The sequence below is a fragment of the Panulirus ornatus genome, chromosome 27 (genome assembly GCF_036320965.1).
Source record: "Panulirus ornatus isolate Po-2019 chromosome 27, ASM3632096v1, whole genome shotgun sequence".
Taxonomy (NCBI): Eukaryota; Metazoa; Arthropoda; class Malacostraca; order Decapoda; family Palinuridae; genus Panulirus; species Panulirus ornatus.
This window is the reverse complement of record NC_092250.1, coordinates 20193019-20265107: the sequence shown is the minus strand read 5'-3', so window position 1 is coordinate 20265107 and position 72089 is coordinate 20193019. Positions and strand designations below refer to the sequence as shown.

The 72089-nt window shown below is 45.9% G+C and overlaps 3 protein-coding genes across 8 annotated transcripts; 2 read left to right on the top strand and 1 right to left on the bottom strand.

Moving 5' to 3' along the window:
• Window positions 1-15470: 15470 nt before the first annotated feature.
• Window positions 15471-50282, top strand: LOC139757662 (uncharacterized). 2 transcript variants are annotated; one of them, XM_071678397.1, is made up of 6 exons: window positions 15471-15697; window positions 17341-17427; window positions 29177-29284; window positions 48822-49058; window positions 49488-49676; window positions 49885-50282. In XM_071678397.1, the coding sequence occupies exons 3-6, from the start codon at window positions 29177-29179 to the stop codon at window positions 49939-49941; spliced, it is 591 nt and encodes a 196-aa protein (XP_071534498.1). In that variant the 5' UTR covers window positions 15471-15697; window positions 17341-17427; the 3' UTR covers window positions 49942-50282. The 2 variants fall into 2 exon arrangements, with proteins under 2 accessions (XP_071534498.1, XP_071534499.1); XM_071678398.1 differs by lacking the exons at window positions 15471-15697; window positions 17341-17427; window positions 29177-29284 and adding an exon at window positions 45694-45748.
• Window positions 50283-50416: 134 nt separating this feature from the next.
• On the bottom strand, window positions 50417-58933 carry LOC139757661 (uncharacterized). The gene is made up of 4 exons (XM_071678396.1): window positions 57522-58933; window positions 54508-55032; window positions 53429-53566; window positions 50417-52730 (listed from the first exon to the last, which is right to left on the bottom strand). The coding sequence occupies exons 1-4, from the start codon at window positions 57543-57545 to the stop codon at window positions 52671-52673; spliced, it is 747 nt and encodes a 248-aa protein (XP_071534497.1). The 5' UTR covers window positions 57546-58933; the 3' UTR covers window positions 50417-52670.
• Window positions 58934-66355: 7422 nt separating this feature from the next.
• On the top strand, window positions 66356-71720 carry LOC139757663 (uncharacterized). 5 transcript variants are annotated; one of them, XM_071678403.1, is made up of 4 exons: window positions 66356-66402; window positions 70313-70498; window positions 70629-70772; window positions 71401-71720. In XM_071678403.1, the coding sequence occupies exons 1-4, from the start codon at window positions 66391-66393 to the stop codon at window positions 71455-71457; spliced, it is 399 nt and encodes a 132-aa protein (XP_071534504.1). In that variant the 5' UTR covers window positions 66356-66390; the 3' UTR covers window positions 71458-71720. The 5 variants fall into 5 exon arrangements, with proteins under 5 accessions (XP_071534504.1, XP_071534502.1, XP_071534505.1 ...); XM_071678401.1 differs by lacking the exon at window positions 66356-66402 and adding an exon at window positions 69531-69581; XM_071678404.1 differs by lacking the exon at window positions 66356-66402 and adding an exon at window positions 69590-69632.
• Window positions 71721-72089: the final 369 nt, after the last annotated feature.

Below are 72089 nucleotides of genomic sequence, written 5' to 3'. Positions count from 1 at the left end.
TAGATTCTCTCTGGTCGTGACATAACAGGATATACACTGGGGAACAAAATCCAGGGAGAAGGTGGTCTCTGCAACATTCCAAAGGGACGGGTTTCTACCTTGGTTACGTGAGCAAATCAATATCTGGAAGCCTTGCAACGTTGCTGGTGTTCGCAGGGAAGTGTGTGTGTGCAATTTCGACTTACAACCTTCCCCAGGTAACCGAGAACAGTGACGTTGATTTGTCCTGATGGAAACGTAACATAGAATACACAGAGGATAATCCTTGGTTTCTGGTAACATTGTTCTGCATTGTGACTCACTCGCTGAGTCAACCTACAGAATACGTCACTCATGTGTTCATCTGGCGGCACATATTGACAGACCGAGGGATCGTCCGTGAACTAATATTTGACATGAAGCTAAAAGTTATTTGCAGCTTAAATGTTTAAAGTGTCAGCACATTTCAGGGTTGAATACTCGATTCAGATTCAGTCCTCGGGTTTATTCTGGCGGAGAGAAAGAATATGAGAGAGAGAGAGAGAGAGAGAGAGAGAGAGAGAGAGAGAGAGAGAGAGAGAGAGAGAGAGAGAGAGAGAGAGAGAGAGAGAGAGAGAGAGAGAGAGAGAGAGAGAGAGAGAGAGAGGCGTATGTCATTTCTACTTTTAAAATAAGCATCGTTTTAATCCGTGGCCTCCAACACCCTCACTGGGTCCTGTACAACGCAAGTCCTTCAGTGGATGGTAGCAGGAATCAGATAAGGAATATTTACATGTCACTTGTCCCTGTAGCTTGGATACCAGCGACACTAGGAAGGCTACATACCACCAGCTGTCTGTAGCTTGGATACCAGCGACACTAGGAAGGCTACATACCACCAGCCGTCTGTAGTTTGGATACCAGCGACACTAGGAAGGCTACATACCACCAGCTGTCTGTAGCTTGGATACCAGCGACACTAGGAAGGCTACATACCACCAGCTGTCTGTAGCTTGGATACCAGCGACACTAGGAAGGCTACATACCACCAGCTGTCTGTAGCTTGGATACCAGCGACACTAGGAAGGCTACATACCACCAGCTGTCTGTAGCTTGGATACCAGCGACACTAGGAAGGCTACATACCACCAGCTGTCTGTAGCTTGGATACCAGCGACACTAGGAAGGCTACATACCACCAGCTGTCTGTAGCTTGGATACCAGCGACACTAGGAAGGCTACATACCACCAGCTGTCTGTAGCTTGGATACCAGCGACACTAGGAAGGCTACATACCACCAGCTGTCTGTAGCTTGGATACCAGCGACACTAGGAAGGGATTCTCGTACGTCACTTTTTTCTGTTTGTTCCACATTTCCCTAACTCTTTGTGTAGCCTGGAGCACTGTACACTCGTGTGGTTATTCCAGAGTATTAAGAATTATCAGTATAGTTCCTAACTATGAAACCTTGTGTTCCTTCCATCTTTACTTCCTGCCATACACTGTTTACTATTCATCAGATTGTTACTGATAACAACTACAAGATCCTTCGCTTCATTAGCTTTAGTTATTGGATTGTTTATCATTCAACAGGCATGATTAGTATTCTTCACCCTAGTGGTTATAACCTTACATATGTCTACGTTACGTGTCTGACCAATCTCCTAGTGTGCTATGATCTCTGAATTATTTCACCGTCTCATTCATTTGTAGATTCACTTCCTATTTTTGTATCGTCAGGAAATTTGGAGATCTTAGAGACGAGATCCAATACGAGATGATACATACACTAGGAAAAGAACAGAGCCAAGAACCGACCCTCTGGCACACCACTTGTCACTGCTTCTGTTTAACCTAACTGGGTCATTAATCTTGGCGGCATTACCATAGTACGGTAGTGAGTCTGGTGGGGGGGGGGGGGGGAGGTTATGGGTCATACTGGGGGAGGGGGAGGGAGAAGGGGAAGGGATATGACTAATGACAAGATATTCCAAGTATTTCTCCGAGGCGGTGCCAGGCCTGGCCAGCGTCCTAGGAGACCACGGTATATGTGCTCAGGCTGGTACGTTCTCTCTCTCTCTCTCTCTCTCTCTCTCTCTCTCTCTCTCTCTCTCTCTCTCTCTCTCTCTCTCTCTCTCTCTCTCTCTCTCTCTCTCTCTCTCTCTCTCTCTCTCTCTCTCTCTCTCTCTCTCTCTCTCTCTCTCTCTCTCTCTCTCTCTCTCTCTCTCTCTCTCTCTCTCTCTCTCTCTCTCTCTCTCTCTCTCTCTCTCTCTCTCTCTCTCTTACAAAATTAAATCAACGGCAAAAATATAAGTATAGATGAGGAGGTATGGAGACTGCTTAGTGGGGTTCGACAGACAGACAGACAAAAAGACAGAGAAACAGACAGACAGACATACAGACTTACAGACAGAGAGACGGACAGAAAGATGGACCTGGATCAAGGTCAGTAGTAAGAGTGAAGCAGAGGGGCAGATCCAGGAGGCCTGGGGGTTGTGGGTAGGAATTCCCAGCTTGGTCAGCTGTTGCCCGGGTCACCTCCCTCCTGGGTCCTGCAGGCCTGACCCCAGGACACAGCAGGGAGGCACGAGAGGAAGGCAAAGTGGTAAAAACAGTATGGAGATAAGGTAGTAGTAGTAGTATTAGAAGTAGTAGTAGTAGTAGTAGTAGTAGCAGAAGTGGTAGTAGCAGTTGTTGTAGTAGTACTAGTTATGACGATGGTAGTAGTAGTAGTAGTATAAGTGATTCTAGAAGTAGTAGCAGCAGTAGCAGTGGTGTTAGTAGTAGTCGTCGCCGTCGTAATAGCGTTAGTAGTAGCAGTAGTGGTAGTGGCAGTGATGGTAGTGGTAAGAGTAGTAATATTACGACAATACAGAAAGCAGTACTCGTGAACGGTCACAAAGCAGCATTAACGAAGGCAGAGAATGAAGCTTAAGTGGAGGTTCAGAAAAGCTTTAGTGAGGACACAGACGGGCCGAGTTGAGGAAGATGTAGGCTGAGAGCAAGAAATGGTCACTTGCAATAGAATAGAAATGAGTATTTACAACAGTATAGAAATCTATGGTTATGATTATAAGAAAAGTTGTATTAACCAGAACTGTGTGATGTGTACCCAGCAAGACGCTGAGGATAGAGGACCAGTCAAGCAAAATACTACCATTATGTATTGTGGTCACATGATGATAACCCAAACTGGTTATCAATACCAAAACTAGACATTAAACAATAATGATAACCCCGACTGGTTATCAATACCAAAACAAGACATTAAACATAAGTTTTATCAGTCACACGAGGTGAAGCTTTCCCTGGGGTAGTGTAGCATCCAGCACGTCATCCACGCCAAAGCTCAGCCAACCCTGACACGTCATACACCCAGGGGCTCAGCCAACACTATGACGTCACAGTAACCCGTTGAGGACAAGGATGCAAGCATCAAGTATGACGGTATGATCCTTGAGTATGATGAAGTGACGTTTGACCTGACCTTCAAAGGTGAGTCCCGAGGCCAGGCCATCATAGCCAGAGATGATGGTATCATACTGAGTCTTGCTAAACCTGCAACACATAAATGTTGGTGCAAGACAAGATGGCTGACCTCAGAGAAGAGGCTGCAGTACGTGTGTGGACCCCTTCCTCCAGCCTGGTTGTTAAAGTAAGGCAGTACGGACACAGCCTGCGCTCCTCCTGGTCACTGCGAAGGTCCTTCTGGCGACATTGGTCAAGGTTACCAGGATGCACGGGGGTTGGGGGTATGGGATGGCTGAAAGGGGGTCCCTACAGGGATGGGGTCTCTGCAGGGAGGGGGTCTCTGCAGGGAGGGGGTCTCTGCAGGGAGAGGAGGACGTTAAACAGGACGGGTAAGTCGGATGGAGAGAGTCACAGTAGGGAGAGGGAGGAGGGAGAGGAGAGTGGGAAAGGCTGGGGTAGTGGGAGGGACAGGTACAGGGTGGTAAGAGGAGGATCAGCTGGCAGGTAAAGGTCAAGTAGGTCAGGTTGGGAAGAGTCAGCCTGGGGGGGGGGGGAGGCCCCTGCCCAACGACATAACTGGTCACTTTTTCCTCTCGAGTAATTCACTTTTTCTGTTGGCCACTTGACCCATTACCTCGGCCTCCCGACTGGTATCATGTGCTGCACACGGCGCTGACACCAGCCGACCTCTGAACCTCATCTATGACCACGTAACTCTACGACGACCGTTGTTGTTATCTTTCCTTGACCACATGCAACAGCGAGTGACGTGTGTGCACAATACCGGGAGCAGGGCGACACATCCCTCCATCATCTCACTCCACCGTCTGAGATCATACCCCTAAGCGCTTCACTACAAGGATAAGATATAAAGATATTCACATAAAGTTCATAAATTATTTGTCTGATGCCAGAGAACACATCAAGGAGCTCTACAGCAAGGGTGTTGAGGTGATAGAATTCCCGCTGAGTAGCAATCAGGCTGACTGTGGCTGGGTTTTCCCGCGTTCACCGCAGCGGGTCTGGAGGGCAGCAGCATCTGTTGGCGGCTTCGTATGGCGTCCGGACCTCCACACTCCCGTCAAGGATTTGGTATCAGACTATTTTTGGAGAAAAAAAAGTTCTGTCGAAATAGAGACTCGAAATAGTACGTCTTGTGTGAATATGTTCGAAGGTTTGATATTTTACGTGAATTTCAGAATGTCTTGATGTGGAGCAGCCAGAAAGCAGGAGATACTAGCAAGAAGAAGAAGAAGTCAAAGATAATACTGAGGAATCATGAAGGAATATAACCTGACATCAAGTCCGGAGAAGTAAACTCATCGTCACGATAAAAAAATCGGCGTTCAGAATCTTTGTTATTTGCGGTGACACATGAGGTGCAAGGTACTACAGACAGACACAAGGACGTACAGTAGCTCTACTGTTGACACGATCATTCTACTTTCACATTTTGTCCAGAGTTCTCCAGCAACACCTGTCAGTCGAGAACACGTTGCACCTCACCTCGCCAGTACAGGTATTTCCTCGTAACGTCAGATCATCCTGGGTTGCAAACATTGGATGACGTTATGACGAACAACAGGTTTAGATAATCCTTCACTCCCAAACTTGCATATCAGCTGTGTATCAGTCATTACTATGATTCTTAACAAAAAGACAATATCTCGTAAATTAGACCTTGTCTATATAACAGTTCACAAACATGCAGGTATGGCTCATGATAGCTACTGACGCTTCTCAAGTGGCAGTTTCCAACTCTGTTCATGGCGGACATCTGTTGGTCGTTCCTTCTTAGTTACATCATTTGCTACAGTCCTCTGAACGTTGCTATGTTCTCTAGTGGTGGCCAGTGTCAGGGGAGGCTGTAAGATGGTATAATGTCACAGTAATTGCTTAACCCTTTGTATGATGGATCTTGTTGCTACTATGAGGGTTCGAAGATTCAGTGTATAAGCATGAACCTCAGTAGGCTGGGATCTGGTCCTTAGTGCCTGGGTTCGAAACCCAGCTATGTAGGGTTCGATCTACCAACCCGATGCTAGTCCAGGACGGCCCGTCAATGTCTTCAGTAAATTCATCTCTGAAGGACAAGACGCCAGCTCAAAGAATTACATCGTTACATTAACAAAACGCAGGACACCGTGACAACATGAAAGACGACCTGAGGAAATGTCATCTAAGCAACTCACTTGACATTTCAACGATAAGTTACATCTGCCATAAAGGTTATCGTATTACAGGTTATAAAGGGATGTCGACCATACAACTCACGCATGCGACCTTTACACTCGAAATGTATCTACGGTTGGAGTAATAACATGCTATTATCTTGTATCACGGGAATAATAAGTCAATTTGGCCCGTAATGACTGGCAATTGTCCCAGACGTGGTTCTTTACCAATTACCCGTGCGTGTCTGCCGACTGAGCCCTCGGTAAAGTTAAACCACAAACGATCACACTTAATGATATCAGAAATTCCTTTCCTGCCAGACGTCACTTATGTTCACTATTGTAACCAAGTCACACAACTTGTCAAGATACCCGACACCTTCTTTATGGATTGATTGAGTTTCTATGAGAGGAAAGTTAGTGCAGTCATCCAGACGAGTAGTTTATATTGTGAAGTTGTTCCGAAAAAGAGACTTTTACTCGGCAAAAGAAACCTTGGTTTATTACAAAGTAACATGTTTACCTGTGGCACAGTGCACGGCTGACAGCAGGTACCTGTGACCAGCAGGAGAACACTAGCTTCAAGGAAGGAAGATCAGAAAAGATGTCATTAGAGATGTTCAAGAAACTGGACGAACGAAGGAGACACAAGAGAGTAACATGAACAAACAGTCTATAAGTAATTCAGAGGAAGTGAAGACAGGATGTGATGTAACCAAGGCACACAAGAAGCCAAGGAAGGTTGCAGGAGATGAGTGAGAAAGGACGAAATACTCAGCACCAGAGGTGACATGGAGCACATGGCAGGAATACATCGTACACTTAATAACAGTCACAGGTGACCATCCATTATAGACGTTAAACTGACGAAAGAAATAGAAAATTTACATAAACAAGAAGAATCCAAATCTAATAGAAAAAATACGCATAGATGTGACACGGGTGTACATGAAACAGACGAGCAACGCAAGACGTGGACGTAACACCACAACAGTTACTGAAGAGGCCGGAACAGCCAGGAAACATCAACACAAATCACTTTATCCAGACTCTGTGAAACTCCTAACTTGTCGTTAGGATGGACTGAGAAACTGGAAGAGCTTGGTACTTTAGCTGACATCCAAAAACTCAATTATTCCACACAATTCCTGCTTCTCTTGAAGTGCTCTGGGACACGTATGTATCGTGACCATCATTACCTCACCACCAATGTCTTCTGCAATATGTTGTGAGGGTAACAACTTCCTCCACATCTAGAGATATACAACGAAAGAATTGAAAAGAAAATACTTTATATCTGAGGTGCGTTATGTGTGGTATACTCTGTAGCTCAGATGTGTAATATATGATGTACATGTGTAACTTACATGCCTTGATATATCATATGTCCTTCAGATACGCTATAGGTGACAATATGTATCTCAGATGAGTTATGTTGGATGCGATGTGTAGTTCAGATGTGTGTTATATGTGAGATACATGTACGTCAGATGCGTTGTACATGATGTATTATGCAACTGGAATGTGTTACCTGAAAATATCAAATAAAAGTAAAACAAGGAAGAAATTACGAAAAAGAATAAGAAGGAAATACACATAGAAGAGAGATTCGATCAAGATGAAAGAGAAAATGGTAGCAGTATGACAAAGGTGACACAAGATAGAAAAAAATATCAGGAAAGATGAGAAATGAGATGACGCAGAACCTGAGACATCTTACCGACCCCGATCATGATCCAGACTCACGCACGACCAAGCAAAAGTCATCACTTCGACTCAGCTCTTATTCTTGACCTTTGACCTGAGCAAGGACTCCGTAAGAGATCACACACACACACACACACACACACACACACACACACACACACACACACACACACAGACACACACACACAACACACACACACACACACACCTCCACCCTACCGCTTCCCATGAAGCACATTTTTTCTACGGGGGAGAGGGAGGTGAGGTTTAGTGAAAGACATTCATAAAACTGGACATTGGTCTTGCCAGGTCAAGGGATACGGATGAAGGTCATAAGGTTCACAAGGGTCACAGGTTCGTGCAGAGAACGTGTTTGGAAAACACAGTGCACCAAGTGTGATCTGGCATCTCACCTGTGTACTCCCTTCTGGGGATCCTTCACCTTACTGTCTTTCCTCCTCATCTGCATCCTGTCTCTCACTCCTCCTCCCCCCACTACCTCACATGTCATCATGAGTACCTTCCTCTCACGTGCCACCAACCCTACCTTCCTCTCACGTGCCACCAGCCCTACCCTGCACGTGTCTCCTGCCTCTACCCTCTACATATGTCGCCAGCCCAGCCTCTCCCTCTCCACTCCGAGCCTCATGCAACACTCTATGGCCCCCTCAGGTATCTTCCTTCCTTACCCTGCTGCAACCTCCACTTACCATCCTCCTCCTCCTCCTCCTCCCCACACCCCATCCTCCCCACATCCCACGCGTCTCTCCCTCCTGTTAATAACTGGCTCGTCAGCCACCGTATCCGCCCTCCCACGTCCTTATCTGCATACTGACACATAACGTTCCTCATGAAGCAGGTCAAGGTACTAGGGCAGGGTGGGGGGGGGGGGGGGGGGGGAGGCTGTCCTGAGGCAGGGGGGAAGCCGGCTGTACTGGGGCAGGGAGGAAGCCGGCTGTACTGGGGCAGGGAGGAAGCCGGCTGTACTGGGGCAGGGAGGAAGCCGGCTGTACTGGGGCAGGGAGGAAGCCGGCTGTACTGGGGCAGGGAGGAAGCCGGCTGTACTGGGGCAGGGAGGAAGCCGGCTGTACTGGGGCAGGGAGGAAGCCGGCTGTACTGGGGCAGGGAGGAAGCCGGCTGTACTGGGGCAGGGAGGAAGCCAATAATCTTTCGGTTTTATCTATGATCAGTAATCTTAACACCACAAGGCAAGGTTCTCAGACTTTTGTGTATGTCCTCATACAACCGTGTTATAAAGACTTAACATTTTCATTTTTTTCTTTTATCCTTTTCGATCTACTTCATGAGTGTTGTCCTTCCATCTGTGTGTTATCTTGTCTCTTTCGTGTGTTATCTTCTCTCTTTCTCATACCCTGCCGACTGGAGGAACTACATGATCAGTCAGGTACAGACTTACTGTCTAATGACTGTCAGAGGTTTGGTTTCCCATCCAGTCATCTTCTCCGTTACTTTTACATCCAGTCTCTGATGTTTTACAGACTCACTGTCTTAGCCGGAGTTGCCATGACTCCTACAGATAATATAAACTGGATAGATAATCTGTTTTCAGGGGTGAGTGAAAGTGAGGAACGAGTGTTTTGGTTGCAACAAAATCCCACGAGGTAAGTGCCGTTATCTCGTGGAATGCTGTGTATCATATGTAGACAGCTAAACCAAGACTGCCATACCTTCATCTCATTCTCTCTGACTGTCTCTTCCAGCAAATGGTTTAGGTTTCTAACTTTCGACCTAGGTAATGGCTTCCTTTATAGGCGTGGTAACACGATACTTGGCCATGATGGCATCTCCAGCTGCACATTTCCCATGCACATTAATTCTAAAACGTAAGGATCACCATAGACAAAGCAATTTAAATCTAATCACCATCAATACGAAGTATTTCATACAGAACTTGATTCAGCCTGGCTGCAAACTTGTAAAAATAGAAAATGGATGGTCGGGGGTTCGACCGTCATTTATAATCTTATTTATATATATCAAAAGAATATATTTGAACGACATATAGCAGCTGTTATATTGATCAACTTCTGAAGCACAACTACTAATAAGTACAAATATGTTTGTCCGGGGACAGACCCGTTTGTTCACGTGTGCAGGGAATTTAACATATATATATGTAAAAAAAAATTTCGGAGGAGATTTCAACAGTACATAAAGTAGTAATCTTTGTGGCCGATTTGGGTCCAGTTACCAAGGTGTTGTTACATTCATTATCAGTATTATCAGTAACGATAATTATGATAATAATAGTAATGATAACAATGATAATAATGATAATGATAATAATGATAATAACAATAATAATAATGATAATAATAATAATAATAATAATGATAATGATAACAATAATTATGATAATAATGAATATAATAATAATGATGATAATGAAATGATAATGATTGTGATAATGATGATGAAAATGATGATAATAACAATGGTAATGATGATGATAATAATAATCATAATTACAAGAATAATAGTAATAATAAGAAGAATTATAGTAATTATCATTATAATTGTTATTATCATTATTATTATCATTATCATTATTTTTATTATCATCATTATTGTTATCATTATTGTTATCATTATTATTATTATTATCATTATCATCATCATTATCATCATTAGTGATGTGATAATGGTATTGACGGTAATAATGATAATAATGATGATAATGAAAGTAATGATAATAATGATAATAATAATAATGATAATAATAATAATAATAATAACAATAATAATAATAATAATAATGATAGTATGATCCTTTTGTGATACCTGTTTCTCTTTTTGTGCAATACGTTAACGTCGAGACAAAGGACTACTGAGCAAATTCACCCACAAAGTGTGTCTTTAGGGAACGTTATTCAAGGATGTCTTTGGGGTCATCCTAGGGTATTCAGCAAGGTAAGGTTGGTGACGGAGCCCTGCTGGAGAGCCAGGTCAGGGGGGGTCATCCAGGGTCATCCAGCGAGGCGAGGGAGCCCTGCTGGTGAGCCAGGCCAGGGGGTTCATCCAGGGTCATTCAGCGAGGCGAGGGAGCCCTGTTGGTAAGCCAGGCCAGAAGGGTCATCCAGGGTCAGCCAGCAAGGTAAGGGAGCCCTACTGGTGAGCCAGGCCAGCAGGGTCACTCCGGGTCATCCAGCGAGTTGAGGGAGCCCTGCTGGTAAGCCAGGCTAAGGAGGTCACCTCTCTCTTTGTTTGGTTTTCACTCCTGACAAAAAAAATATTAACCTCCCATTTTCTGTCAGTCATGATGGCCTGCCTGATGACCCCTTGGCCTCACGTACCCATACCGTGGCCTCCCCCACAGCCTTGCCTCTACCTACTGCATGGCCGCCTAACTTGTCTCACTTTCAGATCTGCATTTAACACGTCCATCGCATCATTGTGAGAACAACCATGCAAAGTTACTAGTGTGGTGTGACAACAGTCATGCAAAGTTACTAGTGTGGTGTGACAACAGTCATGCAGTGTTACCAGTGTTATATGAGAGGTCGTGAGATCACATATCTCAGGGAACATTGGTCGTACCCAAATGGATCCTTTCAGTGACCTTCTCTGGTACAATGCCTGGTCGCCGGCTGGAAGCCTCCGGTGTCGTAAACCGACGCAACACGAACGTTAGAGAACGTCAGTAGTGCGGCACCGCTGGCGTAGCAACATCTTACCTCACTATCTTAGTTTCTTAAGAAATTCAGACTCTCTCTCTCTCTCTCTCTCTCTCTCTCTCTCTCTCTCTCTCTCTCTCTCTCTCTCTCTCTCTCTCTCTCTCTCTCTCTCTCTCTCTCTCTCTCTCGAACAGGTATCATGCGTTTTAGAATTAACTGAATCATATACCCCGGAGAGGTCAGTAAATATCTACCTTGCATATAACCCTACGCTCATAACATGTACACGGAAATTCATGATATTCATTATATGTCAACCATTCCTTATGATGAGAATACAGTTCATGGTTTTTAGCAGTTCTGTCCTCCACAGTTACTTCAGAAATGGTTAATATGAAACAGCTAGTGATGATGGTAACTCTCTCTGTGGATGATTATTCACGATGTATTTGGCTCGACCTAATGTACCAAGGTTATCTAATTTACATCAGTTACAGTAAAACGGAAGCCAAATTCCTTTTAGCTTACTGGCATCTGCTTGTCAGAGTTTCAGACATTAGTGTGTGGCTTAGTCCAAGGCATACAGGGTGGAGTTCAGCCCAAAGAACAGTCCTCAGAGTGTGGTTGAGCCCAAGGAAGCAGCCCCCAGTGTGGGGCTGAATACTGTCCTTGATCAAGACTCGGGTATGAAACAGATACCATCCTGCTGGTCTCCCTCGATGTGCTGGATCTGGAGCAACGTGACGAGGACCCGTGTGGTGATGACCTCTTGCGACAACCTGCACCTGACGAAGGAGGACGGGGACAGGTCCAGCGAGATTAATTGTTGGCGACCAGACCCAGCAGGGTAGGTGTCGCCGTGACCTCCATTAGTCCCCAGTAACAGACAGTACACTGGAAACAGTGAAACCAGAGGAATCTACTGGCAAATGAGAAAGTCAGAGCCGCATACTAGCAAACACATAGCACCATTTTCTATGATGTTCATCGTGTAATGTGTGTCAACAACTTGCTATTATGATACAAGTGACAGCCACAACTACATGTGGAGCAGACTTACTTCATCTTCGGGATGCCATCATCTTCTGCAGGATACTATAGTCTCATACTGGATGCCATCATCTGCGTGATCCTATAATCCCATACGGGATGCATCACCTTCTGCGTGATCCCATAATCCCATACGGGATGATGCATCACTTGCGTGATCCCATACGGGATGCATCACCTTCTGCGTGATCCCATAATCCCATACGGGATGCCATCATCATCTGTGGCATCACATCATCTCATACAGGATGCCTTCATCTGTGTCAGGACGTAGTCATCTCTGGCAGGATGCCATCAAGTAACGACAAGGCGAGAAGATGCGAGGCAGATGCTCGCCATTGGCCGACCTGACCCTGGTGCCCCTGCCCCCTGATGCCCCTGCCCACCGGTGCCCCTGCCTGCCTGCACGAGCTGTGGTCGGGAGCCGCTCGTAAGGAATGTGGCTCCGGGGAACTCGGCCAGCCGGTCTCTCTTCCCCAGGTGTGGTATCATCTCCCTCTCATCTGCTCCTGAGCCTGGAGAAGTAACTGCTTGCGAGACCTGTTGATCACGGATGATGGGTCGAGAGAGGCGATGCTGGTTACTGTTTGTGATCACTGTTGATGTATTACGGAGATAAAGTTTTACATCATGTTACTCCGACTCTTAACCTTGTAATATGTCCATTGTCTTTACTTTTATGTGGATAAACACACACACACACACACACACACACACACACACACACACACACACACACACACATACACCAGCCTAAGCCACGTACCCTTTTTATCGACCTGCCTGGAGAGGAGGATAAACAGCTAGGGTTAGCTGTGGGTTAACTGCCAAGAGCAGGACTGGAAGCCGGGCGGGCCCATGTGATGGCTGGTGCCCGCAAGGTTCAGAGAAACATCAAATGTCAAGAACTTCCATGAAGATTTATTCGATAATAAAACCTAAAGAGTTTAACTGAAGTACTGATAAATTATTCAGTTTCACAATCTTATCTTTGCTCGTGATGCGTCTTTCTGATCACAGGCTCATCTGTCGTCCCATCAAATAATGGACTGTGGTTATGATGGATCCGCTGGGCGCAGGCCCATCCCTCACTCAATTCAGTATCCGTTGTGGCGAAGGAGGAATAAAGGATGTATCTGATCATCACCTGGTCCTGAAAACAGACAAAGAAAAGAAAATCCACCACGAGAACCACCACCCTACCACTTCCAGACCCTTCATCCTACCACTACCAGAACCACCAGCCTACCACCTCCAGACCCTTCATCCTACCACTACCAGAGCGACCATCTAACTACCATCACTACCTGCACTACCACCACCCAGGCTGACACAGGAAAGTTGTGGTGAGGCGTTCACATTATGCTACACCCTCCACAGGGAGGCTGCGCTAAGTTGTTTGCATTATGTTAATCTGCGTTTACTACCCGTACTGACTGGTCCGGGAAGTGACCTTCACCCGAGGTGGTTCGTCCAAAACGCAACCGTCCGTAACGACCTGGTTCACGAGAATGGGTCGGGGCGGATGACAGCACAGTCACGTCACAGCCTCTACCACTTGGCCAGGCTGGTCACCAGTGATGGTGTGGGCAGCTGGGCATCACGGCAGCCAACCAAGCGAAGCACCAAAATCACCAGACAAAAATATGAACGTCGTTCACACGAGGCAAGTCTGTGTACAAATCCTCCATATATCTGTCCCTCAAGATCGTGATCCTCCTGGCTCGTAAAACTGAGGGGTGCGCACAGCAGCCCGCCCGCCCGCCCGCCCGCCCGCCAGGGCAAGAAAGAAAAAAATGTTTCTGAGCAGGTGAATCAGGACGACCTGGGTCGCTCGTACAGCTGGGTCATCCATGGTCGACGTGTCAGGGTTTATGAGCCAACCTACACAAGTTGGGGATCATCTCTCTCTCTCTCTCTCTCTCTCTCTCTCTCTCTCTCTCTCTCTCTCTCTCTCTCTCTCTCTCTCTCTCTCTCTCTCTTCTTGTATATGATACTTTATAACACATAATTCACACGACTCATTCTTTACGACTCTACGCTTACTACGGTGAGCGGCGAGCGCTACTCGCTGGACTGCCTTCTGAAAATGTCTCAGAGTAGATACCGGCAAGTATATATTCTCATCTAATACCAGATGGATCATAGAGGTAGTCCAGTACCCCAATATTCATCAACTTGCTGCACATCTTGGTCAGCCAGCCAGACTTGTCTTATCTATTTAAACATGAAAGTTTTACCAAAACATTAACTTGAGGACTGAAGACAGTGAGAATTATATATCCGAGGCGAAATATTTGTTCCTGGTAGCCAGAATGCGTTCCATCATTGTAAGAGACAAGCTATAATCTGGCAGAGGCTCCGACACACAATATAATCTTTATTTCTAAGGATTTTATATTTTGTCACTCACTGTTCGCTGCTTCGAGAGTGAATTGAATTACAGTTTATTCATTTCTTCGTCAATTTATCTCTGTTATTCATTCTCTTGATTTACATAATTCCTCCATTTCCTCTGACTCCGGTGCAAGGAAAATACTTCACTTTAGCTGACACAACGATATAGAAAATATCAACTTTCCTTCCTGATGATTATTTGAGATTCGCCAGAGGTCTCGACCCCACGAGTGAGGCTTTCATCAGAGTACCGAACACCACCACACCAGAGTGAAGCCCGTCACGCCATACTGCAGTTTACACTATGTTATCTGTATCATGAATATCTACAAGCCAAACTGTCTTCTTATCATGATGATTTCATCAGCAGTTAAGACCTTGCAGCATATATATTTTCTTTCAGGAAATGTTTTTCCTTGTGCGCTTTAACCAGATAATATCAAATATCATTTTTTTTTTTTTACAGTTGTAAGTTATTTTTACTTAAGAAAACATAATCAAGAACAAAAATTCATAGAAGTGATATACTTTTTAGAGATGTAAGTTATATTTTGACATGTTTCGTGCGCAGGTGCTTGGCAGAACTAGCTCAAAATGAACCAGGGAAAAGTAATCAGCCCCTCGTTCGTGTGTTTTCATTGCACGGAGCAACGTTAGGGAAACATCTTCAAGCAAGAATTTCGCTCACGAAGGTGTTAGGTGTCTTGTTTGTTTAATTATATTTGATTAACTTCAGTGTATCAACACATTCTGAGGTAATTTCTTCACATCTGTGAAAATGATTCATAGAAATGAAACGAAGCGCCAGGAGGCAAACGTAGAACAGTTTTTCGTTTTAAAATGCTTTTCACTGGTAATTTTCCAGCTAAACCTATCCTAATCTAACCTAACCTCCTCTAATATCAGTTCATTTTGATAATTCCCTCATATACCAATGTAGAAGTAAGATTATCCTTAAACCGAAAATATTATCCTTGGGTTTGTCCGACCCGACGCTTCTCGAAGTTCGTTTGTGCTACAGTGTTTCCATGTGTATCCGACCACATTGGTCCCTCTACCTTCAGGTCTCATTCAGTCACCGTCGAGGGTGGGTGTGTCACTCGGTGCTCCTATTACTTCAAGGTTTTCGTGGTTTTTGGCTTCAACGGAGTCAAGGATAGTGATAGTATGTGGGATAGATGGCCCACAGAACATGGTTATGCAGGGAAGTTCTCCGTCTGCCAGCAGGATGTCGGAAGTCTGGAGAATGAAGGGCTCATCTATTAAGTCCTTATAATGAATAGTTCATACGTTCTGTTAATAAGGTAATAACCTCTGATATATTTCTCTTTTTTGTCTTTACGCATTAACCATTTACACTTATGTTTTCTTTTTCTGTATTTCAATAAGGTAAATAAAAGTTTTAGTCTAAGCTAATTTTGTTTTCAATAAATTGCAATAAGAACTAATTCTTTCCCAAGCAGATCTGTTGGACCCAAGGGTAGTGTAATGCTACTAACACATGACGATAGTGCTCAGGAGTTAATTAGGGCTTTTTTGATACAGATATTCAAACACGAAAGGCACTACAGTGCATTCCTACGAATACACAAAATTGAATGATGTCTTTCCACTGTTATGCGGTTCTGTTATGCCCAACGTAACTTTATTTCAGTGAAAGTCTCTGAACTGCATCAGAAGGTTATGTATTGCCAAAGACCTTGTGCTCCAACTGCCACTTGGCCGTACACTGGCGAAAGGCGTTCTGGTTCCTCTACAGAGCTATACGTTTTTCATGAGGACCAATAGTAATTCATTCGAAAGATAGACAGTAGTGATAGGTCTCGCTGTGCATTCTTTGTATAGATATATAGTAGTAAGAGGCCCATATCGTTCCTGCATTATGGTTAGAAGCAGATCATAGGTTCAGCACTGGACACCTGCCTACGTATAGAAGATGCCTCGGCGCATTAGCAACTTGGCGAGTACACACGGGTGAGAGGCCCTTTTGGGCGTCTCCCACACGGTTATTTATAGGTAGGATGCCTAATGGTGCCTTTCCCACACGAATATACACTGATGAGGCCTTGTAACGTTTACCACAAGGTTATACCCTGCTGACAGGCCTTGTACATTTACCTCATGGAGTTCACAAATGATGTACTCTGAAGCACTTTTCGCAAACAGTTATACACAACCTTAGACCCAGTGGTATGTTACATGCTTTTTACAATATAGTGTTGTGAGGTCCTGTAGCGCCATTTCTAAACGTTTGTATCCTGAGAAGAGGTTGTATAATGCATTTGTCATACATCTGTATATTGGTAAAAACGTTTGCAATATGTTTCCCAAACCTGCAACTGCTGAGAACCCGTGTGGTGTATTTACCACAACTGGTGAGAACCATGTATTGTGTTTCCCACACCTTTGCACTGGCGAGAAGTCTTGTAATGTGCTTTCCACATCTTTACATCGATGATAAACCCAGTAATGCGTTTCCACATATGCACACCTGCACCTGTACACTGGAGAGAAGCCCTACAATGTATTTCTCATTCTTCCACTCTAGTGAAAAGCCCTTTAGTGTGTATTCCAAACCAATATACTGGTGAAAAGTAATGTAGTGTACCTCCAAAACACCTTTACACTAGTGAAAAGCCCTCTTGCGTGTTTTCCATACATATATACTGGTGAAAAGCCCTATAGCAATTTTCTTCATCTGCGCATTGGTGAAAATCTCCGTAGTGCACTTTTCACACAGCTGAACACTGGTGAGAAGCCCTACATATAATTTTCTGTATTTGTGTATTTATGAAAAACCCTGTATTGTATTTTCCACTACCCATACATCGGTGAGAAATCCTGTAGTCTGTTTTCCCACACACCTATGCACACGTGAGAAGCCCTGTAGCATGTTCTCTGCACATGTTCACCGATGAAAAGCCCTAAATTGTTCTTTTTTCCACAGCCATACTCTGGTGAGGAATCTTCTGTGTTTTACACACTTCTGCACTGGCGAGAAACCCTGTAGTGTATCATCCACGCTTCTGCATTAGTAAGTAATCTCTGGTATGTTTTTACGGTACAAATGTGCACTGGTGTAAAGCCTGTAATCCTTTTTTCACGGCTTTACACTGGCAAGAAGCACTGCAGTGTGTGTTCTTCACTCTAGACTAGTAGGAAAGCCCTGTAGGTTGTTTTCCACACGGCTATACACTATTGAGAGGCCCTATACTGTGTCTCTCATCTGTATATTGATGAGAAACCCTAATGAGTTATCTCCACAACTATATACTTTGAAAAGCCCTATCATGTTTTACCCATCTCTGTGCTGGTGAGAGGCCCTGTGTTATGTATCCTACATCTGTAGTTTTTTTTCAATAGTATGTTCCCTAAATACTTGTAGACTGGTGAGAAGATTTGCAATATCTTTCCCTCAAACTTTTGCAACGGTGAAGACCTCTATAGTGATAACCATAACTGTACCGTGGTGAGACTCTGTACCGTGTTCCTTACACCTGTATGCTGTGTGAAGCTCTGCGCTGTTTCCCACTCCTGTACACATAAGAATTGCTCTGATGTGTTTGCAACAACAACAACTGTGCACTTGTGAGAAGCCCTTCTCACTAGTATCCACGGTGCGGAACACAGTGCATGGCTTTTCACCAGTGTATATCCATAGGAAACACTATAGAGATCTGAACCGTTGTACTGGTGAGGAAAATATATTCAAGAGCTTCTCAATAGAGTGAAGGTGTTTGGGAAGTATTCATCAAGGCTCTCACCAGTGCATAGATGTGGGGAAAGCACTAAAAGGACTCTCACCAATATGCACAGGTTTGGTAAACACACAAGGTTTTTCACCGGTGCAGAGGTGGGAGTGTGTTTCCCACACCTCTGCACCGGTGAAAAACCTTGTGTGTTTACCAAACCTGTGTATATTGGTGAGAGTCCTTTTAGTGCTTTCCCCACATCTATGCACTGGTGAGAGGCCTTGATGAATACTTCCCAAACACCGTCACTCTATTGAGAAGCTCTTGAATATATTTTCCTCACCAGTACAACGGTTCAGATCTCTATAGTGTTTCCTATGGCTGTACACTGGTGAAAAGCCATGCACTGTGTTCCACACCATGTATACTAGTGAGAAGCCCTGTAGCATATTTCCCAAACATCTGTGCACTGATGAGACATACTGTAGTGTGTTTTCTACATATTTGTAGTCTGGTAGAAGACCATGCAGTGTCTTTGTAATAGTTGTACACTGGCAAGAAACCGCAGGGGATTTCTCTGTGTATCTGCACGCTGGTGAGAATCCCTTTAGCGTGTTTCTGACGCTGTACACTGTTGAAAATCCCTGGTGTTTTTCACTCTCTCCTTCACCCTGGTAAGAAGGCCTGCTGTGTTTGCAGTTGTTATACACTAGTGAAAGCCCTGCAGTATTTTCTCCAAACGTCTGCATTCTGGTGACACGCCCTACAGTGCTTTTTCCACACAAAAATCACGAGAGAGAAACACTTCATTGTTTTCCACATACCTACACACGGGTGAGAAGCCCTATAGTGTGTTTTCTACGCACCTATACACAAGTGAGAAACCTTGTATCTTTTCTTTAGCTGCTGTACAATGGAGAGAAGCCCTGCAATTCTTTTCACCACGTTTGCACACTGGTGAGAAGCCCTACAGTTTTTTCTCATCTCTGAAAACTGGTGGGAAGACTTAGTGTTTTCTCTACCCACCTGAGCATTGGTGAGAATCACTGTAGGGCTTCTCACCAGTGTGCAGGTGCACACTAGTGAGAAGCCCTGCATTATTTTTTCCATGGCAACTGCACACTGGTGAGAAGCCTTACACTATTTTTTTCACACAAAAACCACTAATGAGAAGCTCTGCAGTGTTTTTCCACACACCTACACACTGGTGAGAAGCTCTGTAGTGCGTTCTCTACTCATGTACACAAGTGAGAAGCTCAGCAGAGTGTTTCCCACACACTTGGATTTCTCAAAGCTGTACACTGGTGAGATACCCCAAAATATTTCCCATAGTTAAACACTGGTGAAAAGCCCTACAATATGCTTCCCTTACACCTGCGCACTGATGAGAAACACAGTAGCCTTCCTCTCACGACCGTATGCTGGTAAGAAAACCTATAGTTTGATTCAAACACCTTTGTACTGATGAGAAGCATTCGGGTGTTATTTCATACCGATATGGTCTTTGGTGAGAGACTCTGTAGTGCCTTCCCCTCGCCTGTATACTGGTGTGAAGCTCTCTACTGTTTCCCTCAACTGTATACTGATAAGAAGCAATGCAGTGTGTTGGCAACAACTGTACACTGGTGAGAAACCATGTGGTATCTTTCCCATAAATATGTACACTGGTGAAAAGCCCTGTAATTTGCTTCCCTCACACTTGCACACTAGTGATAGCCTGCTTACTGTTTCTCTCATACTGTACTGGTGAGAAGCCATGTGGTGTGTTTCCATACATGTACACTGGTGAGAAGCCCTGCAGTAAAGGTGTTTACTACACCTGTGCATTACTGTTCCCCATATACCTGCACGCAAATTAGAATCCCTGCAAAGTGTTTCCACACACCTGTGCAAAGCTAGGGATTTCTGCAGTTATTTCCACGGCTTTACGCTGGTGAGAAACAATGCACTGTGTTTCCCACATCTTTACACCAGTGAGAGGCTTTATACTATGCTTCCCGTTTACCTGTCCACTGGTAAGACGCACTGGAGTGTGTTTCCCGCACACCTGCACACTGGCAGAAGGATCTGTAGTGTCTGTGCAGCAGCTATACACTGGTAAAAAGCACTGAGTTGTTTAACCCTGGCACCTGCACACTGGTGAGAAGCCCATTTGTGTGTTTCCAACAGTTGTACACTAATAAGAAGCACTACAATATTTTCTATATACAGCTGCATACTGGTGAGAAGCTTTGTAGTTTATTCATACAAAAAAATCAATAGTGAGAAGCCATGCATTGTTGTTTCTACGCTCCTACATACAGGTGAAAAGCCATTTAGTGTGTTTTCTACGCACCTGTACACTGGTGAGAAACCCTGTAGTGTTATTTCAATTGCAGTATGCTGGTGAAAAGCTCTACTGTGTTTGTTTATATGTTTTCTATAAAGACTCATACCGGTGAGAAGCCCTGCAATATTTTTTCCACACATCTGCACACTGTTGATAAGACTTGCGGTGGTTTTTCTACACACCTGGTCACTGGTGACCCTCTACAGTGTTTTTCCACACACCTACACACTGGTGAGAGGCCTTGTAGTAAACTTCCTAAACACCTGCAAATTGGTGAGAAGATTTGTAACATCTTTCCCTCTAACCTTTGTCACGTTGACGACCTCTCTACCATGGTGAGATATTTTACCATGTTTCTTACACCTGTATACTGTGTGAAGCTCTGTGCTGGTTTCTTCTCCTATACACAGGTAGGAAGTGCTCTAGTGTGTTTGCAACAACTGTGCACTTATGAGGAGCCCTGTAATGTCATTCTCACTAACCAATACACAGGTGAAAAGTACTGCAATGTGCTAACCACACACCTGCACACTAGTGATAGGTTCTGTGCTGTTCCATCATATTTGCACTAGTGAAAACCCTATAGTGCTCTCCTTACACCTGTACACTGGTGACAATCCCGATAGTGTTTTCTTCAGCTGTGTGCTCATGAAAAAAAAATGTGGCGTGTTTCCCACACCTCTGCACTGGTGGGAAACCCTGTAGTGTGTTTCCCACACATGCGTACTTTGGTAAGAAGCCTACACCTGTACACTGGTGAGAGACCTTGGTGTACACTTTCCATACACCTTCTCACTAGTGAGAAGCTTTGGAATGTATTTCCTTTGCATTTATGCAACGGGTCATACCCCTATAGTATTTGCTATAGCTGTACACTGGCACGAAACCATGCACCATGTGTTCCCCACACCTATATATTAGTGAGAATTCCTGTAGTATGTTTCCCATACATATGTTCGCTGGTAAGACGTACTGTAGTGTTTTCTACATATTTGTACACTGGTAGTAAACCGCGTAATGCTATTGCAATAGCTGTACACTGGTAAGAAGCACTGTTTTTTTCACGTACCTGCACACTGGCGAGAAGCCTTTTTAACAGCTGTACACTGTTGAGAATGCCTGCAGTATTTTTCCCTCTCACCTGCACCCTGGTGAGAAGCCCTACAGTGCGTTTCCAGCAGCTGTACACTAGTGAAAACCCAGCAGCATTTTTCCCAAACACCTGCGCACTGGTGAGACACCATACAGTGTTTTTTCCACACAGAAAATCACTAGTGAAAGATGCTGTTTTTCCAAATACTTGCACTAGTGAAAAGCCCCATAATGTGCTTTCTACACACCTATACACGAGTGAGAAACCTTATATCTTGTTTTCGGCTGCTGTACAATGTTGAGGAGCTGTGCAATGCTTTTCACCACACATGCACACTAGTGAGAAGCCCTGAAGTTGTTTCCCTTATATCTGCGCAGTGGTGAGAAGCCTTAGTGTTTTTTCCACACATCTGAACACTGGTGAGAAGCTCTTCAGAGGTACTTCCACACATCCATACACTGGCGAGAAGCACTTTGGGGTATTTTCTGCAATTGTACACCGGTGAGAAGTTCTATAGATTGTTTCCCACACACACAAGTATGTAATGGTGCAGGGTTCGGTAGTGTTTCCATGCACAGTTTTTGCCACACCTGTACACTGGTGAGAAGCCATATAGTATATTTTCGTTCATTTGTACACTGATAAGACGTCCTGTAGTGTGTTTCAAGCACACATTTACAACAGTAAGAAGCCATGTGGTGTGTGTGTAGCAGCTGTACAATGGTAACAAGCCCTGCGGTATTTTTTCCCCATATCTGCCCACTGGTGAGAAGCCCTTCAGTGTGTTTCTAACAGCTGTACATTGGTGAGAATCCCTGCAGTGTTTTTTTCCCTCTCACACGCTGGTAGGAAGCTCTGTAACGTATTTCCAGCAGCTGTGCACTGGCGAGAAGCCCTGCATTATGTTTTCCACAACTGCACAACCACAAAAATTTGAGACTACCATTATAGCTAGAAAAACATATTTCTTTACGAGTCACGAAAGTTGGAAACATTCCTCCATTAAACACGAGTGTTGGAAATAATCATTTCTCCAAGAACTACAGTTATGAAGTAATATATTACTCAAGTAACATAACATTATGGCAGGGCATTTCCCTCTAAAGATCCCAACTGCTAAACTGACATATTTTCTTACAAGAATGAATGAATGTATCTTATCCGTCACCATTGTTGTTTGCGTTACATGTTTCTTCAAAAAGTACGAGTATTTCCTCGGCAACAACTACGACTAGAGGGTAATGAATTCTCCACAGAGACTGATATTAAGAAGACACGCTTCTTCATCACCTAACATCAGCTTGGCTTCATGTATTGTGATTAGTCGTCTTTCACAGGAACTTTCAGAGATGTTACATTCAATCGTACCTTAACTGAGTCTAGTTTAATCTCACATACCATGAGGAATGTTATTCTCCACGATGGCTTCATAAGTAACCCAGCTCAGGTTCTACCGCCTGGAATATGAAATTCACCTGCGGACCCAAAGGACCGCATATCTAAAGGCCAGACGTACCTACTCAGAAGGCCGTTCATGTTTACCGACGGGGATCTAGATCCGGCAGTGAGAGCTCAAGTGTTGACCTTCAGCAGCTCCACCAACTAATGTGTTCCTTGGGGATGGCCCATTCCTCTACCTGGTCCTCCTTCATCACTTCTCAGTCATGACATAACATTCATATACCTCCAGGGAACGCAAACTTCACCGCCGCCGTACAATACCAACGTTACCTTCACGCTCGAGAGACGACTGAAAATGTACAGCTCATCTGGACCCCCCCCCCTACCCCATCGCCATTCCCCTAACCTCTCCCCCTTCCATGCCCAGCCCCCGCCCCTCCACCTTCTTCTAACTTCACCAGTAAGAGAAGAATACAAAGTACCTCCCTCCTTCTCCCTCGACCACCCACTTACCTGACACCTGCTCACCTTTGTCCTAAATATGCATCATGATAAGACAACTGTATCAGTGAAGATAAGGAGAACGTACATACCGAAGACAAAATGCCATGACGTGTACCGCCGGACTCGCTCACTATATTCATGCGAACGAATGCCAGCCCACCAGACCTCCCTGGCCCGAAGATCGAACCCCCGTTCCGTGAACTGCCAGAGACACAGACTGTCAAGGAATCTGATATATTCTTTTGTATAAGAATAGCACCTGACTCGTGTGAGACTAACACCTGACTCATGTGAAACTAACACCTGACTCATGTGAGACTGACACCTGACTCATGACTTTCTGACAGGCTGGCAGGTCAAACATGGAGTCAATGACATGCAAATTGTTCATAAGAACTTAAGAAACAGTTTCGAAACACCTCACAGGAAATGAATGAAAACAGAGTTATAGCCAGTAAGCATGTTACTCTCACAGTAAACATATAAACGTTACATTAATAAACAGTCAGACATATAACGCTACCAGCTGTACGGACAGACCATCACTTAAGACATGGATCTGATCGTCAGACACAAGACGTGGTAATGACTTTGGTCATGATGTACAGAGAGGAGGCTGTTGAGGTCATACACATGTCTGAAGTCGACCATTAACACCTGGTTTATGGCCTGTCAACAGGAAGGTTATTAACAGCAGGACTTCTCTCTATAATTAAACTCAGAAGTAATTAGTGAAGTGATGCACATTTATGATATATACATCCGTGGTGTGTGTGTGTGTGTCTGTGTGTGTGTGTGTGTGTGTCTGTGTGTGTGTCTGTGTGTGTGTGTTAGGTAATATATTTGTCTTTCTGTCTGTTTCTTTATTGTTTGTTCATCTGTTTGTCTGTGTGTCTGTCTGTGTACGAACATAGGAAATTACTTTTTTGTTTTGTATTTGTGTTTGTAAAACTCAGGTATTTTCTAGGACAAAATACCAGCAACACGAGGAGTGGTGATCAGATGTGATCCTGGGACAGCACAGTGGGGCAAACGCCCACGTGTCACATATGGTAACATGCCGTGCACGTGTCACAGATGGTAACAGGTGCCGTGCACGTGTCACAGATGGTAACAAACATTTCATAGCTTCAGTATATAACATTTCTCCCCAGTGTGAAAGACAGCAAGTTGCCACCGTGATATGATGGGTGTTACCGGACTCTGCCTGCATGTGAGTACGTAGAGAGTAAAAAGCCACCGTTGGCCATGCTGAGTCATAATCAGTGGACGAAGATGAGTACAATCTCGCTGGCGCACCTCGCGCCCACACACACCACCATGCTGAGTGTAGCCCACGCACACCACCATGCTGAGTGCAGCCCACGCACACCACCATGCTGAGTGCAGCCCACGTACACCACCATGCTGAGTGCAGCCCACGTACACCATCATGCTGAGTGCAGCCCACGTACACTACCATGCTGAGTGTAGCGTAAGCCTCAAGCTGCAGAGGCCAGGCGCCTCGCGCTATACGGTAGCAACAAGACTGTAACTCAGGTAACACTAGAGTGAGGTGCTGTGACGACGACCGGTAACATCCTTGGTTTTTGATGCGATGTTTTGTTTTATGTTGGGTTTGCTGCCCTGACTGGGAGGATTTTATGTGACCACACACACACACACACACACACACACACACAGGCCTGTTTCTGTGACCCCTTGTGACCACTCAGGTCAGGGCTGCCACCAAGGCTGCCTTGACCTCCTTCGTCATCTAATGGGATGAAGGGGAGGGCCTGAGGTGTGCAGGTTATGCTGGGGTGGAGGCTGTAATCTGGGGTGGGGAGGTCATGCTTGGGTGGAGGTTGTAGCTTGGGGTAGGGAAGTTATGCTGGGTTGGAGGTTGTAGCCTGGAATGGGGAGGTTAGGCTTGGGTGGGGAGGTTATTCTGGGGTGGTGAGGTTATGCTGGGGTGGGAATGAGGTGATCTTGAGGAAAGTATTCTCTGTGGTCAAGGTGACGTCTAGGGCCCGAAGGTGTTGCTGATGATGATGATGATAACGATGATGATAATGATGATGGTGATGATGATGGTGATGATGATGATGATGATAACGATGATGATAATGATGATGGTGATGATGATGGTGATGATGATGGTGATGATAACGATGATGATAATGATGATGGTGATGATGATGGTGATGATGATGGTGATGATAACGATGATGATGATGATGATAATGATGATGGTGATGATGATGATGATGATAATGATGATGGTGATGATGATGATGATGAAGATGACACTGATGGTCACTTCTCGTCCGATCAGAGAGGTCAAGTAACGTTAGGTCAGTTTAATTGGTTGGATGAACATCTAGGAACAGCGGATGCTGTTAACACATGTGGGGAGCGTTACGCTACATCTCTAGAACGTTTCATAGAGACACAGACTAACCAGATTGTCTCTCAAAAAATGGTAAGAGTTGTTAGAGAGTCAACAACGACATGGCATGGTAGTCATGATCAGTAACTTAACACGTCGACTGTTACCCAATTGTTATGATTCGTAAATAAGATGATATACACACAAGTCATGACCATAGCAGGTGAGATGAACCATTGGCTGTGTGAAAAAGAATAACAAATTGATGGACGAGAGACAGCTGGCCTGCTTGGCCGTACCCCAGCATGATATGCCAGATTTCCACCACCAACAGCTGGCCTCTGCAGCCACCTGCTAATGAGGTCCTGCCAACCACAGCCGAGAAAAGAAATATTTCCCGCACTGGATCTTTGCGTGTCAACCACACTTGGAACACTGAGTGTTGTGTGCCTGGAGCCTACCCTCCGCCAGTTACCGTAATGAAGGAGGCAATGAAGCCAGTGTTATGGTCTGCCCGCAGGGAACGTAGGCTGGCGACCTGGTGCTGATTTTCATAGCCAGGCTGGCGAGGTCTTTGGTTACGGTCACGCCACTCTGTGTTAAGTTGTTTGTTTAGAAAGTTGGTCTCTGGGTATCATGTCGTCTGAGTGTTCGTACATTTGGAAAGAGGTTTAGAATGATAAGACCAGGGAGCTGTCGCAAGCAACTACTGAGGGGGATTGTTAACTCACGAAACTCATAGCATAAACACGTCACTTCTCATGATGTCAAGTACGTGACCTCTCATGCCATCATACGTGACCTCTCATGCCATCATACGTGACCTATCATGCCATCATACGTGACCTCTCATAATATCAAATACGAGACTTCTCGCGACCTGACACATCGGGCACACGTTACGGCGGCTTTAAGAAAATGGCTATTGTGATGGTCCCCTCCTGCCTGCGACACCCGAGCTGTGCACTTGCCTTCCTCAGTCTTTCCCTCTTCATATAACCTTACTTCCTCTGAGAGTCAGGTCTACAAACATCTGCACAGTCCTGAATTTTGACCGTGCCATGCAGGAGAGGAAGGAGACTCGCAAATATTACTTGAAAGCAAAATCATGCAGTTTTTTCTTTTGTTTTCGAAGTGTTTATGTTGCTATGTTGGCAAGTGTCTTAACGCTGGTGTTGTCGCTCGTGCTGACCTCTGACCTGCCGAGCATCGTATACCGACATTGACCCCAGTCAGCAACGCTCGTGAAAAGTAAATGTAAAATATATGAATAAATGAATAAAGAAGAGATTTCCTTTATCGATATAAGAAAAAAAAAAAGATTCCGACAAAATTCATTCTTAAGTGTTGTTCTAACTTGTGGAGTAGAGTCAAGTTGGCAAGTGTTTGTGTCAACGTCACCTTACATTGAGGAAGGTGAGTGTAATTATGTATGTGATTCTCTCCTGATGTTTTCTAATGTATGTAAATTTCTTCTCATCCATTCATGGCTACCTACACTTACCATAGGTAAAGAGGAAACTCTTCCTGCCGCTCTGGTGTTCAGGAGTATAATGACAGTATAATGGATCACGTGCATCGTGGTTTGCATGGAATACCCAACACTTTCATTCGTTTCTTTTGTCTTCCCGACATTACCAATTATCATTATGTTCCTCCTGCACATTATCTCCATGTGTCGTCACTACCACTGTCTTCCCCTGTATGGCTTAATGTATGCCATCTCATCCCTTGTTTATATAAGATTTTACTTTCTTTGTTAATAGAAATATCAGCATCCTGATCCTTTATCCACCTACACCTGCCTCAACCTAACACCTGCCTCAACCTAACACCTGCCTCAACCTACACCTGCCTCAACCTACACCTGCCTCAACCTACACCTGCCTCAACCTACACCTTCCTCAACCTATGCCTACCTTACTCACCTCATCTTCACTGTAATCCAACTTTCCTCCATTTTCTAACAACTCTTCCTTCCATATATTTATATTCTCCAGTCTGTCTTATCTTACCTTACCTTTCAGACTTTCTCCATCTTAGTTGCCTTTGGATTTCCAAATTACACGCTTTAAGATTAAGGTAAAGTCACTGGCAACATGAGAAATGCTCCCACTTTACCCACAACACGTAACAACAATGTAAGTGAATAAGCCAACATAACCCGTGATTGTGGGAGGATAACGTCACAACCATGATAGTGTAACATAGCAACCATGTTGGACAAAGATTATAACGAGTCTCCTGTTGTAAGAGTGTGAAGGAAAGTGAATGACAGTGACAGTATTTAAGAAAGTGCCAGACTCTCAATGACAGTGACTTTATTTTCTCTAACGTTTTACTGTAAGTGATGAACAAGTGACACATAAGAAGACGCAGCCTTATTCTCCACACACACACACACACGCACACACAGCCTTCGGCGAGTGCATATACTTACTTACTTGTATTGACTTAGGTGTGTTATACGTGGAAGGAGTTCTACACTCGTAGAGCCCATCTCTTATACTATAACCAAGTTTTGTGTGTCTGGCCAGTCTATGTGCATACATATCTGTGTCTGTGTGCATGTCTGGCTGTGTTTATGTACGTGTGAGCGAGGGCAGTGGGTGTACATGTGTACCCAGGGCTGTAAGCGAGGGCAGTGGGTGTACATGTGTACCCAGGGTTGTAAGCGAGGGTAGTGGGTGTACATGTGTGCCCAGGGTTGTGAGCGCCCTCAAGGCCAGACCTGAACATCACTGTTTACTATGCAACACTTTACTGCTGACTACAATTTATACTGCAAACCGCAGTTTATGTTTTGACAATACGGTTTACATGCGATATTGTGGCCATGCTGACGTGGATGGTGTGACCATCCTAACGAGGATGGTGTGGCCATCCTGACGGGGAAGAAAGACACTTCCCCTCAGCAGGTAGTGCGAACACTAGACGGTCCAGAACCAGCCCTCACCGCCGCCCCTCCTCCTCCTCCTCCTCCCACGACCCCGGGACATTTATCATTCAAACTCTTATGTTCCTCGTGGCTCCCAGGTGCAGAGCCTCTCTCTGGCTCCCACGTTAAGCTACCTTCTCTCCCACGCCTGCGACACCTTCCCCATACCTTAAGTGTTTATTTCCTCTCTCTAAACCGTGTCACCGTTACTTAAAGTCGGTTGACCTTCCCTAAATCACTCCAGCACTATCATCTTGGTTCACCTCACCAGAGGCGAGACTCTAACCCTCCATTAGATAAGATGTACCATTAATTCTTATACATTTTTTGTCACTCCAACCGAGACTCAATTCCTAATCACTGAAAACCAGAGTTCCTCTACTCCAGGTGGCATGGAACGGAAAACGAGAAATGGCTGCTCACTATCGATTATGACGTCCTGGTTTTCTTTACAGATGTGGCAGTGTTTCAACACCTTGGCAGATCAGGCCTGGATCTGCGGCCACAGACGCTTGCGAATCCACCCACCCCCAACATCCATGTCCAGACTGACGAAAACATTGGTAAGTGTAGTTGGTGGTATCAAGTAGGTACATAAATATTATTGACACAGTAAACTTTTATTACTGAATAGACATATATGTATATAGTTATCAGTTCACATATCTATCAGTCTATCTGTCTATCTATCTGTTTATCGTTACATTCTACAAGGACAGCGTTACACACTCCAAGAAAAGATAATGTGTTTATGTTGTGAAGATAACATGGTATTATGGCAATACTGCGTGTCTCCCAGTGTAAGCCCTGGTGACCATCCTCCTGGGCAGGTGAGACCAGTGTCTCAGGGCAGGAGAGTCGTGCATCACATCACACTGGTGTTGTCTTCCTGTACTGTGCAGACCCCCAGTGATCCCTGGTCGTGGTGGTGTGCGTCGTGAGGCTCAGGTGCGGAGCTTCTCAAGACTTTACTTAACCCAGGATTCTCGTCCTCGTTCTCCTGTTATGGCAGGAAAAAAGTTGTTTGAAGGTTCCTGCAGTGATGGCTCTTTTTTTTTTTTTTCTAAACCGAACGTAAAATTTCTCATCTCCATCCATGAATGAGTCATAAACGTGAGGTTATCACTGTTACAAGAGGCCATAAAAGTTAACTTCTTGGCTTCTCATGTGTAACACATATTCCTCTCGTGGCAAAATGAAATCTAAAAGACCCAGAGGGAGGGCGAGGAGGACGAAACACAGACTGACGACCCACACGGACTCATTCTTGATGGAGCGAGGTGAAGACATGTTGTGTGTGGCGAGGAGGTTATGGCTCCTCTCAGGGAACACGTTCGTCTTAACTCTTGCTCACAAGAATCTATGGAGACATGCCAAGCTCTGCCGCTACACAGGATGTCAACACCAACCTCCGTCTCCCAGGATCAGGAAGTCTTCCCATCCTTCCTCAGGATCAGGCTAAGTGTCCTCCTGCACCGAGCACTCCTGACACACGAGCCCCACAGACAACAACACTGGTCATCAGGGGTCACAGTAACTCTGACACCTCCTCCCCGTCAACACTACTACAGTCCAGAGGGACGAGAGCAACGTCTCTGACATGGAACCAGACTGATGAATGACCGTCACCTCCCTGACCGTCGCCTCCCCACTCTGGTATCTAAGAAGGACAGGTTTCTATGTTGTCCTCAGTGTAGCAAAGGTTTCTAGCCACCGAGAGAAAGTATGTGACAGGTATCTAGTTTGGATGATGTATGGCGTCACACAGTTACTCATGATGCATGGCGAGGCCAGGCACCGTCACACGGCCATAATCACTCTTTCTATCTTTTCGTATTTTGTGGAAGAGTTCTCATCTTGTGAGCTTTATGGCGAGTGAACAATGGGGGCAAGGGAATCCTGTGTGTCTCCTCCTGGGTACATAAATAGCTTATGAAAGGTGTTTATGACTAGAACAAACTATATGTATTGAGGCAAACCTTGGATGCGCATCTGAAATATCTGAAGCATCTCGTAAACTGGAAGTTGATGATCGTGTGGTGGAGCCACCAGAGAAAACCTACGAAAATGGGGTTAAGGATGGTTTGTTCATGTGCCAGGCAGGGTAGGTTGGAGGGTCGGGAAAATGTCGAATATATGAATTTAAAGAAGTACAAATTCCGCAAGAAATGATTGCGTAAGAATAAGTATATATATATATATATATATATATATATATATATATATATATATATATATATATATATATATATATATACACGTATATGCTTTGAGTGTGATTGCAAGAGTGAAGGAGAAGGTGGGACTTCCCTTAAAGGAGGAGTTGTGGGAGTGTGTTAGAGCGATATGGAAGTGATTCCAGACTTATATGGGTGAGAATACATATAGATTATGACAGGTGGGTGATTGTCATTGCTTATTCCACTGACATGGAGAGGAGTGAGAAAGAGAGGAGGGTGTTTTGGGAGGAGAGTGAGTGCATCAGCAATTTTGATACAAAGTTTCAAGTATCAGTGATGGGAGATTTGAATACAAAAGTGGATGATGTGGCAGCTGGAGGTATAACCTGGGAGTATTGGGTACCAAATGTGAGTGAAATTGGTAAGCAGTTTGATGAATTTTGTGCTGAAAAAATAGGTTGGTGGCTGGTGATGAAAAGAAAAAGTGCATAGATAAATATACGGGAGTGAGCTGGGCTGTAGTGTTGTATATCTCAACACATGAGGGCACTACCCGCCATGCTACTATCAGATCTCCTTCCTTACATGTTCGTCAGGTTATTCATGGCCGCTGTGTCGCTATCGCAGGTAAAGAAGTCGTCGTTAATCGTGTTGTCGAAATCGTGATGTGTGGACGAGAGATTGTTGAAGGAGCAGAATGTGAGCAGCAGAGTGAGTGAGGGTAGGGCAGGGATGACTGTGGCCTGACACATTGACGGGGGAAGATCCGGGGTGACATTGCTACACAGCCGTCATCTTATAATGCCAAGGGAAGGCGGAGGTCAGACGTGAGGTCAACTCGATCTATTCCCTCCTCCAGGGATCATGGCGTGGTGCGAGGCTCCTGTGGCTCCAACAGAAACCATCAAAAATGGACCAGGAAAGAGTCAGTGTGTGTGTGTGTGTGTGTGTGTGTGTGTGTGTGTGTGTGTGTCATGAAGCAGACGAGCACATGGTCATGTGTGTTGTGGTGTCGGGTGGGGATGTTGATACAGAAGATGAAGGCTCCAGCCCGCACGTCTGGAAATCATTGCATGATTAGGTAAATATAGAATTTGCATGAATGAAATATCATGCTGATTGTTGTTACACACACACACACACACACACACACACACACACACACACACACACACACACACACACACACACAAACTGTATCTATCAGCTGAACGAGACAAGTTTCATCTTTACAGTCGATTTAATCTCGCCTTTCAGTAGTATCATCACATGGGTCATTTTCCCCCACCATGAGAGGCGAGTGGGCCCGCCCTCCAGCCAGTGTTGCAACTACCACCCACTCAGTACTGCCAACGCTGCGCAAGACCTGGGAAAATATAGCGCTTCTCTCGTAGACAAAAAAGGCAATAAAGTCCAATTCCCAGAGTGTGAGGAGCGTGCCAAGGACACTGTGACTATTACGGTATTGGGTACGCTCACGTCTTCTGTTTTATTGATCTATCCATGTTCGCCTATTCTACGTCGTATCTTCTATTCTTCATCTTTGTGTTGCTCAGCTTATGGTCTTCCTGCTGCTCGGGTCGTCTTACTGTAGCGTTGTTCTCCTTTACACAGTATGAGAAAAGTGAAGAGAGAAAAGTGGAGAGAGAGAGAGAGAGAGAGAGAGAGAGAGAGAGAGAGAGAGAGAGAGCATTGAAAGAAAAAGATAGTTATTGAGAACTTTACAAGGAGAAAGGAGGAAAAACAGACACAGAGAGAAGAAAGAGAGAGATGAAGTAAAACAGAGAATACGGAGAAGACAGAGAGACAGACAGACAGACAAACAGACGGACAGACACGATGCCTCCCACGCAAACAACCCACAGACACCAGCTGTGAGAGACGACCTCTTCACGACCATCTTCACCCGCCCTACACCACCGTATCATCCTAACCACTTAAGATCGAAGACACGACCCCTGAACACGACCGTGCCATCCTTGACTATAATGACATGACCTTTGACCTAACCCTTGAGGGGCAGGTCATAAAGGTCATATCATCATACCCACGGGTCATACCATTGTCTCATGAGATGAAGAGACTTTCATGCCCTCACGTTTGTAATAGTTTCTTCACAACATTTGAAATCCTGATGTAATGTCAGCAGACTGTGTATACATCTAAGGATATCTAAAATCCTGTTCAGTTATGTCTGAAGCTCTTTGTACCCAGTAGTGTTGGCTGCTTCCTTATCTTCTACTGTCAGTTGTTATCACAGTGACCTCATATGGATCTTTACTTCCTCCATATATCAGTAATGGTTCATGACTGTGTCAAGATGTGTCACGTGTTGATCATTGTTCATGACTGTGTCAAGATGTGTCACGTGTTAATCATTGTTCATGACTGTGTCAAGATGTATCACGTGTTGATCATTGTTCATGACCGTGTCAAGATGTATCACGTGTTGATCATTGTTCATGACCGTGTCAAGATGTGTCACGTGTTGATCATTGTTTGCCTTCGAATATTTGGCACAATCTTACCCTCTGGCTCAGCCTGACCCTCTCAAGTGTCTTTGGTTAAAGACACTTGTGTACCCGTTCGTTCTCAGACGTTTTAAAGATATTTGTTATATATATATATATATATATATATATATATATATATATATATATATATATATATATACAGAGAGAGAGAGAGAGAGAGAGAGAGAGAGAGAGAGAGAGAGAGAGAGAGACATATCTATGCACGTTTTTATATCTGTATTCATGAATACTGTATCTGAACTCACATTTGTTAGGCTTATTGTCTGAAGTTTCAGTACCTGAATACGTGTACGTGAATACATCTTCATATTTAATTCATGTTCGTATTTTCATGTCTGCTTCACCAGGAGCGTAAGATAACCAGGAGACCTTTACTGGCTCCCTAATACGTAGGATGGCGTGCAGCGACGCCGCTCGCCCTCACCTCTCAAGGTTCTTTCTTAGTATTTTCTTTTTCATGGCCTTAGTTAGCCAGGCCAACCTCAGGGCAAGGCATCATTAACGATCACACTGTACGAGGACGGTCTCACTGTGGCACTGTTGGTAGTGCTGGTGGCACTGATGGCACTCGATACTACACCGATGGTAGTGTTGCCACTGTTGGTAATGCCAACACTGACTGTGGCATTTCTTGTGGGTTGGCACTGCTGGTGGTGTTGGCAGGCTGGGCAACTGCTGGTGGTGTTGGCATCTACTGTGGCCGTACTTTTAACGTTGGCACACTCCGTGGGACAGCTCATAGTGCTGGCACTCAGTAAGGCACAGTGGGTAGTGTTGACACACACACAGTGGCATCGCTGGCAATGAACTTGATGACACAGAGACAATACCATATATCATACGAAAGCTGTAAACTGGATATCAGTCTCTCACTAAACTAGATATCGTACACTTACTCTCCCCAGAACGCTTGTCATCAGTGCTATACTGGGTATTATATTATCATACTCTGTGTGATATATGTCACTATACAGAGAGCATGATTCACTTACTGTGTTCCAGTTATAATGTCAACACGAGACAGAGAATCATATACTCGTTGTGAGTAATCCCCACACACACTGGACATTATACAGTAGCCACAGAGTGGATGTAATGATCACTACACAAATGGCAGAAAATAATTACTAAATACTTGATATTTCAGAGTAATTTGATAGTACGTAATCTGTACATACTGTGCATGATGTAGTCAATATTTGCTGCTTACGGTCACTGTATACAGGTCATGTAACAGTCACTATACATAAACATTTTACGTTTGTCACTATACTCTGGCTACTCATTAAACTCTGGCCACTGGTCACTATACTCTGGCTACTCGTCATTATACTCTGGCTACTGGTCACCATGCTCTGGCCATCTAAGTCACCACAAACCCTGTAGACATTTCCTCCACAGACATGAGAGTCAGCTGGACACTTGCACAGTGTCTGTGTGAGAACTGATGAATGAGTCCTACTGGGTTCACTGATCATTGTGCAACCTGTTCATGCTGTTGGAGAACAACAGAGACAAGTTCAGACAGTTCGTGAACAACAGAAACTATATGTTCACACTGTTTGTGAGCAACAGAGACAAGTTGTATAAACAACTTTCTTATTTAAGATCCAGAAGGTTGTGGGTATAGTCCTTCTGCAGCCAGGTATACACACAATGTTGTCCTCCATGTGAGAGATGTCGCATCACTTGGCATGTTTCCCGCCACACGCCTCGGTCAGGCAGAGCTTCTTGATCTCCAGCACTGAGTACCGCTACAAGAATCCATGGCTGGATATGTAATCCTTACGAATGTGAAGTTGAGGAGTCCAGTGAATAGCTTAAGGCGTCCTGGAAAGATTTTGGCAATCCAGAAAGTTTCAGTTCTTCCATCTTTCGCTGGATTACTTAGAGAGATAATGTGTCAAGATGTATGAGTTGATACTGGAGGAGCTCAGGTGTCCTTGACAACCTTGAGGTTCACTGAATGAACGTAGTGCTGATCAAGATCTAAGTAATCTTTTCTGAAAATCCTGAACATCTTAAAGACCAAAGGATAGTCTGGACATCCTTCCTCCTGGAATACATTTACCATCTTTGGAGACGATCCTTCATTCATGAAGAATGAGATCGTCCTGAAAACTATCAATGTTCTGGAAAGTTGTCGTCACATTCAAATTGTGTTGAAATGACTCATCGGCTTACCAGAGGAGGGCTTGACTGATTGGTTTTATGTCGTAGGCGGAGGTCATGGAACGCTCCTCGACGTCTAAGCGTATATTCAAAGAAATATGAATAACTGAATGTCATGGAAAGGCTGGAAAGGCGTCAAGGAATTTCGGAGTGACCTGAAGGGTTTAGTACGTCAGTGACAGTTTTCTGATCCTTCTGAGATCTTGATAAGGTCTCAGAAGTCGCCATGATATGTTCTCAACTCCTTCAACGTCCTAGATCGCCTCTTTAGATATCTTAGTTGTGGCAGAAAGACATTGTTTGGCGTATCTTAGGAGTCAGCACTCCCCAGGACCATCTTAAAGACGATGGGAAGATCTTAATGAAATTTGAACCACCTTAAAAAATAATGGGAAGCCCCAGTCGAGGTAGGAAGCCCCGGATACCCTGGCCAAGGTGTACCGGAGCGACCAGCCTTGTAAACCCTCCTGTCATCCTCTGGAGAAGTCCAACCTGCTGCTGCCGTTACGGGCTCGACGCAGAATTGGCAGCATTCCAGACACCAAGGTCGCATCATGAGTCCAGAGGCGGTGACGAAACGTCCACAAAGGGGAGCTGGGAGGCCCTGAAACATGAGGCTGCCCTGGATTTAGGAAGGAGAAATCAGGATCATGGGTGAAGGTCTCTTGCGTAAGAGAATACTCCCTTTGGCTCCCACTCCATAGCGAGTTATGCAGGACGATGTGATCGCGTCCGGGAGCAGGAAGACGCCATAGACGGACCATCGTTCGCCTCATGACTTGCGTTATGTCTTGCCTCGGAGCCTCCTGGTTACTTACATAGGATAAGAAAGAGACCAGACCAGACTTTCATCATCCTGCCAGTCCTACCACTGAGGAAAACGTCATGTTCTCATTCTTTTTTTTCTGGGTGGATGGAAGTAGCAGGTGACACCCTACTGACACGACCTGACCTCGCCCTGTTCCAAGGTGGCAGGAGGCACTGATGGGCTCGTCACACTTTCACTTTTCCTACAACAGACGACGCAGACGCCGAAGTAGAGCGAGGCGTACGACGCGGGGTATAGTATGCCAACCCAACCAACACCGGGAAACGCTCTGAAAATGACATTCTCTCAGACCCGTCCAGAGCTGCAGCCTTCCCTCAGTGGTAGAGACTCAGAGGTGAACCTTCCTGACACATATCATCTGTAACTATGACACACTGAACACTGCGTTATCATTATCATGTATGGCGACGTGTGGAGCCCCACACACAACCTGGCGACGTGTGGAGCTCCACACACAACCTGGCGACGTGTGGAGCCCCACACACAACCTGGCGACGTGTGGAGCCCCACACACAACCTGGCGACGAGTGGAGTCCCACACACAACCTGGCGACGTGTGGAGTCCCACACACAACCTGGCGACGAGTGGTCCCACACACAACCTGGCGACGAGTGGAGTCCCACACACAACCTGGGGACGTGTGGAGTCCCACACACAACCTGGCGACGTGTGGAGCCCCACACACAACCTGGCGACGTGTGGAGTCCCACACACAACCTGGCGACGAGTGGAGTCCCCACACACAACCTGGCGACGTGTGGAGCCCCACACACAACCTGGCGACGTGTGGAGCCCCACACACAACCTGGCGACGTGTGGAGCCCCACTCACAACCCGACGACGTTGCCCCACTTACAACCTGGCGACGTTGCCCCACTCACAACTGTACTATGTTTTCGTCAGTATACGCCTCTTGTGTTCCTTCATACGTAGGTAATCATCAAACGTTTTCTCTATATGAAGGTACAATACAGTACAGTTTTCAGATAGGAAAACGTAAGGAAATTACGTACAGGAAAGTCTTTGCGATATCTTAATGTAGGAAGGAATACAGATACGTACGATGGCTGTGATCTCCTGTGATAATGGCTGAAAATCCGCCGTGGAATGACTACTTTCATGTGATAAAGAAAATGTGACTTGGTTACGTAGCCGGACACATGAAGTGAGACACGAAGAACACGACTCACACATGCTCGGCCGTCAGAGGCCTCGGGTAGACTGCACTGGTTAACTCTGGTCAACAAACTTGAGGAGAGAATCAAGGTAAACACTCGGATGAATACATAGAACAAGGAAATCAATTTAGTCACTCGGAAATAAATCGATATTGGACAATTGAGAGACATCACAGAGATTGACATCATGTTCAAAACATATTGAATCTTTCTACAGCATAACACAAAGCAATATCTCCACGCTAGACATACGGTCATCAACCAGAAATATAATTACGAAATGAAAAGGAAGATGATGTGTGCTACGAACCCAGACAGGAGGTTCTCCAGGTGTCGTACAACACTGGAATAAACGATCAGCAGAGGCTAACCACACGACCACTGCTACCCACACACAGCAAGGCTAGACCAGCAGTGCATGTAGTACTTATCACTACAACAGTGACTATCATCCTGAAGATAATGTGATCATTCGTCATCACAAGAATCATCTCTTCTTTCTCAGTCCAGATTCTTGACTCCTACCAAGGATTCCTGATTCCTACCCAAGATTCCTGATTCCTACCCAAGATTCCTGATTCCTACCCAAGATTCCTGATTCCTACCCAAGATTCTCCCGCTACAGCAATACTGTAAGGGTAATACTTCACAGAACGGCCCAGGCAGTACCTCACACAGACCAACTGGTGATCGATCTTGGCTTTTTCCAGCCAACTGTTGTTACCAGCTGGACAGGTGGTGGGCTCCTTATCTTTACTATCTTGTCTCAGTGATTGATAAGGACAGGACGATCTAGGTAATGATAAGGACAGGACGATCTGGGTAATGATTCTGTCCTCCAGCAGACGACCTCTTCATGGCTCATCAGCTCAGTTGCACTGTTACCTTCCCTTGCCATGTATGTCCTCACAACTACAATAACCCACACAACTGTTCACGTCCTCGGCGTTCATGATCAGACACACTCATGCAACACTCCAGTCCTGAAACGATGGTACACAGAAACATCTTAACCCCCGCCCCCCACCTACACACACACACACACACACACACACACACACACACGCAGCAGCAGCCCAGGAGGCAGGTTAAGCCACAAATGTTTACAACAGTTTTATAAATGTATCACAGTTTCTCTCCCCGCCGCCGCCTAGTGTGGTCTGTATGGCTCATCTCTGGGAGAAGGACGTCTTCCATGATCACACGCTGTACCTGGCGCAATAATTACAGTCATGTTTTCTGCGGAAATTATGGCGGGTCTTGGGTGATTACTGTCTTGAATTCCAGGGTGTCTGACCAACAGGGGAGATTATGGAGCATTAGATATTAATCTGCAGCAATTGTATCACAGTTCATGTTCTCCCCGACCTCCTGCTTGGTCATGACGCAGGCGCTGACCTCCTGTTAGGTCATGACGCAGGTGCTGACCTTCTGCTGGGTCATGACGCAGGCGCTGACCTCCTGTTAGGTCATGACGCAGGTGCTGACCTTCTGCTGGGTCATGATGCAAGTGCTGACCTCCTGTTAGGTCATGATCCAGGTGCTGACCTTCTGCTGGGTCATGATGCAAGTGCTGACCTCCTGTTAAGTCATGACGCAGGTGCTGACCTTCTGCTGGGTCATGATGCAAGTGCTGACCCTCCTGTTAAGTCATGACGCAGGTGCTGACCTTCTGCTGGGTCATGATGCAAGTGCTGACCTCCTGTTAGGTCATGATCCAGGTGCTGACCTTCTGCTGGGTCATGATGCAAGTGCTGACCTCCTGTTAAGTCATGACGCAGGTGCTGACCTTCTGCTGGGTCATGATGCAAGTGCTGACCTCCTGTTAGGTCATGACGCAGGTGCTGACCTTCTGCTGGGTCATGATGCAAGTGCTGACCTCCTGTTAAGTCATGATGCAGGTGTATTTCTTTAATGATTAACTTTAATCAGTTTCCCCTGTAAGATGTGAGGACATACTGCTGTTGTGGAAAGTCTAAATCATGCAGTAATGGTTAGTTGTTGTTCCCTCACGAAGGATGCAGCAACCACACCTTACAATCCCCTCAGACCTCACGAAGGATGCAGCACTCACTCACAACACACTCTGACCTCACTTGCAATATGCTGTTCAACTTTGGTCACCAAATTTCATCAAAAATAAACAAAGAAAAACTAGAAAGGATTCAGAGAAACGCAACAAAACTAATTTTGTTACTCAGAAATGAACCTGTGACTTAAGATTATATTTCTTTTCTAAAGCGCAGACTCAGAGCAATTCCAATGAAGGCTTTAAGATACTGCTTGAGATCTACAAGATAATACATGAAAGTTTCGTCACAGTTGATGGACAGTCAACAACCAGAAATAACGACATGACATCAGATGGGAGAACACATAATGGCAACGTAAGGAAAACATCAGTCCGATATAAATCTGCAAAATATTAGAACAAATGAGTCCAAATTCTATGAAGGTGATGACTATCAGTAACTTTAAGTCAATGGTAAACAAATACTTCAGTGACTTGTGTATCAAGAAAGAATGATGTAAGTTTCCTGTTTAGATATAAACTTATTAATGTTTTGATTCTCGTCCTCAAGGAAGCTCACCACAACCAGAATCTGGCAATTTTTCCTGCTCAAGTCCTCCCCTGCCATCCTCCCTGCCACCCTCCCCTGCCACCTTCCCTGCCACCTTCCCCTGCCACCTTCCCGTGCCACCCTCCCCCTTATAACACACCTCCTCCTTCCCCTGTGCTGGCATCACACGACCCATGAGAGAGGCACTGCCGTGGGATGACGTCATCAGATAAGGTGCAGGTGTCTGGTGGCGTGCGTGTGGCCAGGTCGGTAATGACTTGTACATAACATCAGTAATGAGAGAAGAACAGACTGGCTAATGGTGGGTTAGGTGACCGATACGTCACACGGGCCCAGAGTTCAGACCTGCCTGAATAGGACGACTCTGACCTTCCTTATCATGACGATGGTTGGCATTATCTTCACTCCAGTTGCTTTGATTATATATGTAATCAGCCTCGTTATCAACCACATCTGGGTCATTGTACATCAAGATTCATTAACCGGAAAATACCAGGTTAACGGGGTCGGGGTCAAAATGAACAGAGGGTTCGTGTTGTAGATGACCTTGTTGTGTTGGGGTAGTTGTAGGGGTTGTGCTGGGGGAGTTGTAAGGGTTGTATGGAGGTTGTGTGGGGTTATGCAAGTTGTTTTGTTGTGGTGGATGACTCTTCGAAGTTGCCTCCACAAGCATTTGTGTGTGTGTGTGTGTGTGTGTGTGTGTGTGTGTGCCCCAACTCTTCAACTTTATTGTCATTCACATTTTCACCTACTTTGTATGTTGTCATCATTAATAAGACCATTATATATCTAATTCCAGTCGTCCTTTACTCTCATATCATTAGAATTCTTCTTCTTTATATCTTTTTTTGAACGTTTCTCTCCTAGTGTATTGTTCTAGCCTCTGGTTGCTCTGTCTTTGGATCTTTCAAAGATAATTTCTCTGTCCACATCATTGAACTTTAAAGCCATGACCAAGTGACCCATTACTCTTCTCTCTTCCATGGCGAGCAATTTCACAGCCACGAGCCTCTCACTGTAACTCACGTATCTCAGTGTAACTAAGGAGGCGCAAGATAAAGTCAGTCGTGGACTTGAAGCGAAGTATTTGTCACGTCTGTTCCTAAACGTACCTATGGTGCGGCTTCCAACAATTGTGACAGGCGAATGATTGCACGTGTTGACAATCCTTCTGCAGAAAAACTACTTCACCTTATTCAAAGTAGACTGTTTCTCCAAGCGTTTGTACCCATCACTTCGAGTGATGTTAGACAAATTTAGCCATAAGTACCTTCTTAAAATAAGATTTTTGTTAATGCTCAGCTCTTCACTTTTTTTCCTTAAGATAAATAAGTTAATGTCGTGTGGTCAGCTGTCGGAGGATTTGTTTCTCAGGCCGAGAATCATCTTGGTAGCTCGCCACTGTACTCTCTCCTTTATGTCTGTCTTACCTTAAGTACAGTGACCAAACTGAACATAGTACTCAAGGTGGGGACGCACTAGTGACTTGTAAACACTGAGGATAATTTCGTAGACTTAAATCTGAAAGTTCTGATCATGAATCCATTTTTCTTCTCATAGTTCTTTGTGCTTCTATAAGAACCATGAAAAAATTGGAAATGTATTCGAATTTCAACCTATTATTCAGTGTTATTTACACTGTATCAGATATTTCCTCATCCATATACTTTAAAACGATGATAATATCTGGCAACAGACAGCCTGGCTCTGAGGATGATGCTCCGGCGACAGGTTAGGAACAGTCAGCCTCCACGTCCCTCTCACACACAGGTTCCTGCAGCTCAGCTCCTGCTGGATAATATTCCTGTCATGGCGCACAGCGCCCACTGTGACCCATGTATCGATCAAGTTCGTCCTGCTTCCCTTCTTATAATCTGATGCAACAATTCTCCTTAGTCTTTACTTCTCCGATGACCTTGGCGTCATCCGCAAACACTTTCAGGTAAGAGTCCGGCGCAGTCATTTACATAGATCAAGAAGAGCAAAGGTTCCAAGACCTAGCCCTGGGGCGTGCCGCTCCTGACCCTAGCCCATCTCGAGAAGGCTCCCCTGACAAGCTCCCTTTGTTTCCTGCCACTAGAGTAATGGTCTATCCATTGAAGGAGTTTCCTTCTTTATTCTTGCCAAAGGATCCGCTTTCTTCACCATCCCCCTGTGTGGTGGTGCAGTGTCACTAGCCTCCTGTGTGGTACAGTGCCACTTGCCTCCTGTGTGGTACAGTGTCACTAGCCTCCTGTGTGGTACAGCGTCACTAGCCTCCTGTGTGGTACAGTGTCACTAGCCTCCTGTGTGGTACAGTGTCACTAGCCTCCTGTGTGGTACAGTGTCACTACCCTCCTGTGTGGTACAGTGTCACTACCCTCCTGTGTGGTACAGTGTCACTACCCACCTGTGTGGTACGGTGTTAAGCGGTTTGTGGTAAGGCAGGACCTTGCCAAGCCTCCCTCCTGGTGACCATGCCAAACCACGTCGTGACATCGGTGAGTGGTGAGAGGAGATGGAGAGTGGGATGGTTAGTTAAGGGAGAACGGTAGTAGTGGGAGAGGTTGTAGCAGTTAGCCTGGTGATGGTTAGGAAAAGAGTCTGTGATCGGGCAGAATTTTTTGCCTTCTCTGTACCTCCCTGAGGTAGGGCTCCTGTGGGAACGCGCAGCACCTCTTGCCTCCGCCCAGCAGGTACTTACCAATAATGACGTAATCGCCGCCGCAGGTACACACACATCCTGCATTATTTGCATTAAAGTTAGATCAGTCATAAGTAATGCCGTACCCGAACGTCCACAGTAACGTTGGTCACATGATCAAATATGAACTGGTATGGCATGGGTTTGTTACCTGAGCCAGAGTGTTGGTGACCGCCTCCAGGACTGGACCATCAGAAAGACATGACCGAGTCAGTTTTGCCATACTGATAGTCATCATTATGGTCGTCAAGAGCGTGATATGATGGTAGTGATGATATCAGTAATGATGGTAGTGATGATATCAGTAATGATGGTAGTGATGATATCAGTAATGATGGTAGTGATAATGATGGTAGTGATAATATCATAACTGGAAGGCTAATGGTACTTGATGTGTGGAAGGGAGAAGATGGCGACCTGGACTGTGTGGTAGTGAGTGACGCTGAGGGAGCACCTCCGCCACTCCTTCGACCAGTCATCTCACACAACACAATATCACAAAGTCATGTTCATGTGACCGGAGGAGCCAAGATGGTCAACTTGACAGTAATTATAGTTTCAGTTGGTAATCCAATTAGTAGTTTAACGTCATGTAATGCATTATCAATGGTACTACAGAATCAAGTAAACATTAGACGGGTGTATACGAACCATGACGTTAGACAGGTGTGTTGAGACCATGAGGGACCTGAATCAAACTATTTCGTCTATTTTCTATGTTGAAGATTACAGTCACGGGCAAAGGTCCACATCAAGGCCGGGCCTTAATTGAAAATAGAGAAAGAGAGAATTATGAAAAGGAAAAAGAAAAGACAAAGGAAAGTATTGCCGAATTTTGGAGGTAGTGGAAAACCTGTTTTTTGAGATGTACCAGGTCATAGTTATTGGGAAAGGTAGAGATTTCCAAAGCTTCGACGTGTATGGAAAGAAGCAGGTATCAAAACGGCCCACCCTTGAGATGCCGATGGCCACACAGTAATCATGCGACGCAGCAGCTTGCTGAGTATTGTGTTACCTAGCTAGTGGGAGGGGCACACAAACAGTCAGCTGTCGGGAGCAAAATCCAGAGTAATACCTGTAGAAGAGGGAATGTGAACCAGCGTTGCGGCGTAGGGCAAGGGGATCAAGTTTGCATAAACGGAGCAACTGTCCAGAAGTATCGACATCTAAACAGGACACCCAGTTTCTAAGAGGCAGACTCAGCTATTCCAGTAAGGTGGGGTGTCCAGTGCAGAGTGTATGTTACAGTAACACTACGTATGTTCATTGTTATGATACATGTGTAGCATAGCAACAAGCAAGTCCGGGTTTACCGTGTTTTCCTTCGTCTGTGCAGCAGTTTAGTGTCGACTGAAGCTTGTGTCTGGGATCAGTTTCCTTTCCTCTCTTGATCCTCATAACGCCACCATTTACACAGATAATTCGTAGTGGTAGTACGTGAGAAACGGTCGTGTTTATACGCAATTTCAAGTCTCAATTCCTGAGGACTTTCTCATCGTGGACTACAGTCTTGCCGTTCATGATATCCGTTATCCATGACGAACTACATAGAGACAACCACAGCGCCGTTCCTCGACATGATCTGCATCACTGCAAACTTTGCACTTTCAGTGATCATCACTGATTCTCAGTTTCCCTCTTCCCATCCTCCACTTGGGTTTGTCGTGTGTGCTGGGCGTCCAGCGGCCTTCTCCCTCCTGGTTCATCTCTGCCATCACGTCAACCTTCAACAATCTCTCCATCATACATCTACTCCGCCGTCCATCGTTTTCCTTCCTTCATAACATACGTTCGCAGTAATCGATGATATGAACCCCGGGGTCTTCATCTGGTTGTACAGATGAATCTCTCTCTCTCTCTCTCTCTCTCTCTCTCTCTCTCTCTCTCTCTCTCTCTCTCTCTCTCAGGCGAGGTGATCAAGTTACCCAGTGACCTTATCATGGCAGCACTCGATGCTGATCCATGTCTTCACTCAATGGAGTGTGAGGGGGACTCGTGTGTGTGTGTGTGTGTGTGTGTGTGTGTGTGTGTGTGTGTGTTCACCCCTTTGCATGTATGGAGAGAGGATTTTTCTCTCATGGGGTCATACCTCTCAACCTTTCGTTTCTCTATAACAAACTCTTTTTAAAGTTTCCAATAATCACTGAATACAACTCTTCACACAGTGCCTTGCATCTGGCCACAATTGCCAGGAAAGTTTATCCTCGAATTCTATCGACACTGTTTGGTTCCTTAGCATATCCACCTGTAGTAATGTTCCTTAGTATATCTTCTGGTAGAACAGTTCATTGGCATATCTTCTAGTGGAACTGTTACTTGGCATATCACCTGATAGAATTTATCCTTCTGAAAACTGTTCCTTTCGAGCAGTTGATCAGTATTCACACCTTCGACCGCACGACCAGTTGTCACCAAGTGTTGTGCTCATGTCTGCTGCAGGTTGTGGAGTGGGGTCAGTCTGTACCCCACCCTCTTTTCAGGTAAAGTTTCCTGACCATCGTCCAGCTGCCTCTGTAGTAGTTGTGTGTACCTCTATGAGGAGGTCAAACGGCTGAGGCATTTTCAAATATGTATATATCCAAAAGAACAAAATGTGTTGCGCCTCTTCTTGTAATAGACGTTTGTACTAAACTCTGATTTGACATTCGTGTGTGTGTGTGTGTGTGTGTGTGTGTATGCGTGTTGACGAAAGTGATGGTGGGCGTGCGGGCGGTGAGGATCGTGAGGGGAGGCGGTGGGGGTGGACTGGATCGGTAGAGGTCAGGTCATGACCCCGGGGCGGGCGGAAGGGAGGTATATAAGCAGCGGTGGTCCCGTGACAGAGTGCAGTTCGCCTATACCTTCGCCAGCCTCATCATGGTTCATAAGGTACGTCAGGGAACACTCTCACTCCCTCCCTCACTCACTCTCTCTCTCACTCCCTCCCTCACTCACTCTCTCACTTACTCCCTCCCTCACTCACTCTCTCACTTACTCCCTCCCTCACTCACTCTCTCTCTCACTCCCTCCCTCACTCACTCTCTCACTTACTCCCTCCCTCACTCACTCTCTCACTTACTCCCTCCCTCACTCACTCTCTCACTTACCTTCTCCCTCACTCTCTCCCACCCTCACTCCCTCCCTCACTCTCTCATTCTCTGCTGCTCTAGGTTGCGTCAGAAAGGGCATCACAGGGGAAGACCACCAGGTGTAGGCTGTCTGGCACGCTCTCGTGGGTGTCCCCACAAGGAGGGTCTCTACTGAAGACCTGGCTACCTCAGGTAGGCTGCTACCAGGAGAGCTGCTACAGGTAGTCTTGTAGCTAGGCTACCACTAGTAGAGCCACTGTAAGGAGCTAACCTGAGAGAGAGATCCCTCAGATGGCAGATAATAACTGGGGCTCCAGACATTACATCACGCGACCGTCGTAAGAACAGGAAAACCCAGGAAATTTGCATTGTCTCTGACGGAAACATTATACAGTGGGATACGAAATGAAACTTTTGATTTAGAAATTAACCTTAGAGGCAGGGAAGTACCAGTGGCATACGCGAATGAATTAAAGAATTCTGACATCCGGGACCATCGGTTACAAATTCGAGACGGTTTCTTTTTTATACGTTATCTGTAGCCTGGAGGAGTGCGGTAGCCTGTGGACCACGACAACCTAGGGACTACAGTATTCTGTGGACTATGGACTACTTGAACAAGGACTGAGGATCAGATGGCAGTTGTGGTGTGAGAATCGTCCATATAAAGGTGTCAGTGACCATTTTACTTATGATCACTTAAAGTCCTTTTCTGGTCAGTGTTGAGGTTCTGTAACTAATTCTTCTTATAGTACGTTGTATATCGGATCTTATAGAACGTTGTATATCACATCTTACAGTACGTTGTATATCAGATCTTATAGTACGTTGTATATCAGATCTTATAGTACGTCGTATATCAGATCTCATTATCAACTTTGCGAATAGAGGCAGGTAAGGGAGTTATAAGCCTCATCTGATCATGTATATCTCTCAACAATCAAACTGTACCACAGATCTTTGACGAATACATAGCACTGTGTACATAGCACTGTATACATAGCACTGTCCACCCGTGACGTGGACGTCAGGTGAGCCAGCACGATGACGAACCCACTCAGGAGCCTTAGGTAGCACAATGTAAGATGTTGGCAGTCCTGACTCTCGTGTAATCAGACCTAATTGTTATGTTGGCAAACGTGATATGTTAGCAGAGATGACGCTAACGTTGGCAGCGGTGACGCTAACGTTGAGAGCGGTGACGCTAACGTTGGCAGCGGTGACGCTAACGTTGGCAGCAGTGACGCTAACGTTGGCAGCAGTGACGCTAACGTTGGGGGACATCGTTCACTCAGAGTATTGAGGATGGTTGACACACGGACATATGTGCACTTCCATCTATGACATACCAAAAATATGACGTCCCATACACCATATATGCATGCAATACCATAGACGTATATGACTCATATTTCTATAGATATAATGACATACTTCCCCTCTCTCTCTCATATATATATATATATATATATATATATATATATATATATATATATATATATATATATATATATATATATATATATATATATATATGGAAGGTTTTCATCATTTTCATAAAATGGTTTTCGTAAATAATCGTACATAGTGTGGAAATGCTGTCAGACACTGCAATAAGTGTAAAGTATAAGTACAGATGACCCATCGGAGATAGGTTGCAAGGGATGCGCTGCGTCTAATAGCAATAGCATCGGAGTCGATATGCAGCCTTGAGACCGCTCAGAACACTCTCTACACCCGCATAGACCGCTCAGAACACTCTCTACACACGTACAGACCACTCAGAACACCCTCTACACCCCACAGCCCGCTCAGAACACCCTCTACACCCCACAGCCCGCTCAGAATACCCTCTACACCCCACAGACCGCTTGGAACAACACCCACACTGATATCAAAAGATATTGATATCCTATGGGAACAGAGCGAATTCGGTCCATTTTCGGTGAACAGAGGAATACACTGTGCATTCTGGCTGTTAACCCGGATAACGGTAAAGCAATCAACAATGAGCATGATGCGACCAGCCAGCAAAAGCAGAGTTGGCCAACTCATTCTGTATGATCACGATTTTTATCAACCATGAGGTGCGTCTGGAGGAGCGGGAATGTTTTCTTTCCTGAAGATGAAAAGGAAATTATATTAATTACTGGTCTGACAGGAACGACTTGGCTGGCTTTTATTTGCCATTCTAAATTAACTGCAACATTACATTATTTTCGTTTTGTTCTTTTACCGACGATATATTTTCATTTTATCTTATATTTTTTCTTCTTGAATACTTTATATTCTCAAAATCATTTTACCAAACTTCCAACTTATTATTATCAAGTCAACATACCTTGATCGCTTTCTCTGTACGTCATGCACTCGTCCTGTGATCATGTAGGTGTTGTCAGTAACATTCTTAGTTCACATCTCGTGCGTCCACCCCGGTGATACACGACGACGACGAAGACGCTGCAGGTGTGTGTGTGGTGAGGGTCAAGGGTCATCACTTGCCCCACACACCTCATTATGACCGCCTTACTAATTATAGGTTAATAAATCTTGATCAATAATCCACGTCAGGGATTCATCTCATGTTTAATCCATATTTGCAGATGTATGTGCATATTTTCACACATGTTAATACTGCACCAACAACATGTCCTGTGTACTGGGGGGTGCTCCAGTACACAGGCCTCCACTAAAACATTATAACTTCTTTCTTAATCACGTCAACACGTTACACACCCAGGCCTCGTCCACCCTGTTAACTACTGTCCCGACGTCTTTGACAAGTTACACTTTCACGACAATCTGCCCACTTCCCTCCACCACACTTTCCTCCCCTACAGGCACTAAGTCCGCCCTCCATCTACCTTTCACAGGTGGTCGTGGTGGCCCTGCTGGCCGGGGTGGCCCTAGCTGTGCCTCAGTACAACTACGACCGACCCCCACCTCCCTCTGGTCTCTACGACCTGCCCACCACTCGTCCGCCTCCACCTCCCTCTGGCCTCTACGACCTGCCCACCACTCGTCCGCCACCACCTCCACCTCCACCACGTCCTCCTACCCAGCTCTACAATACGCCTCAGGCCACCAACACTCGGCCTCAGGTCTACAAGGTAAGTCATGTAGAACCTGCAGGTGCCAGGAACACCAGCCCATAGTTCTGTTGTTTGTCAATCTGTTGCTTTCTGGAGACTGTCAACTGCCACATTCAGTTCTGCATGACGGTGGATCAATCTCACGCGTCTCTAAGTTCACATGATTCAATAGATTCCAATCTTGATTATATGAATATTTCAACGTTTTGTTGTCACGAAAAATCAAACAACTGTCGTAACCAATGACGTCAGCGCCAAGTCTGTGGTTGATGACCTCCACATTTCCCCTGCGTGCATGGCAGCGTTCCCCAGCAGGAGGTGATTCCCATGTGACAATTTCAGCTCATAGTCAAACGTTCATTTGAAAGATAAAGTAAAACATTACGACAACAATATGTGGAAGAAAATAGGGGAAATAAGACTGAGATTTGCCACTTCACACTTCAGCCTCCACCCTCGCCTAAACCACCAAGCCCCCCCAGTCCCCCCGGCACCCCCATGGAGGGGATGCCGTACGACTTCCAGTTCGGTGTGGAGGACCAGGACTCCGGCAACGCCTACAGCCACGTAGAGAACAGCGACGGTCGTACCACCCAGGGCGAGTACCGCGTCCTGCTGCCCGACGGTCGTACTCAGGTGAGTACCAGGTCCTGCTGCCCGACGGTCGTACTCAGGTGAGTACCAGGTCCTGCTGCCCGACGGTCGTACTCAGGTGAGTACCAGGTCCTGCTGCCCGACGGTCGTACTCAGGTGAGTACCAGGTCCTGCTGCCCGACGGTCGTACTCAGGTGAGTACCAAGTCGTGACCTTCTACACCTGACCCAAGTGACCCTTCCTCCCACAGGTCGTGACCTTCTACGACAATGGCAGCGGCTTCAACGCTGATGTCACCTATGTGTAGCTGCCTGACCCCGCCCCCCATCAATGTCGAACTCCGGAGCACATCGAAACGAGCGCTGGCAGCCGACGAGGACCACAGATCATGAAGCCATAGATGAACCAACTCAACGACCATCGACTCTCCCCTTCTTTCTCACGACCTCCGAACGAATTGTTCCCTTACAATACCTTAGGAAGTTTCTGATTCACGTAGTATGTTGGTAGACGATAATGTTTTAGTGCATCTGTCTCTAGCTGCCACTGGACGTAAACAAACAGGAGGCGAGGCAAAAATTGAAATTTTCTATCAGTGATGAAGACTAGGAAAACAAGACGAGTTACTTCAATTAAAAAACAAATTATGCCATGTGTTTCCCTTCCATACCTGTGTTTCCCTTCCATACCTGTGTTTCCCTTCCATACCTTTGTTTCCCTTCCAAATCCTAACAAATGTTTTGAAGATGTCGACGACCACGACACGTGATTCAACAAACTTCCTGAGAGAGAGAGAGAGAGAGAGAGAGAGAGAGAGAGAGAGAGAGAGCAGAGGCGCGTCTCATAGACCTCCCAGTGAACCTTGCACCATGAGGGCTGTATCGGTAATAGGAAACAAGGGAACAAGATTCTGGGTTGACGAATGCGAGATTCAAAAAGTTTCCAAAACTTTCGAGAAAGTAGATAACTGAAAAGAAACTGTCCCATGTTTTAGGGATAGGCTGCATCAAGGAATGCTTCCAAGATGGGAAGTTTGGGTCTTTTAATGAACTAAACGAGCAACGATCAGAGCAACTTCCGGGTACTTCAGTGGCAGAGTCCCACACAGGGCAGGAGAAGGGAAGCCTTGCGGGCCATACGCCTTGTCTACTATTGACTGGGAGTCTACCTGAAAGACCCCCGCACGATGGAAAAGCTGGGGAGGTTATAGACACAGTGGGAGGAGTCAGGGAGGAGGACTACATGTGGAATCAGTTAGACTTGAGTTATAAGGAAACGAGTTGCGTAAATGAGTGACAGTTGTAGAGTGGGCTGGAGGACGGGGAGAAGAGGGAAGGTTCCACCACACATGTTTTCAGGAAGGACCACAGATTGGTCACGTGAAGAAGTCAGATCTGCAAACTTTGTTTTTATCTAGTCATGTTTGACCTTGTGGAAACCATCCTTGCGAAGATTCTGAGCAGATATGAAGGATACCACAAGATTCTCAGCAGATATGAAGGATACCACAAGATTCTGAGGAAGGGAAGCGTCTCATGCCCTGATTCACTCTGTCCCTAGTTTGAGAAGCAACAACCAGTGAGCAAGCATAACAGAGGCTGTCAAGTTTCCCTCCCTGGCACAGGTTGCTTTTTTACTTTCCTCTTCATTAACGAGTGGGGTGCTGGTACGGGGTTTGTAAACAAATACACCGTCACACACACAACGTTTGACAACAAGTAGCTGTAACATTCTCCTGTGACAAGCGGTACGCGCCAGCCCTGAGGTCAGGGGCATGGTCTCCCCCGAGGTCAGGGGGCATGGTCTCCCCCGAGGTCAGGGGGCATGGTCTCCCCCGAGGTCAGGAGGCATGGTCTCCCCCGAGGTCCGGGGGCATGGTCTCCCCCGAGGTCAGGGGGCATGGTCTCCCCCGAGGTCCGGGGGCATGGTCTCCCCCGAGGTCCGGGGGAATGGTCTCCCCCGAGGTCATGATCTCCCCCGAGGTAAAGGAGATTCTTAGAATAGAGCCCCGCTAATGTACAGCTCCCAACCCTCACCCATACTGTGTAAATAACTAACATTACAAACATATATGTACATAAGTACATACACAATTAATCACTCCTATATACATGCATATCCATACAGGAAGAAACGCAAATAGGAAAACATATATATAAACATTTACACATGTACACATAGAGGAGAAGGTATATCAAAGTAGCAGTAAGGATCAGTAACAGTTAACTAATCACACCTGTCTCTCAAAATAACATTTAATTCATTATGAGCGTTGTACAGTGTTGCAGATACAACAAAAAATTAACAACTGATAACCTACAAAAATATTTACACATATGTATGTACGTGTGCGTGTGTATACCGTTATCACATTATCCAATATAGATGTAGAAATATATATAATCTTATGTCAAACTACTTTCTATTAACGTCTTATTGTAAGATAAGTCAACTTCATGATGCAGCACTAAGGTATGTGGCACTGTAGACGTGGTACCTCCCAGTCACTGTGGACGTGGCACCTCCCAGTCACTGTGGACGTGGTACCTCCCAGTCACTGTGGACGTGGCACCTCCCAGTCACTGTGGACGTGGTACCTCCCAGTCACTGTGGACGTGGCACCTCCCAGTCACTGTGGACGTGGCACCTCCCAGTCACTGTGGACGTGGCACCTCCCAGTCACTGTGGACGTGGCACCTCCCAGTCACTGTGGACGTGGCACCTCCCAGTCACTGTGGACGTGGTACCTCCCAGTCACTGTGGACGTGGTACCTCCGAGTCAGTCAACACAGCACGGCGCCAACCGCTAGAAAACTAAAAACTTCAAAAAACAACAATCATTCATAACAAAGCAGGGATCACCCAGGGAAAGGTATAGCTCTTGGGATCGCCCTGGGAAGGGTACAGTTCTCAGGAGTCACCCAGAGGATGGGAGGAAATATAAATGCGACGTGAGGCCCTGCATATAACTGTGGAATCCTCGTAAGACGCTAGTGGCAAACACTGGTAAACGAGAGTTCAGATGGGGAAAGGGGGTCACTGCTCGTAGGTGACGCTGGCAGTGAAACCCTCACCACTGTCGAAGAATTTCACCACCTGTAGAAAGAAAGAAAGATAAGGAAACATAAAGATAAATGTTTGTAGCTTAATGTATAAAGAGATGGGCTTTACTGGAAAGGTTGTATGAACTCTTCACTACAGAATTGATGCTATTGTATTTGAAGATCTCCTTGCAGTTTGTGTTTAAGATCCATTAATTGATAACTCTCACATCAATTGTGCTGTGGTGCAAATTCCTACCGCTGAACATGCTGTTGTCTTCATCAGTTGTACCAGGTTCACTCTCGATTATTACTATGCTGTAGGATCCAGTCACTTATTGTGATCTGATAAGCTTGTGTCATTCAGCTCCATACCCAAGAAGAATGTCTTTCATTTGTATAGCCAAGGTTTATCATGTTGGTTCATCTTAGGATAACGCTATACCTACCTGAGTACGACCGTCGGGCAGCAGGACCTGGTACTCACCTGAGTACGACCGTCGGGCAGCAGGACCTGGTACTCACCTGAGTACGACCGTCGGGCAGCAGGACCTGGTACTCACCTGAGTACGACCGTCGGGCAGCAGGACCTGGTACTCACCTGAGTACGACCGTCGGGCAGCAGGACCTGGTACTCACCTGAGTACGACCGTCGGGCAGCAGGACCTGGTACTCACCTGAGTACGACCGTCGGGCAGCAGGACCTGGTACTCACCTGAGTACGACCGTCGGGCAGCAGGACCTGGTACTCACCTGAGTACGACCGTCGGGCAGCAGGACGCGGTACTCGCCCTGGGTGGTACGACCGTCGCTGTTCTCTACGTGGCTGTAGGCGTTGCCGGAGTCCTGGTCCTCCACACCGAACTGGAAGTCGTACGGCATCCCCTCCATCTGCAGACAACGTACACTGCACATATTTCTTGCATCAGTTAACTAATTCCCTCAATATTGGCTGTCAGAATACGCCGGGACTTGGACGGCGAATTCGACCACCTCAAACAAATGTTTATGGTTGCTCTCACCTGACCCGTTGTGAAGAGCTGATGAAAAGTGTAACTTTGAATCTTAAGGCTTAGTGAAGGTATAGATATCATGAAAGGTAGAGCTAAAGATGTATATTGCACTTTACTATCTACCTGTGTACAAATGAATACTGTATGAAATGTATTAGTCTTCGTGTGTTATCATTACTGAGCAAATGACACTCCTGAATAGCAACAGTTTTGTTGCTTTTATGCTGGATGGTCACCCTTGGTGGCGACCCACGACATGCACTGGTCGCCCGTCCCATCCCACACCACGACATGCACTGGTCGCCCGTCCCACCCCACACCACGACATGCACTGGTCGCCCGCCCCATCCCACACCACGACATGCACTGGTCGCCCGCCCCATCCCACACCACGACATGCACTGGTCGCCCGCCCCATCCCACACCACGACATGCACTGGTCGCCCGCCCCATCCCACACCACGACATGCACTGGTCGCCCGCCCCATCCCACACCACGACATGCACTGGTCGCCCGCCCCATCCCACACCACGACATGCACTGGTCGCCCGCCCCATCCCACACCACGACATGCACTGGTCGCCCGCCCCATCCCACACCACGACATGCACTGGTCGCCCGCCCCATCCCACACCACGACATGCACTGGTCGCCCGCCCCATCCCACACCACGACATGCACTGGTCGCCCGCCCCATCCCACACCACGACATGCACTGGTCGCCCGCCCCATCCCACACCACGACATACACTGGTCGCCCGCCCCATCCCACACCACGACATACACCGGTCGTTCCCCACCTACAGCCAGGTACTCACAGGTTGTGCCACGTCCGGTCGTAACTTTTGCGCCGCCTCTTGAAGCCTAGGATCTGACTCCATTGGTGTTTCGTCCAAATCAGATGGTGTTTCAACCACGTCAGACGGTGCAGATGGTGTTTCAACCACGTCAGACGGTGCAGATGGTGTTTCAACCACGTCAGACGGTGCAGATGGTGTTTCAAAAACGTCAGATGGTGCAGAAGGCGTTTCAAACACGTCAGATGGTGCAGATGGCGTTTCAAACACGTCAGATGGTTCGGATAGTACTTGGAAAGGGTCGGATGATGGATCAAATGGTGTTTGGAAGACGCCAGAGGACGCAGGTCTTGTTTCTGATGGAGTGTCGTACAGACCAGAGGGTACAGGTGGTGGTGTTACAGGAGTACTGTACAGACCAGAGGGTACAGACGGATCACCCTCACCCCGGCTCTGGTACACGCTGGCAAGACGGCCGGGCTGCCAGAGGCCATCCAGGGACGAGGAGGAGACGGTGGAGGCGGCAGCCAGAGCAGCGACCAACACCTGCAACAACATAGTGGTACGTGTCAGCCTCGGCTCAGGCAGAGCAGTAGCTGCAAGAACCTGTCTCACACGACGCTGGTGTGGTACTTTTTTGTCAATATGGATAAAAAAGAGACTGACTTATTATTAAACACACACACACACACACACACATACACACTGCACCAATTGTAAGCACATCCTACTACCTTTACCACCACAATAGGTAGTCCCCCACCATCATCTCCAGCCAGGATGACCAGCAGGGGACCGCCGTCACCAGCCGTGAAAGCGGAGCGACCGCTCGTGTCACGTGTCCTCCATACACCCTCATCGACTGGTTCCAAATGCCACTTTCTCCAGCTCGCTGATCCTCGCCAACATAACATGACGCTCAAGTTTCATGATCAAAAGATATGCGTTGACGACTCGATAATTGGTGTCAACAGTGACAGCTCTCTCTCTCTCTCTCTCTCTCTCTCTCTCTCTCTCTCTCTCTCTGCTGCACCGCCCACTTTAACATCCTTAACCTCCAGACCTGAACCAGGTCACCACTAGCCAAACCAAGACAGTAAATCATACCCATTACTCTTGTTATCACCTTATGCCTCGGTCCGTTGTCTTAGCTTCCCCCAGACTCATCACTTCATCAAGCTATCCGGTGTCACTTTGCATGATGAGCAACACGTCAGCCACCACCAGCATCACCTCCTCCAGCCATCGTCTCTACTTTCTCTGTTAACTCAAGACAGTTGTACTTCCTGCACCTGAACTGGGAGCATCTACACAACTTGCATCTTTCCCTAACTCACCTATTGTTGCCCCCCCCCCACCCACACACACACACACACACACACACACACACACAGGAGCGATCAGAAAAGGTGCAGAAGAAGCCGTGCAAGATGATCCCTGTCCTCGTTGCATCACCTGTTAATAGGCGCTCAACACACAGACCCTCCTGAGCCTCTCCATCTGCCACTGGACCTCATACGAGAGTTGAGGAAGAAGTTATTCCACCCCACACGTAGACCATCATTTCCTGCCGCCTAAGATCCCTCGTCCCCAAGCTGCAGTTCGAACTCGTATGAAAATCTACAACACCAACCCAATCCCAGCCATCGTCAACATTGTAGATGACTTACAATGTTGACGTAGAACTGCTTGGCAACCCCCACCTATTCCCTACATAAAACCACATTGTCTTTTCTGTGTTTGTTTACTTGACATTTTTATCTGCAGTCTACTCAGTTAAGCGTTGATCACTTTCATTATCATTATAATTATCAATCATTCTTATTGTTATTATTATGATAATGATAATAATGATCATTAGTATCATTATCATCACTATCATTATCATTATATCTATCATTATTATCATTATCATCAGTACTATTGTTAGTACAATTGTTAATCATTATCATTAGTTATCATTATCGACCTTTAACCTAACTTAGAGCACTTGGACTATCTTCAGTAGAGCATTATTTTTACTCAACTACATTACACCTTTACCTTCATTAAGTTATCTTCACTACAACTTCATCTCTATAGTACCCTACTGGCCAGGTTAAAGGCCACCTTCACTACACCCTCATCTTCACCACACTATCTTCACTGCAACCATATTTTCATCATAGTCTCATATCTATGATTACCATAGTTTCACTATACCTTCACCTTCACTATACCGTCACTATACCTTCATCTTAACTGCACGTTCATCTTCAGTACTTCCTTGTCCTCACTGCATCCTTATCTTCACTACATGCTATCTTCACAATACCCTTATCTTCACTACACCCTTACGAGTCCGGTCAGACCCAGCCTCAACAGTATCAATCACAATGACCACCTGGGCATGGTATACAAACTGTCCTCTGACCCATGTTAACAACCTGACCCATCTTAGTACACTACATACATTATGGGAGCAGATTGACCCAACTTCACACACTGCACAGGTTCCAAGCTGCATGACTTCAACAAAGCTAATATCCCATCCCAGACCAGGCCAAGTTGCACTTCATCAGCACCATCAACCAAGCCAGCAAGAAGCACATATCACAAGAATACACAAAGTAAACTTTTCCCCACATGTTTCACATACACAAGAGACAAACACTTTCATATAATACCAGTCAGTATCAGTTGACTGATCCATGAGGATCAAACATGAGAGCAGCAGCACCTCCGTTAACCTTGTGAACCACAAAACCAACAGTAACTATAACGACCCATAGATGAGACGACACACACCTCGCACGCCATCACAACCTTGGTCTTCACTATCCAGAGTTCCTGAAAACAATCCACGAGAACATCCTTCCTCCTACATGACAACTTTGCACCCGATCACTCCACCACATCCTGTCATTCCCCAACAACACTGTGTGTGTGTGTGTGTGTGCGTGTGTGAGTGTATTCGAGTAAAATATGATGTTATAATGACAACGTAAGTCATATGATTTGTTAACGTATTTCAGAATGTACGAAAACCTTCAGACCTGGAGACGCCCCTCATGATCCATGACGGAATCCTGGCAGCGGTACCCACACTGGTAGAGGTACTCACACTGGCAGCGGTACCCACACTGGTAGAGGTACTCACACTGGCAGCGGTACCCACACTGGTAGAGGTACTCACACTGGCAGCGGTACCCACACTGGTAGAGGTACTCACACTGGCAGCGGTACCCACACTGGTAGAGGTACTCACACTGGCAGCGGTACCCACACTGGTAGAGGTACTCACACTGGCAGCGGTACCCACACTGGTAGAGGTACTCACACTGGCAGCGGTACCCACACTGGTAGAGGTACTCACACTGGCAGCGGTACCCACACTGGCCTGAGCTCCTCTAGCCTCACGTTTATATATCATGTGACAACCGGACACGACGGGAGTCTCGTTGACCAGACGACGTTTTCTCCAGGTCTGGGTTATCTAATTTGTGCTACACTCACTAAGGTAAATGTTATCTTACATCCGGGACAAACTGACGCACATCTACATAATGAAGCTGCTGCCGTACATATTGAAAGATGGTTATGTGACTGCGTCACCAAAACACTTCAAAATTATAACTTTGTATACTTCCATCTATGACGACCCACCTGCAGCAAGACCTACCTGCAGCAGGATCTGGTCACAGGTACCCCTCATCCTCCCTGCAGCAGGACCTGGACGCAGGTCCCCTCACCCTCCCTGCAGCAGGATCTGGTCACAGGTCCCCTCACCCTCCCTGCAGCAGGATCTGGTCACAGGTCCCCTCACCCTCCCTGCAGCAGGATCTGGTCACAGGTCCCCTCACCCTCCCTGCAGCAGGATCTGGTCACAGGTCCCCTCACCCTCCTGTCTACTATGACTCTCTCCTCTCATATATTCGTCACCTTCTGCTGCCCGTGGTTTACTATTCTGTGAGTTCCTCTTGTAAGAAATCATCCCAGAAGATGTCTCAAGCTGTTTGCTTTACCTCAGCCACAATGGTCTGGTCTGGTCTGGTCTGGTTTAAATGTTTGAAGCAATACTTCTGATGATGGCCCTTCGTGGCCTGGCTCTCCACAGAGTCATACCCACATGATCATACTATGCTGCTACACACGAGTACCTCGCTAAAGTCGGCCACTTGGGGTATACATGTGATGTTAAGTTACTGAAGATTGAGGCTGCATGAAGCAGCTTGTCTGTGTACCTCACTGTGACAGTCACTGCTTATTGTGGCTCAGTCACCACAGGTTTTCACAAGCAGCAACTGGTGTACTAGTCAGTGAAAGATGTAACAATCTCTTGAAGCTACTTGTGAGGAGAGCGTCGTGAGGTGAGGGGACCTCCCCCGCGCTCCGCTAACAGCTGGTGGTTGGATGGGTCTTATGTTAGTAAACAATGGACGCAAAGTTCCCGTTGTCTGAGATGCAGTAGATATTATCTTTCCATCTTATGTTTTTCTTATTTTCTTCATCCCTCTTTTGCCCATATATCTATCTGATATTTTGCCCATATATCTATCTGATATGTTTATAACTCTGAAATCTAGTTCATCCTTGCACTTCCTTAGTTTCAACAGGAAGGGTCCACATGACACCAGCATCATGTTATGATATATGGTAGAGTGATAGCAGAGAACACACGATATATCCACGTACTAGGTGGCACGACGACTGATCATGCCCGGGAGATGTGACCCGAGTCTACATGATGAGACAGACCAACACAGTTTGTGTAGCCTCAGAACCGTTCGCCTGGTCCATGGTCCTCATCCAGGAACTCCCAAAGTATTTGGTTATTTCTGTTAACTATGTTAATGATCAGTGTATGCTTGTTGTAATGTCGTACCATCTAAGCCGAAGGCAAACCAGCCTGGCAGAAGGAACAGCAGCAGCAATAACGGCGGTCCAGCAATGACAAAAGTGTAGTTATCTGGAAACTTTCCTCTGACAACGATGTGAACCAGTGAGCTTAGGTAACGGAGAGCATGGCAACCGCATACTAATGAAGATACTACTAACTCTGGTACGATCATCTGTCAGGTACAGCAGGAGAACTGCTGGGAAACCTGGTGGTGTCCTGCGTATGATAGTTCCTGGGCCGCGTACGAGATCTCATGCTGCAGCACAGCAGACAACGTGCACGTAACGCATCCGGGTGGAGGCGTCTGGCGCCGTCCCCGGCAGGTGTCCTCAGTGCCAGTGAGAGGAAGGGGAGGACAGGCACTGCGGTGGAGCTGATCACTGTGGGAACCGACTTGGTCTGTTGACGCTGTCGCCATATTCGATTACAATGTGGCAACTTTCTTTGATGTTTAAACGTTTTCACCTGGCGAGTGGTAGTGGTACGTGGCGCCTGGTACTGGTACCCTCACGTGACACTGTAGGTTTCCACGCACACATGAACGTATCGGCTGATCTGATGACCTGGGTTATACAAGACACTTGGTCGGTAAAAGATGAACGGATTAGAGAAGGTCTTGTGACTGTTGAAGATGACATCACAGTTTCTGACCACAACTTAATAACTGAAGGATGTGGGTGACTCCTGGCATGTGTGGAGGAGAGGCAACACCTCAATCGTTGTTGTCGTTCGTGGGTTCGTCATCTTCATCAACAGGTTCGAGGGTTTCATATATCATCATTGGCAAGACATCATCTTCCTCGTAGTGGAGGGTTTAGTGTTAAGATTCCCGTACCTACCACTGCTCACGGTCACACAACCTCACCTGCAGCACGTTCAGAGAACACCCAACAGTGATTCTTCTTTCTTTCTCCTTCTTTCTTCCTTTTTTTACTTCCTTCTTTTTCCTTTTCCTTCCTACAGGCTCTGAAGGAGGGTGACGAACATAGACTATAATAAGACACACAATCCCCGCTCATTTGTTTGTATGTAACACATTTTCAGTTATACTTCCAGCATAACAGTTATACTCCAGGATATAACCTTTATATTCCAGAGGTAAAATAATGGTATAATCTCGTATGGATGATGGTACGTGGATAAAGTAGAAGACTCTTCACTTTCTGACTGTCGTCTGTCCAGGTATAGAACACTTCCTTCTCTTCATCATGAACAATGTTGGTCATGACAATAGTAGACGTATCCATCGTTCTGACCTGACACTACCTGGCAACCTGCTGCATCACATGATGACTGTGTGGCTAACAACAACACAAAGATGGACCGTTGTGACGTCTGCTTCATTCTTTACGCCACTAAGCTTTGGAACTCAATACATACTCGTGTCTTTCCTAAAACCTACCCTGTTTATAGTCCATACAAGACCTTCATCATGAGCAGCACATGATACGATCCTTCGTGGCGACGGTACAACCATTTGAAACTATATTGTGACCCTTAGATATGATGGCATGAACTTTGGCCCGGCCCTTGATAGTTAGATTAGAAGCCAGGTCATCACATCCATTGGTCCAAGACTGTATTCATCCTTTACAGTACTACTGAGGTGGGAACGATGACAAGTTAAGTACAAAGTTAAACCACAAGCTCTTCTCAAACACAACCCCTGCAGCATATTTCCTAATGGATGATATGCGAACGCTCTGTGTGTGTGTGTGTGTGTGTGTGTGGAGGGGGTCGAAGCTCAGCCATGACACATATGTCGTTTATGGATTATTTGAAAGGTCTTTAAAAGGACGACCTGGTTCAGGCTAGGCTGGTGTGCCAGACCTACAAGCACAGCACCTTACCGGGCTCCTGGTGTCAGCTGTTCTGTCCATCAGACAACCAGAGTCAACAATGATAGACTTTTGACCTGGTTCTTACTGCTAACCTGATCTCTCTCTCTCTCTCTCTCTCTCTCTCTCTCTCTCTCTCTCTCTCTCTCTCTCTCTCTCTCTCTCCATCATGGGTATGAAAGTAGATACATCTTCTCGTCCATCTTCCCATCCAGCCACATGAGGTAGACTATATTCTTATGTTCTCGTTCCCTCGTAATGATGCAGTAGGACAGTTAAGGTACACAAACAAGTGGGCCACAAACTGGTCCTGGGGTCCAGTTCGTGTCATCCTCTTGCACCACAGTGACGTCAGCCAAGGGAAGGCAACCGAGGGTAGAGCGAGCTGGCCCTCCTGTGCTGTGCTCATCTTGGTGTCTTGTTGATTCCATACTGGATATTTCACATGACTGGAACTGAGAGAGTTGGACAACGATGTCACTAATCGTATCATATCTTCATACATTAATGCTATCATACATTACTGCTATCATACATTACTGCTGTCTTCATCTGCTATATAGAACATCCTCTGTATTATACATTTTTGACGAAATAATGATTCGCATAATGTATTCACAATGTCATCTCTTCATCAATCACATTAGGAGGTTGTATAACCTTCATAACACAAACTCATCAGTAACGAGTGTATGACGTAATTGTTGCGTCATCAAAATGAAGACGTGTGGGAATTTCACACAGGTCATTAATATCACCAGGTGTGAGTGTGTGTTAGCCAGTGACACAGTCAGGCTAGATTCAACCCTCTCGTGTTCTACGTCCATCGTACTGGCTCACAATTCCCCTAAACTCATGTGTGGATTCACTGTCCTCACATTAGTCATCCCTCATTAGCTAGAAGCTGGCCATCCCTCATGAACCAACAACCGCCCATTCCACATCAGCCACAAGCCAGCCAGCCCTCATCAGACACAAGTTAGCTAGTCATACCTCACTAGTCCCAAGTCATGGTGCAGGACAAGGTGGAACAGTGCAGCAGATCATGGGTAAACAGTATGACTTACTGAAGGAGTCAAGCGTGCTTAGCCTTGTAAATGGAAACCTTCTTTCGAAGTGTGTCTTATCCGGCCGTCTGAGTATCCGGGTGTGGGTCCGGTTAACTCAGGAGTGGCCCGGAAAAGCTGCCAGATATCCGACGACGTCATGGTTGCTTAGCTTGATAACACTGTCTTGCTCTGTTAATACTGAGGCGTAGCTGTGTTGACTTGAATTGTTTGGTGTAGTGAGGGAGGCATGATGACGCAGGGACCAGGGTGAGGGAGGAATTGTTGTGCAAAGATCGGAATGAGGGAGAGATGATGGCGCACGGAGACGAGGGACGCAGGGGCGAGTGTTAAGGAGGAATGATGATGCAGGTAGCAAAGGGAGACAGGGGTAATGACGCAGGGACAAGAGTGAAGGAGGAAGAGAGAGATAGTGAGATGAGGGAGGGAAACAGACAAGCCAGGAAAACCAAGTGAGGAGCAGACAACAATATGAAGGATGAGATTAACGATGGGTAGTAAAGAAATCTTTGGCCAAGTCAGTAGAGGAAGTACGGACGAAGGACTGGCCTCTAGATGAGATAAATGTAAACACATCTTCAGGCAAATGATGACGTCAGTGACAAGCAAACGAAACTGGAAAGATATTGATCAAGACAATATAACTGAGGCATGAAATAAAACTTTGATATGAAAAATCTTTAACTAAAGAGAATGAGAGAATTAATGTTTGACATTGACGTATGCAAGATGACGTCACTTGAATCTTTTTTCACAGCCTCATTACAAATGCTTTTAAGTTTATTTCAGCTGTACAAATAGCAACACATCCGCCTCTATGATGTGCTCGATCTTATGCACACATTAAACTATATCATATATCATCAAACTGCTTCAAGCTTGATGTGCTCTTGCCTTCATTAGTTTAAATGAATTCTGAAGTTTGATGTCATAAATTGTTATCGTAATCTATGGTTAACAACGTATTTCCTACCTGACGGAGGACCCACCTGACGGAGGACCCACCTGACGGAGGATTCATCCACGGAATACTCTCCTAATGAGGACCTCCCTAACGGGGACCCTCTTGACGGAGGACCCACCCAACTTGTCATGCGTGTCTAAATCATCACAAAACCAGACAAACTCCTGACGAATGTCTTACCTCAAAAACTTGCTCGATATGAGGGAGACCAGGGAAGTACTGACTAGTATCACTGTTGCTGGACATCAAATGCTCTTCATGTGTCATCACATACTACATACACACATACATACTTGCATACATACATATAGAGACATGTAACCATGTTGATATATTTTGTGGCCAAATAATGATGGTAAATGATTCTGGCAAATTTTGTTCAAACGTTCATCACCCAAATATTATAACATGAACAGCACGATGAAGACCACCCTCTGCGTGTGTTGTACTAGTCATTGCTGAACATACTGCCTTCACCTGCATAACGATCTATAACATGTATGGAGCCACAACAAAAGGAGAGAAAAGTTGTTTTAGTTGAGTCTCCCTAAAGAAATAGACGAAACGGTCATTTTCTCTGGCGTTCATGCAAATTTCTCTTCCGACTGACTGTATGTGTGTACCAAGACAACTGCCTCTGTACATGTGAACAAACAATGCTGTACCTGTTCTTCACATAGATGTACAGAACAAAACTCTTATATGATATAAATAGAACAACATGTACGCATCTAGCACAAGATAGGATCTGTTCTACGAGACTAACAGAACACAAACTTTTGATAGTCAATAAATTATCGAAATAAAGCCTCATTTTTCTGTTGTTGACACCAAGTGAAAGATAACTTCTTTCTGTACTTCCTGAATGAAAATAAGACTAGTAAGACTCAACCCAGGAGTACGATATGCCACGTTAGACTCAGCCCAGGAGGACGATATGCCACGTTAGACTCAGCCCAGGAGGACGATATGCCACGTTAGACTCAGCCCAGGAGGACGATATGCCACGTTAGACTCAGCCCAGGAGGACGATATGCCACGTTAGACTCAGCCCAGGAGGACGATATGCCACGTTAGACTCAGCCCAGGAGGACGATATGCTACGTTCAATTTCATATGTAACGTTGGGGCAGGAGATCGTATATAGCCTCACTTTTGAGGCACAGATACCTCTGTTTATATGTGAACTACGTTGTACATGTAAACAACCTTATCTGTATCCTATATAAACGACTGTATCTATATCCTAAATAAATGAGTGTACCTGTATATTGGTATCTGAAGATTTCCACAAGACTAAGAGGAGTGCAGAAGGTTACAGATTAAGAGATCAGGACGCCAGTGATGCTGTACATTGAAAAAGATGAAATAGATAAGGAAAGAAACAGAAAACAGGATTACAACGGACGAGAGGATTACATTGAAGCAACAGTTAGTACTAGAAGATTACATTGAAGCAACAGTCAATACTAGAAGATTACATTGAAGCAACAGTCAATACAAACATACAAATGACGTAAGATAATGATACAAGAAAGAGAACTAAAAAAGTTGAGGAGAAAGAAAACGAGAACAAGAGGAGAATATGCACAACATGACGGAAGACAGAGAACAAGATCAACGGGACGACGTTGTACACCATTGTAAACAAGACAAATTGATAACGAAATGAAGGAAGTAAACAAAACGAGAGAATATGATCAGTGAACATTGTCTCAAAAGGGTTGACTGGCCCCACGAGTGCCACCCCAGACACTGGCCCCACGAGTGCCACCCCAGACACTAGCCCCACGAGTGCCACCCCAGACACTGGCCCCACGAGTGCCACCCCAGACACTGGCCCTACGAGTGCCACCCCAGACACTGGCCCCACGAGTGCCACCCCAGACACTGGCCCCACGAGTGCCACCTCCGGACACTGGCCCTACGAGTGCCACCCCAGACACTGACCCCACGAGTGCCACCCCAGACACTGGCCCTACGAGTGCCACCCCAGACACTGGCCCCACGAGTGCCACCCCAGACACTGGCCCCACGAGTGCCACTTCTGGCCTCCTCATCGTAGTGGACTATATCTGGCACAGTTTTCCCCGTCACTATGAACGTGACCACACTCGGGCTGGGTTCCTCAAGGCAATCAACACACACAGGCTGGGCTTCCTTAGTGTACAGAGACTCTTCAGTCATTATGGTAAGCATTACGATGAAATGGTGCGACATGAGAGTATCCCTGTGAGCGTATTGTATGGCCGCCTGGTCGTCTTCACACAGACGATAGAAGTAAAGTCGAGCTGAGTGTGCTGAGAGGACCGAGCTGGGTGTGCTGAGAGGACCGAGCTGGGTGTGCTGAGAGGGCTCGGTCAGTGGGAGAGGATGAGCGACGGGAGCCCGACAGAATATGTTGCATGCCAGATGAGTGCATGCGGCAGAGTGTGCAAAGTACTGTAAAAGAGACGGGTCAGCCAGGTATGACTAGTGAAGGTCACAAGGTTGACTCGTTACAGACTGGTTCCGGCCTACTCTCACCTAATATACATAACACTTTACTCAGGCGTCTAAAAAAAATTGTCTGGTTCCTCCTGAGTGAGGTCGGTGGCGCTCGATGTCACCCCGAAGAGTTGGGTAATATTTGGGCGTGACTGGTTCTGTATAATGGTGGCACCTTTTATGATCTCTCAATCATATATATGTATTCATTTGACCCAGGTCCAATTTGTATGAGAGTCTTGGTGTTCCGCAAGACCCCTTTGCACGGCTCCTGCAGCCCAGGAATACGCGGCCTCTGTTACCAAGGAATATGAACCTCGAGGTGAGGTCTTTGAGGAGACTAGTAAACTCCCACTTATGCCGCCTCGCCAAGAAAAAAGGAAAAGATCTTTTCACTTGCGAGGTAACATTTTGCGGCCTAATATCCAGTGATACACGGGTCTCAAACTATGGTCGCTAGTCTAGTAAGACTCGCTGTCACCAGGGAAGATAAGAATGTAGCTCGACTCCGGTTGTAGGCTGGGCCAGGCCAGCGTGTGGCGTGGAGAGTTGAGGGAGGCCATGGACACCCGGGATGGATCACGCCTTCCGAGAGCCGTCACCAGGTATATAAGGTAGTGCCTTCTGTGTGCGGGCATCAGTCTGACTCCAGCCTCCATAACCTTCCACATGGCTTACAAGGTGTGTGTGTTTGAGTGTGTACGGCTGGGAGGGTGACCACCGCGGCCTTAACCAGCAAACGATCTCCATCATCTGCTCAGTGTACATCTACTCGCAAAACCAGTTTTTGGATTACGTACTTGATATATATATATATATATATATATATATATATATATATATATATATATATATATATATATATATATATATATCCTAGCAGTAGCGCTCCCGCTTGCCACGCAGGGGTCCTGAGTTTGATCCAGGCTGTTGGAGGTTTGTATGTTCTATGGAAGTGCGCGTTCATATGCACTATATATATTCATTTATTTATCACACTTAATCGCCGTCTCCCGTGTTACCTAGGTAGCGCAAGGAAACAGACGAAAGAATTGCCTAACCCACCCACATACACATGTATGTACATAAACGTCCACACACGCACATATACATACCTATACATCTCAACATATACATTCATATACATACACAGACATATATACACATGTACATATTCACACTTGCTGCCTTCATTCCCGTCGCCACCCCGCCACACATGAAACAGCATCCCCCTCACCCCGCGAGGTATCGCCAGGAATAGACAAAAAGGCCACATTGTTCACACTCAGTCTCCAGCTGTCATGTGTAATGCACCGAAACCACAGCTCCCTTTCCACATCCAGGCCCCACAGACCTTCCTATGGTTTACCCCAGACGCTTCACATGCCCTGGTTCAATCCATTGACAGGTGATATCGCAATTCGGTAGGAGTTCAGATGATTTTATTTAACTAGTTCTTAACATACATGCATCAGTACGTGTTTCACGGAGACACTCCGCCCCATCAGGTGCAAACTATTCATACACCACCACCATCACACAGACTCCGACCTGTTACTGTCATGCTGAAGTATACACTGGCCTGACTATTAAAGGGAAAGTGAGGGGAGGTGCCTTGTGGTAGGGGGTAAAAATGCGTGTTCAACTACCATTCTTATGTTATCGTTTCTTGATCATTCTTTCATAATGATATTATTGATGATAGAATGTGCTTTAAAGTAACCTAGGGACGAATCAAAATTCTATGTATCAGCAATGACGTTACGGATAGCATAATCAGCAGAGTGGTACAATGTGATTGGGTTGTTAAGGTCTACAGGGTCATGGTTTTCATGACAGTATTTAGCGATCACATTCCTGTGGTCATCCCTGCGTACTGAATGACAGTGCCGGGCGCATCTCTCACTTACTCTCGTACCGGTCTGGCCAATGTTTACATCTTTACCTGCCTGACATTTGACGGTGTAAACACTGCCAATTTTCTGATAATTTGGCCTAATTTTGATAAAAGTCTTACTGATAGTGTTACTGTACTGGAAGGCAACATTAAGAGTACAGTTTTCTAGTACCTGTCTTACATTATCTAAGTTAGGATACTAAGACAACACCAAACATTTACACTTATCATCCTCAATTTCCACATTTTTGTTATTAGATGCATAACATGTCTTCCTAGCTTTCCAGTTTGCCTTGTTCACAATCCGCTTAGGGTAACAAAACAGCCTAAATGTACGTTTATGTGACCACAATCGTCTTGCAGACTCGTGAGATCACATAACCGTAATGCTCTTAATAACATAGACATAACTACAGATGTTTTCATAGAAGGATTAAGTACGAACAATAAGGAACATAACTCTTAGCGTTGGTAAGTGATCAGATTCCCTGGTTATCAACACATCAAGAACGGCAATTTGTCATCTTTTTCCCATTCATTCGTTAACTTGATGGTGAGGTTATTCATTCAATACCGAATAGCGATTCTACCTTCAAAACTATCATTATAGACTTGTGCAATAATCATATATATATATATATATATATATATATATATATATATATATATATATATATATATATATATATATATATATATGAGGTTGAAAAATATAAAAATAGAAATAAAAAACACGAGACTTTTGATGAAGGCCAAATAAGATTACCATGGGGCCCATGAGCCATAGTTAACGTAAACCACTTAATGACCACATTGATGACCGAACTAGACCAACGGATTGCCAAGCATACTATGGTTGCTCACTTTCCTGTACGCTAAGGAAACTCCGCTAATATTCCTACATTTGATATCTAATTCTAATAACAGTGTTAGAAATAATGTGGCATGCATTCTAACACACCTGCTGCTAATAACGAAACATTAATGCACACTGTAATTCCTGGCGCACAGCATGATACTGGCTAGCGGCTCTGCTTAGTCTCTGCTGGTAAAAGTTAACTTACGGGAGCTTCAGCTGGTTACACACCTTCTTCAAATATTATTATCCTAGCTGTATGGTTGACAGGACGCACGGGAGTTCGAGCTTGCGAGAACCCATGCTCAGTGACGGTGCACGTTGCTCAGGTCAGGCTGGCCTGTACGTGCACCGCTCACGTGTGGCGCGGTGCACGTTGCCTAGGTCAGGCTGGCCTGTACGTGCACTGCTCACGTGTGGCGCGGTGCACGTTGCCCAGGTCAGGCTGACCTGTACGTGCACTGCTCACGTGTGGCGCGGTGCACACTCCAGGACGTCCTCAGTACGGCTCAGTTTCCCACACAGACACACACACACACACTGCATGCCGGCGCCCGGCCCCTACTGCTGGCGCTGGCCCCAGGCAGACAGTTGCTTGGTTCCTCCTGTTGTTCGACCCCCATTGTTGCCCTGTTGGAACTGAAGTTATCATTGACTCTTGTAGACATAGTCGTGGCTGGCTGCCCTTACAGAAGGACGCACCTCGCACAGTTGATAAAGACATCGTGTGTACCGAGTGAGGTATGGGTGACCAGGATTCCTAGGAAATGATCGCGTCATGCCCCCAGGCTGGGCAAACTGTCGCCATGGTGGTTGTCCTCCCTCCTGTCTGTCATGCAGATGCCATATGTTGTAATATCAAGGCAATAATTTCACATAATCATTCCACTAATTTACATAATCACTTCTCCACACTCGATACATTTTGTTTGTCACATTAAGCGTCAGTTCCATTATTCTTACAACCTAAAGTTGTGTTCACAACCAACGAGACAATTGTACAAAAATATCTAATGCGTAATGTCTCGATGCAAGAGCGAGGTGTGTGATCACCACACACCACCAGCTATCATGGCTCACAACCCGGGTGACGAAGGCCACACTGAGGTCAGCCTCAGGTTTACACACACACACACACATCTCCCAGCCTATATGTGTGTGTGTGTGTGTATATATATATATATATATATATATATATATATATATATATATATATATATATATATATATGTGTGTGTGTGTGTGTGTGTGTATGTTCATTGATGATATCTGGAATCATTAACGGACTAACAAATTTGGAATAAAACGTTCATACTATGTGTTATGAAACTAGTCTGTTGAGACCGTGATATATTGTAAGACTCAGAGACATGGATGGTTGTGCTGCAGACAGCCAGACCAGGTCAGGTCCACTGGCTACAGGGTCAGACCAGGTCAGGTCCGCTGGCTACAGGGTCAGACCAGGTCAGGTCCGCTGGCTACAGGGTCAGACCAGGTCAGGTCCACTGGCTACAGGGTCAGACCAGGTCAGGTCCGCTGGCTACAGGGTCAGACCAGGTCAGGTCCGCTGGCTACAGGGTCAGACCAGGTCAGGTCCACTGGCTACAGGGTCAGACCAGGTCAGGTCCGCTGGCTACAGGGTTGTGCGATGTTGTTTTGTCGTGTGTTATGATTCTGGAGCCAACTAGATGTAGTGTACTTACTTCCATTTTATCAACATTGTATTTTCTATTTATTCATTGAACAATATTCTAGTTGTGTGTTATGAGAAGAATTGGAGGATATAATCATGTTGTCATGTGACAGATTATGAATGTTGTTGTTCTTGTTGTTATCAGGCAGTAGTAGTGGCAGTGATGGTCGGGTTGGCAGTGGGGGCCCCGCAGTACGACTACGAGACCCCTAAAGCACCCCCTTCCTTGTACGAGACCCCAACACCACCCCCTTCCCTGTACGAGACCCCTGCGAAACCCGACCCTACCCCCAAGCCCACCCCAACACCCACCACCCCAACAAAAACGCCGGTGAGTTATATGTTATACCAGGAGGGTACATTGGTATGTTATACCAGGAGACTATACTTATATGTTATAATAGGATAGTATACATATATATGTGTGTTTCAACCAAAGTTAACGCCAGCTGGGTTTACAGCCGCCCATGGTGGGGATGCCGTACGACTTCCAGTTCGGTGTGGAGGACCAGGACTCCGGCAACGCCTACAGCCACGTAGAGAACAGCGACGGTCGTACCACCCAGGGCGAGTACCGCGTCCTGCTGCCCGACGGTCGTACTCAGGTGAGTACCAGGTCCTGCTGCCCGACGGTCGTACTCAGGTGAGTACCAGGTCCTGCTGCCCGACGGTCGTACTCAGGTGAGTACCAGGTCCTGCTGCCCGACGGTCGTACTCAGGTGAGTACCAGGTCCTGCTGCCCGACGGTCGTACTCAGGTGAGTACCAGGTCCTGCTGCCCGACGGTCGTACTCAGGTGAGTACCAGGTCCTGCTGCCCATTTGCTGAATGGCATCTCCTTTCGTATTATCTTCAGCTATCGTCATTCTTAAAAGCCAGATAACTTATGTGTTACCGGATATCTTATAAGGAGTCAGATATCTTATAAGGAGTCAGATATCTTATAAGGAGTCAGATATCTTATAAGGAGTCAGATATGAAGATTCAGATATGAAGCAGGTATTTCAAGATCTTGTAAGTATGTCATCTGATGACCCAGCCATTTCAAGGGACAGGTATTTTATGAGCTAGCTACATCAAGAGCCAGCTATCTCATGATACAGGAATGACAACAGTCAGCTATCTTATGAGCTAGGTATCACAAGGCCCAGGTATCTTTCCACAGTATTTTCACTGGTTGTTAAGGTAAGAGTTGGCTGTGAGGGAAACCGTCTGATATCAGTTCGTTCCTCAGGTCGTGACCTTCTCTGATAACGGGAAAGGCTTCACTGCTGACGTAACGTATCAGTAGGTACGGATGGACGCTACGTGTGATGGACATGGCGTGTGTACCAGTAGTACATGAACATGAGTACACGTGCACATCACGGCTGCCACCTCCTCCCCCACGATACCTTCATAACGTCTCGGACATTCTTGCATCTGTTCCTAGAAAAAGTAAAATAGCATCTCTACTCCAGTGTGATTTACAATATAATGTCTAAATTCCTTTATGTAAAATCTTATCTTAATATGACCTCCTGTACTTTCTTGAATATATTCCAGATAAGATTATTATGACTTTCACTCTGTGTGACCTATGTATCAAGACCTGTAAATGCCTGCTGCTCTACCATGCAGAGTCGTCTTTACCTCTTTTAAATGAGGACCTGCAGTCTCGCATGGCCAGACCTGCAGTCTCGCATGGCCAGACCTGCAGTCTCACATGGCCAGACCTGCAGTCTCACATGGCCAGACCTGCAGTCTCACATGGCCAGACCTGCAGTCTCACATGGCCAGACCTGCAGTCTCACATGGTCAGACCTGCAGTCTCGCATGGCCAGACCTGCGGTCTCACATGGCCAGACCTGCAGTCTCACATGGCCAGACCTGCAGTCTCGCATGGCCAGACCTGCGGTCTCACATGGCCAGACCTGCGGTCTC

Excerpts from the sequence above, each read along its gene's own strand:
- LOC139757662 (XM_071678397.1), top strand. The coding sequence starts at position 29,177 with ATGTGGCAGTGTTTCAACACCTTGGCAGATCAGGCCTGGATCTGCGGC. Across the intron at positions 49,059-49,487 it reads CTCGGCCTCAGGTCTACAAG|CCTCCACCCTCGCCTAAACC; the intron begins GTAAGTCATGTA and ends TTCACACTTCAG. Across the intron at positions 49,677-49,884 it reads TGCCCGACGGTCGTACTCAG|GTCGTGACCTTCTACGACAA; the intron begins GTGAGTACCAGG and ends TTCCTCCCACAG.
- LOC139757661 (XM_071678396.1), bottom strand. The coding sequence starts at position 57,545 with ATGGATCATGAGGGGCGTCTCCAG. Across the intron at positions 53,567-54,507 it reads GACCGGACGTGGCACAACCT|ATGGAGGGGATGCCGTACGA; the intron begins GTGAGTACCTGG and ends CGTTGTCTGCAG. Across the intron at positions 52,731-53,428 it reads TGCCCGACGGTCGTACTCAG|GTGGTGAAATTCTTCGACAG; the intron begins GTGAGTACCAGG and ends TTCTTTCTACAG.
- LOC139757663 (XM_071678400.1), top strand. The coding sequence starts at position 69,849 with ATGGTTGTGCTGCAGACAGCCAGACCAGGTCAGGTCCACTGGCTACAG. Across the intron at positions 69,939-70,312 it reads TGGCTACAGGGTCAGACCAG|GCAGTAGTAGTGGCAGTGAT; the intron begins GTCAGGTCCGCT and ends TGTTGTTATCAG. Across the intron at positions 70,773-71,400 it reads TGCCCGACGGTCGTACTCAG|GTCGTGACCTTCTCTGATAA; the intron begins GTGAGTACCAGG and ends TTCGTTCCTCAG.